At 54.9% G+C, this 70,741-nt stretch overlaps 1 pseudogene; it reads left to right on the forward strand.

Annotated features, from left to right (window-relative positions):
• Nucleotides 1-16,304: 16,304 nt before the first annotated feature.
• LOC143642078 (putative RNA-binding protein 19) lies at nt 16,305-54,283 on the forward strand (annotated as a pseudogene).
• Nucleotides 54,284-70,741: the final 16,458 nt, after the last annotated feature.

Raw genomic sequence — 70,741 nt, forward strand, 5'->3', positions numbered from 1 at the left:
TGAGACACACACCATATTAAATTCAGGACCCCCTCCTCTAATGTGGTCCGACGCCTTCACAGACCCTGTTGTGAGGCCCTGGAGTTTAGGCTTCAACAGGTGAGTATTTGGGAAATGCAACTCCGTCTCCTACAGGCGTCTCACAGCAGGATAGGCTGCCATCCCGTGTTGTCGGGATGATGTTGGAGTGAAGGGTGGAGGGGAGTGTTCACAGGACAGAGGAAGGGAAGATGGCCGGGGTGACAGACAGGTCAACTATGGTGACAATGAGCCAGCCTTGGCCCACAGCCTCTGCCGAGCCTCCCGGTGGCACCAATGTCTCCACACCCTCTGTGCACCTCTTCCTATCTGCCCACACCTGCCTTTCACCCCCACGTGTTCCCTCCCCCCACTGGGACACACACACACACACACACACACACACACACACACACACACAGATTGGCCCCAGTTCCAGGTCAGCGGCCACCAGCTTGCTGCAGGTAACACCCTGACCGTGTCGTGGACACTCTCTCTGAAGACTCTGTCCCAAGGTTTGTGGATACCCTGGGCAAGGCGAGGCCCTGGACATCACTCCTCCTAGGCCACAGGCACCTTGACCAACAGAGGTGGAGCCAACTGATAAGTGCTCCCGTCCTGGGGCCCTGGCAGACACTTCTGAGATGCGTTTCATAGGACTCCTTGGGTCCAGCAGAAGAAGCACCGGACGCCTATGGTGTGGCCAGGTCCTCCGGCTCCTGCCCTGATCTTTTTCCTTCTCCATGGGGTCAGGTCCTACGTTTGCTCTCTGTGCATGAACCTTGCCTCCGGCTCTGCTCTCAGACTCAGGCCAAGACCTTCTGGGCACTTCCACAAAAGGGAGTGGGCTTCTGCCTGGTGCCAACAGCACATCCCACTTCCTCCAACCCCCTCCCATGGGGACAAAGAAAGCTTTCAGGGGACAGCATTGGGAGGGTGAGGAGAGGGGTGGGCAGGGGCTGGGACACCTTCTCCTTCCTGTGAGCTGAGATGGGCTAGGGGCTTGAGGGAATCCCCTGGGCCAATGAGTAGCTCTATTCCCAAGAGCCCTGAGGCTTTCCGCAGCTAGTATTTGGAAGTGGGCTGGTCCTCCAAAAAAAATAAATAAATCCACCCTCCCAGGAGCCCCATCCCCCATCTCCATCCTCATCCCCCTCCCAGGAACCCCACCCTGTAAGCATAGCACCCCTGGGGTTGTGTCAGCCCCGAGAGCAGGTCTCAGCAGGGCTCTGGGCTGTGGCCAGGGCTTGAAGCTTTGAAGCCTCACCTTCCCAGGAGGAGCCTTGGGCCAGGGGCTTCTGCTTTCCGCACCTTGGTATTCTGCTCTGTGCAATGGGCATCCTAACAACTTGGAGGGGAGTGACCTCAGGGGAGCTCCGGGGAGTGGCAGGGGGCTGCGAGTGTTCTGCTTCTTCATCAAGGGTGCTGCTCTCTGGGTGGGTCTGGTGGGTGACCCCTGAGGACGTCTGTGGTTCTATAATAAGAACTTTTAAACACGAAATAAAACATTACCTGCTGCTGCTGCTGCTGTTAGTGATGTCATTCATTCCAAGCTGTAGGAGAAGCTGGAGGCGCTCTTGGCTGATGCCAGGATCCCAGGGGCCTTGCCTGGGCCCTGGTCACTCGACACCCCTGAGCAGGAACCCAGGTCACATGCTGGGGACTGCTCCCAGTTATCCCCATTTTACAGAGAGGGACACCGAGACCCATAGAGTCAAGGTCACCCAAACACAGCCCGTGCTCCTGTCGGCTGCCCTACCCAGGGGGCCCCAGCCCTCCATCCCTTTCCTCCCCACCCTCACCCCTGCCCTCTCTCCCCTCCCCCGCCAGTGCTTTTAGCCAGGCTGGGTCCTTGCCAAGTCTGGGCTGTCACAGCGTTCCCATCTTTGATCACCAGGCAGCCCAGATGTTGGGCTGATCAAAGGCAGCTGCTGCCTGGACCCGCCCCAGAGAGCACCATTATGGATGCTCTTGGAGAGGGCAGAGCCTGGTGGGACAGATGCAGGATGTGACAAGGAGCCTTGCTGGGCGGGGCTCCGCTGGGTGGTTCCAGGGAGCTAGTTGGGCTCTGGGCCCTTCCAGAACGCTGCATGTCTCAGAAGGACCGGGTCATGGCAGAGAAATGGGTGCTCAGCCCAGGACATGCTGCAGCTAGATCCAGGGGCCCTGGCCTCACGTCAGGTCATGCAGCACCATGTCAGAGGTAAATGAGGAGGCGGGCGGCAGCCTGGCTCCTGGGAATGATTCCTATCATTGATGTGATCCCAGCATCTCACAGATGCTCCAGAGACAAATTTCCTGCTACAACTAAATTAATTTTTTTTTAAAAAAAGCAGAGCATGCAACAACATACACAAGATACCTAGTGAGCTTTTATTTTTAAAATACAGAAGAACAGAGGGCAGAGAACAACAGATACAGTGGGGGTGAATACAGTGGTCCATCTGTTCGTTAATTTGACTCAATTTATAAGCAGACTCTCAAATCACAACACCTAAGATGTATTCAATGTTTCCTGGTTTCCAGACACAGGTTAACCTCAATTTTGGACAATTAACGTATGTGATTTTTATTAATATATTTTTTTAATTTGAGAAAAATGTAAAAGCATGCCTACTTGGATACCCACTTTCCGACAGATGTGATGTAACCCGGTAAACACTCCTGGAGGTGACAGATGGCCAGATACAAAGCTGGCATATGCCAGGAGCCCTTCACCTGCAACCTGACTGGTGGGTGGAAACCCCACCTTGTCTCTCCTCCCCATGGGCAAAAGGGGGATTTATGGTGTGCTGAAGGGCTGGTCTTCCCCCACCCCACCAGCCCTGGGATCATGCGGCCGCCTTGCTGGGGTGCGTGCTCTCTGCCCAGCTCTTTGCAATGTTATTTGCAACAAGAGTTGTGGAAAGTGGGATTGTCCTGGGTTTGCTGGGTACAGAAATGGAGGCAAGAAGAACCAGGAACTGTGGGTGCTGGAACCCGCACACACCAGCTTCTCCCTGCAGATCATTGCTCAGAAATTTCCAGAGTCAGTGGTTGAATGTGGCCACCATTATAAAAATTATCCATTAAGGCATACGATTGCAGCTTTGTGGTTGGGCACCTGCCTCGCACATGCAGGAAACTGGCCCTAGCAGGAGCGTTGGTAACCTGGAAACTGGCGATAACTATACAGCAGGTGTTGTGGTTCAGAAGTGAGGTGTCCCCCCAAAAGTTTGAGAGGTGAAATGATGGGGTTCCGAGAGCCTTAACCTAGTCAGCCTGTGAATCCATTGGCACGGATTAGCTGGGGTCACCCTAGGCAGGGCGGGTGTGGCTGGAGGAGGCAGATCCCCAGGTTGTCTGTGGAGGGGATAGTGTCCTTGTTGAGCAGAGCTCTCTCTGCCCCCCCACTGTCATGACCTCAGAGGTTCTCCTCCACCAAACTCTTCCCCGGGCACAGAGCAATGGAGTCGGCTGTCTATTGACTGAGACCTCTGAAAACCATGAGCCCCAATTAAACTTTTCCTCCTCTAAGTTGTTCTTGTAGGGTCTTTTGGTCACAGAAGCAAAAAAAAAAAAAAAAAAAAAAAAAACAACACCAAAAAAACCCAAACAAACACACACACACAAACACACCTAAAAACAACTAATACAGCAGGAATTCCTTCTCCCCACAACATACTCTGTCCCATGGAAAACCATTGTTAAACATTTACCAGCTGAGACAGGAGGATCGCAAGTTCAAAGCCAGCCTCAGCAAGGGCAAGGCCCTAAGCAACTCAGGGAGACCCTGTCTCTAAATAAAATAGGGCTGGGGACATGGCTCAGTGGTTGAATGCCCCTGAGCTCAAACCCTGGTACCAAAAAAAAAAAAATGGGGATATAATGATGAGGACAGAATTCAAAATACATTCACTCCTCCTTCATGCTTAGCTTCCTTTAAAATTGTCAAATAAAAATTGAACGTCTTGAAGATGTGGGACATGAGTTGACATACTAGAAAGCACAGAATCACAAGCACAACCTCATGGACACCTACAAACTCCCCCTCCCCAGCACTGGGGTGTTGAACCCAGGGGTGCCCTACCATGGAGCTGCACCCCCAGCCTTTTTTATATTTTATTTTGAGCCAGGGTCTCGCTAAGTTGCCGAGGCTGGCCTCAAACTTGCGATGCTCCTGCCTCAGCCTCCTGGGCCACTGGGATTACAGGAGTGCACCACTACATCCAGAAGTACAGACAAAGGTCCTAACCCTCACTTTAGCCCTGAATGGGGTGTGCACACCGGCTTCCTGGGGCCCACAGCTGAGAGCTACACCTGGTGGCTGAGAATCGTGACAGTACTTACTGAGCACTTGTGCATACCGGGGTGCATACTTGTGCATACTTGGGCAAGTGCTTCAAGGTAACTATCCCATCTCTTCCCACCATAGATGCTTGGACATTGAAATATGCTGAAGAAAACCCACTTTATCTTTCTATTTCCCCCAGTCAAACATTACACAAACCATTCCAAGCCTTTGGAATAGAAGAGCAAAGAAAAAAGAAAGCCCAATTCATAGATATCCTGGTTTCTCTTCTGTCACTCTCTGTCTTGAAACCGTCATGTAAACCCCAATCCTGGCAGTCAGCAGTCTGTCGGCCAGCAGTCCGGAGCAATACCCCCAAAACCAACTTTAACACAATCAGAGGGACCCTCCCCATAAAGATCTGGTCTCTGTGCCACGACAGATGAGTCTCCCCTCTGCCTGCCCATGCCTTCCTCACACAGTAAGCGCCCACCGCCCTGATCTATCCGCATTTGCTGAGTGCTGAACAGACCCAGCTCCCCTGGTTGCCATCTCTGTGCCCTCAAACCGGTGGCTTGGCTTAAAGGGCAGTGCCCGTGATCTCCCCATGTGACCACTCCAGACAGCACTTGCTTGTCACTTGTGTGTGTGTTGGGGGTTATGGCTCCTGGTCAGCAGGGCTGTTCTCTCAGCACAGAGGGATGCGGGAGAGGCTGCAGGGCATCTGGAGGCGCCCCCTGAGTGGCCCACAGCCCTGCCTCCATGCTCCTGAGCTGCGGCCTCCCCCTCCTCCCTCCACCATGGACCCTGAGAGCATGAGACCAGGGAGGGGCTGATCAATCACAGGACTTTAAAGGACTGCTGGCGTTTGGACACCGTGTCCTCCAGTGTTTCTCTTAGCTACATGGTAACACCCGTTTGTTTAGAACTCACAGCAAATACATCTTGGAGAGGACTTTGATCCCTGGCAGCTGTGTACATGTGAGTGAGGCCGAGTCCCAGGGCAGAGAGGACCTGGGAAGGAGGCGGGCCGGGCGGTCTCTCTCATGCCCTCTGGGCTTGGCACTTCACCCCAGGCCTCACTCCAGCATGCCACGCTTGGAGACCAAAGTGAAAGCAATAGCCCAAGCTCCAATGTCAGAGGGTCCTGGTTCAAGTCCAGGCTCTGCCACTTTCCAGCTGCGTGACCTTGGGCAACTCACTCAACCTCTCTGGGCATCACTTTCTTCATCTGTAAAATAGACCTGATCATAGTTCTTCAAGTCAGTAGCTTGCACAGGAGTAAATGGGATCATGCACTTGAAGAGCCTGGGGTAAGGCAGGAACCTAACAAATCTTTGAATGAACAAGACCTTTGGCTGTGCTTACTGGAAAGGCAGAGTAACCCTGTAACTGAAGTGTTACAGATGGCAGCCCTACTGTCTAGCCCCATGACCGCCTGTGAGTTACTCCCCTCTCTGAGTCTCGGTCTCCTCATCCATAAAAGGGAAATGATAAATCTCTCCCTAAATGAGCTGCAGCAATACTTTAAAGTGCTTAGAACATACCTCAGCACTTGGCGCCCTCTGTAGACATACCACCTCCCTTGCAAGTGTAATGAACAGCAGCAGCAGCTGCTGTGTGACCACAGGTATTGCCCTTACCTCTCTGAACAGCTTCTTATCAGAAAAGGGTAGTCATAAAAATAACAAAGAAGAAAAAGGGTAAGCTTTCCTGCAGGGTAGAGTTGAGGAAGTCATGAAATGAGATCACAGGAAGTGGGGGGGGGGAGACAGCCACACATTAGGGTCACCCAAGGACAGATGGTGCCACCTTTGCCTCAGTTTCCCACCTGGCACCGCAGATGCTTTCTCCCACCTAGTAATTCTGACACAGCATTGGGTGTGGCCCCGAAGGCCACGGGTGGACAAAGTCCCCTTTTCCTCCCGGCCTCCTGGACTGTGTCCCCGTTTCGTGGAGTCGCCTGAGGCAGCCTCCTTCATAACCACAAAGACCTGCACCACCTCCTCCTTCAGGTCCTGAGGTCAGGGTGGGGGGAGCCCTCGCTGTCTGCTGGGGAACTACATTTCCCAGCATGCCTTGCAGCTAGAGGGTCATGTGGCTGAGTCCTGGCCAATGGTAAGCAGGTATATTTTGCTGGGACCCTAAAAGATTCCTCTGTGGGTGTCTGACCAGCAGCAAGAGCCCCTGCTCCTCCTCCTTGCCTCCTCCTTCCCATCTGCAATGCAGTGAAGTTGGCTGGAGCAGCACAGAGTGTCCTCCATCATGAACCACCCTGTGTCTCTCCCCCTCTTATGAGGACACCAGTCCTACTGGATCAGGACTTATGTCCTCATTTCACCTTAATTACCTCCATAAAGTCCCTAATACAGCCGCACTGGGGGCCACTAGGAATGCAGAGGGGACACAGTTCAGTCCCTGCTGTCCCCTCTCATGCAGACAGTTGGACGTGTACCTCCACAGCATGGCTGGCATGTTGGTGGCACGCTCCTGTGGCCAGAGAGAAGCCAGGGAGGCTGTGGACAGAGGCTGGCCTCCCTCCCCCACAAGCAGGGCCTGGCTGGAGGGGGAGGGAGAGGAGGTGTCTGCGTCCCCTCCCCCTCTGAACATGCCCAAGTTCCCAGAAACTCAAATCCCGCAGCTTAAACAAGAAAAGAAAAATGATGCTTATGAATGCCCTCCCCCCAGAACAGCCCATAGGAACATTGAGCAGGAAGGAAATCTGCTGAACCCCGAGGGGGCGGGACGCTGGCGCTCCTGGGGCCAGGCCGCCCACTCCCCCTTGCTGCTCTCCTCGCACCTGCTCCCTGGAGGCCAGATCCTGTCCGGGGAGCCCCAAGAAACCATGTGGAGAAGTCATCAGGACATCAGGACACCTGACCAAGGGCGTCTGCTCTGGAGACCCCGGGACCACCTCTGCCCAAGTGCATCTGTGAGCATACAAATGGATGCTTGAGCCAGGGTCACCATCGGGATCCAGACTGTCCCCTGAGGCTCCTGTGGTCACCAATGCAGCAGTGTTCAGAGGTGGGGCTGTGGGTGTGACTGGATCATGAGGGCTGTCCTCCCCAGTGAACCTAGCTAGGAGTGGGTGGGTACCGGGGGACATGGCCTTGGGGCTGTATCTTGTTCCTCACCCCTTTCTTTCACTCTCTGCTCTGGGCTGCCTAGGGGTAAGCAGCCTTCTTCCCCCTTGCCCTTCCTCCATGATTCTCTGCTTCTCTGCAGTCGGGAAGCAATGGAGCCAGGGCCGAATGTGGAACTGAAACCTTTGAACCCATGAGAAAAATCCACCTTTCCTCCTCTAAGTGGCTTTTCTCAGGTATCTTGTCACAGCATCAGAAAGCTGACTGACGCCATGGCTTTGGGGATAATTCCTCACATAGCCTTTGTAACTAGAACCACCAGGCATTCTCTCTTTAGAGCTGCTATAAAGAAAGTACCACAATCTAGGGGACTTAACAATGGAAATGTATTCTCCCACGGTTCTGGGGGCCTGAAGTCCAAAACCAAGGAGTCAGCAGAGCTGTGCTCCCTCTGAAGGCTCTGGGGAGGATCTGTTCTGTGTCTTTCTCCATTTCCTCGGTTGCTGGTGGTCCTTGACCCTCCTTGCCAAGGGCATGAATGCATGGCTCCACTCCATGCCTCTGCTGCCACAAGGTGTCCCCCTGAGCGTCTCTTATGAGAACAGCAGCCATTTTGGACTAGAACCCCTTCATCCAATACCAACCTATCTGAATTTGACTATATCTGCAAAGACCCTATTTCTCGATCAGGACAAATCCACAGATACTGTGAGTCAGGACTGCCAGTTCTCTCGGGGGAGAACACAGTTCAACCCCCTACACAAATAGTCACGGTAGGTAGTGCATTTTGTGGGTGATCAAACCAAGGCTCAGAGAGGTGGAGTGACACCAGAGAGAGGGGTGGGGGAGAGCAGCACCCTTTCCCCTTCCGTGCCCTGCCCTCCCTCCTGAATCTTCTCCATCCGGCATGGCACCCAGTAGATGCCAGGGTGGCTCCGTCCTCTGGCGTCCAGGTGGGCACAACCAAAAGGAGACCCCCACAAGGGGTCACAGGACGGGAAGCCCCTTGGGTTGGGATGTTTGTTGCACGTCCCCCCTGCAGGGCCACCTCAGGCTGGTGGCATCCCTGAGGGTCCCAGCTGCCCTAGATAGTGCCCTGTACACGCCCCCTCTGGGCTCGGGAGCCAGGCCCTCCCCTCCCCACTTCAGCACTAGAGATGGCCACTGCACTTCCCTGGAACCGTCCCTTGGCCCTGGGCGCTCTCAGTTTTATAGGTCACAGGGCTACGCTTCCTCTGAAGGCCTCAGGAGGGACCATCCTTTGCGTCTTCCCATTTCGGGGGGCTCCCGCCATCTCTGCGTCTGTGGCCCCATTACCCCATCCCCCCCTCCTCTGTGTGGGCCAATCCCAGAGCCCACCTGGGAGATCCAGGACGATCCCAACTCAGGACCCTTGGCTTCTTGACACCACAATTTTTAGGGTGTGGACAACCTATGGGGGCCACTTCTGGGGCTCCCCCATTGCAGGGCCTTGGCTTTCCCTTAGGCTGCCTGCACCTCTGGGGGCCATCTCCCCAGCCAAGTCCCTGAAGAGCCCCAGGGGCTGCTTCCCTGCTTGGGACCTTGCCCAGCACCTCCCCTGTCCCCCTCCCCACTGGACCTCCCTCTGGAGCCACCTGCACTTAGCCGCCTTTGGCTTCTCCAACTTACAGGTTCAAATCTACGTGTGGACGCAGAAATGTTGACCAATTCTATAGCCTGGCGCTGCGTTGAACTGGCTCTTTCTGGCGAGAAAGCAGGGTTCTGTCTCCCTGCAGCAGCAAAATCCGGAATAAACCTCACCACTCTTCACCTGGCCAGGTTGGGAAGGAGGCTCAGCCTCAGGGAGCCTCCCTGTTCTGCGCCCCTTCTTATCCATGGTCCTCTGCTGGCCAATATCTAGAACTGTGGGCAATTTTCTAGCATGCACAAAGGTGGTCTGAGCCCAGATGCCTCCTGGTCACTAAGCAGCAGGGAAAATGGGTTGGGGACAGTGGAAACCAAAACCTAAAGCAAGCAAAGAGGCATCGAGCTGGTCAGGTCCATGGCAGCTAGGATGCAGGCTCCAAACCCTCGCCTCCTACTCCCAGCTCCATGAGCTCAGGGAAGTCACTTCATCTCTCTGCTGAGTGTCTTCATCTGTAATAATTGTCCCTATATCACTGGGTTGTTTTGAGGTTTTCTTGTGACTCAACAAAATATGATTTTGTGGTTGCTGTTATGGGTACTGTACTGGACGGTAAGAATATATCATCTCTAATCCTTGCCACCACCCTGAAAGTGGGTGTCAATGGTCCTGCTTTATAAATGAGACAAGAGGTTCAGAGAAGGTGACTGACTTACCCAAGGTCCCACAGCATGAAATGTCAGCATTGGAATTGGAACCCATGTCTCCCCACTTCCTGTGTCTACCTACATCCTTTCCAGGACTCCGTATCCCTGAGGATCTCAGGATTAGCTAGTTCACATCACGGTGTTCCAGGGTTCACCTTGGCCAGCACAAGGGGAGAGGACAGGCGGATAGATGGTGGCACTATTTATTCTTAAAGAAAAGCCAGGGGGCAGGAGGGCACATCTAGGAACAGACCTTAGATGTACCCTTGACATCTTTGCCTTCTCTTCTAACATGGTGCCCACGATGGCAAAGCGCTTGCCCCACAGGAAATGTGTTCAGTGACAACCTTAAGGGTGTGTCTTAACTTCAGTCTCATCCACTAGATAGGACCCCTCGGAGGCAGGGACATGTCTGTCCAATCGCCACCTCGTGCTCAGTGGCTGGCAGTGGCTGCACAGGACAGGTTCTCCACAGACACCCGAATGAATGAGCAGATTCGCTCACGTGTGAAGGTGGTGATGGTCTTAAGGCCACGTGTTCCACCAATGGCTGCTCTGTGGTCTGAGGACCTGGGGCTCAAATAACTTGAGAGGAAGCTGCTGCCCGTGGGCAGGATCTGTGGAGTAGGTGGAGGGCAGCGGTCAGTGGCTGCACCTCGAGGCTACAGTCAAGAAATGGACTCATCACAGGCAGCCAGGGTCACAGACGCACGGGGATTTGCAGCCTCCAGAGCCCAGGACAAGATGCCACCAGCTCATCATCTTCGAATGAGTTTGGCTTAGCGGGATGCAGCGGTGCACACCTGCAATCCCTGCAGCTCGGGAGGCTGAGGCAGGAGGATCGCAGGTTCAAAGCCAGCCTCAGCAAGTTAGTGAGGCTTTAAGCATCCTGATAAGAACTTGTTTCTCAAAATTTAAAAAAATAAATAAAAAGGGCCGGGATGTGGTTCAGTGGAGGAGCACCCCTGTGATCAGTCCCTGGTACCACAAAAAGAGAGAGAGAAAGAGAGAGAGAGAGAGAGAGAGAGAGAGAGAAAGAGAGAGAGAATGAGTTGGCCTTTCCCCAGCCCCACCCTGTGTGATGGACGGTCTGTGGTTTCTGCAGTTCCTGGTGGACATTTATGGTTTCCCGCCATGATCAGGAGGAGCCCCCACATCTCCACGGTTCAGCCTCGGCTGCGCCTATGGGGAGGTCAAGGCTCAGCTGCCTCCTGATCACACAAGTGTGGCCAAGACGGGTCACACCTGGTCTCCTGTGTAAGTTCCCCTGGCCACCTGGGAAGTTGTTGACCTAAGAGAGCCCCGGCAGACACCCCTTAAAGTCATGCAGCTTGTCTTTGGGGACAAGTTGACATCACAGCCAAAGACTCATCAGCCAACCAGTCAGTAAACAAGCTAAGGTCAGGTGCAGAGCCAGCCCCCATGGCCACGCAGAGCGCTCCTGGGGGTCCGTCCACATCTACGCCCACAGACTGCCTACGCCCCTCCTTCCCTGCATTTAAAATATCTTCTAAAAACGTTGGGCAAACTCTACTTTTGAGTAGGTTTTAGATTGACGAGGAAAGTCATAGGAATGGTACGGACAGTTCCGGCACGCCACCCCCGTGCAGTGTCCTTAACTCTGCTCTGGTTCTTAGTCACAGTCAACCAGCGTGGACACATCGTCGGTCACTAAGGTCTGGCGTCATTTAGATTTCCTTGGGTTTTACCCCGTGTCCTTTCTGTGTCCCAGGATCCCTCGTTACACCGAGTCCCCTGGTCTCCGTGAGCTCCTCCTGGCTGGGACGGGTTCACAGTTGTCCCTTGTTGTTCGCGACCCTGACAGGTCTGGGGAGTGCTGGTAGGTTTTACGGAGTGTCCCTCACGGTGCCGCTGGTGTTCTCATGGGTGGACCTGATGGTGGTCTTGGGCAACATGTCACAGAGGCTCAGATGCCATTAATGTGATGTCAAACTAGGGCCATGTACGGTCACTGTGCCTGGTCACGGTTGACATTGACCTTGACCACTTGGTCTGAAAGGTGGGAGCAGACCTGTCCTGGGGCCCCCAGAGGGAGGCAGCCTGCCCACCCCCTGACTCGGACCCCCTTCCCCGGAGAACTAAAGACTGTGACGGGTGCGGTTCTCAGCCACTAAACCTACAGCACCCCGGGGTCACCCACAGGGTGCCAGGACCAGGTTAGGATGGTGGGGACAGGGGGAGAAGGGGTGGGTGACCGAATTGGCCAGTGGAGTAGACAGGCTGAGGACGCGGGAGGGGTCTCGGGACAGTCCCAGTTTTCTGGGGGACGTTGATCTCGTTCATTTGGCCTGAGACCCACCAACCTGTGCAGGACGCCAAGAGTCCAGGCCCGGGAGCATCTCTCCCCCATGGGCCTTTCCCTGGGTGGGATGTAGTTCCCTTGGGGACCAGCCCCGACTTCTCAGAGCCTGGAGGTTATTACCCCGCCGTGGCAGGAGCTGGCCAGACCTCCCTGGTTGACTCAGTCCCCAGGCACAGTCCTGGTGGGGTCCAGGGACCCCGAATTGTATTTGCAGGGACGGAACAGGAGTCAGGAGACCAGGAGGGCTAATAATAATGTCCAATAACGCGCACAATTATGAAGGGCCTGGGAACACGGAGCCTCTGAATGGCCCGCTCCTCCCCACATGTGGTGGCCACATTTCCGGGGCAGGCCTGGGGACGTGGAGATCCGTAAAATTCCATTTTCTTTTAATACCTTTAAAACACCTGCTGATTTGCCAATGTCTTTGGGGAAGGCTATATTTAGTCTTATGTTTTAATAAAAGCCATTCATGAGGATATAAAAAAAACTTACGAAGCCAGCCAGGGCCGGTGGGCAGCCCCCATCTGACTTCTCATCCAAGGCTCATGCCTCAGAGCCACCCCCAAAAGGCATCCTGACAGGGCCTCGGGCACAGAACCCCCCACCCAACACCATGGTCATTTAATTAAAGACATCAATAAATAGAAATAGCTGTTGAATAAATGAATGATCTCGAAACAAGGACCCCTCAAGTCATTTCCAGGGTGGAGGGTATGTTTTTAAATTTTTTAAAAAATTTTTAACTGACTCATGATAATTGTGCTTTTTGAGGGGGTCACCATCAGATAACTTTCTTAGGTACCACCTCAGACATTTATCATTTCTTGGTGTTGGGAACATGTAAAATCCTCTCTCTGACTGTTTTGAAGTAGATACTTGTTGTCTAGCATGGGTTGTGGAGGGTGCGTTGTTATGTGTGTGAGTTTTAACTGAACAGACATCCACGGAGGTCAGAGGCAGGGTGAGGTCTGGCCTTCCCCAACCCTAATCGCCAGACTGATGATGTCACCTTATTTGGAAAAAGGGCTTTGCAGATGTAATTGAGGGTTTTTTTTTTTCTTTTTTTTTTTTTTTGGTACCAGGGATTTAACTCAGGGTCACTTGACCACTGAGCCCCATCCCCAGCCCTATTCCATATTTTATTTAGAGACAGGGTCTCACTGAGTTGCTCAGGGCCTCGCTTTGGTTGAGGCTGGCTTTGAACTCACAATCCTCCTGCCTCAGCCTCCCAAGCCACTGGGATGACAGGCATGAGCCACTGCATCCAAACTAACTGAGGGTCTTGAGATGAGATCGTCCTGGATTTAAAACATCCTCAGCCCAGTGGCAGGTGTGTCATCAGAGGTGAGGAGGGACATAGGGTGGACTCAGACATCAGAGAGGAGGGGCCACAAGAAGACAGACAGGGAGCCTGGAGCCATTCAGTCACAACCCAAGGAGCCCTGCAGTCCCAGAGGCTGGAAGAGGCAAGGGAGGGGGAGGGCCCTCCCCCTATAGCGTTCAGACAGCATAGCTGTGCCCACGGCGTCATTTTGGGATTCCTGGCCTCCAGAACTGCCAGAGAACAATATCTGTTATTTTAAGCTGTTCGGTTTCAGGTAATTTGTTACAGTAGCTCCAGGGAACCAGTGGGCCCCACAGTCCTTTCACTTAAAGACACAGAGACGGTGTGGCTGCACATGGCTGTGCATGCTGTCTTTGGGGGCTTGGAGTGAAAAAAAAAATTAAATTACAAAAGTTTCTTAGTATGAAGGGTGTGTCCCTCTAACCACACACCTGCTTCCTGGTCCCCTCTCAAATTCACAGGGCAGAGTCCCACCTTCTAGAACCCCTAGTGGCGACTCCATTTAGAAACTGGATGGTCAGGTTAAAATGTGCTCATTAGGACCGCGCTAGCCACCATGGTGACGTGGCCACCATCCTGATGGGGCTTCTGTGAGCACAAGACGAGGCTTAGATGGGGCGATGAAACCACCACCCAGGTCACACCAAAGGTCACCCAGAAAGGAGGGGAGGGGAGGGGCAGATGCGCCCTCGCGGGACGCAGGAGGATCCAAACTCCCAACCTCGACCCACCGAGGACTGTTCCTAAGTGCACGGGGGCCCTAGCTCACAGGAACAGGGGGAACAGGGGGAGACTGCACCCCATGCTCCTCTGTCCACCTGAGTGACAGCACTTGTCACACACTAGTTAGCACTTGGCTTCAAGGCCACCCTGGGTGCTGCTCACTCTCTAGTGGTCAGTCTCCCGAGCACTGACCTGCTCCTCCACCCTGCTCTGCACCCACGAGCTACCTGTGTGCGCCTGGCGCTCCGACCATGTCTCTGGTCTCTGGCTGGCTCAGCCTATGGGAAACCTCAACAGGAAACAGGAAGTAGGAGGAAAACAGGACGGGGCAGGGGACTCCCATACCCTTCTGGGACTCCCATATCTCTGCACCTGTCTTTGCACGACTGACTTCTTGTGTCTCTCATAGGGACACTTGTCACTAGATCAACGTTCAGTCCAATGACACAGGACCCTCTCATTTTGAGATCCTTCATCACATGGGCAAAGACTCTTCTTCCAAACAAGGTGACAGTCATAGGTGCCAGGGGCCAGGATGAGGAGGTATCTTTGGAAGGGACACCTTCTCCTGGTGCCTGCTGCAGCATTTTGCAAAGACAGATCTGCTCAGGCCCCTTGGGCACCTTGAGGTGGGAAGACCACATGGTCCCATCTGTACCCTGGAATCAGCTAAGTATGTTCCTGGTATCGATATCTGTGTGCTTATACTATGGCGGATGCAGGAGCTCTGTGCATCTGGGACTCAGGGAGGAAGAGATGGGTTCAAGGACACTACGTCTGAGCTGGTCTTGGAGAATGGGGACAGGGATTGCTTCGGAAAGATACACAAATGGCCCAAAGTTCACAAATAGATGCTCAAGAACAGGAGTCAACAGGGACCTGCAAACCCAAACCACAGGGAGACGTGGCTTTACCCCCACTAAGGTGGCCAGAATGGGTGGAGACCTAGTAAGAAGCCAGAAGAGATGGGGAATCGGGAACCTTCAAATGCCACTGATAGGGAGGTCACACGGTGCAGCTGCTGTGTGGCTGGGCGATGCCCCTCCCAGGAATACACCCCTGAGAAACGAAGACACACTTGCACACAAACACTTGAAAGCTCATAGCAGTGTTATCCACAATAGCCACAGGTGGAAACAGCCCAGATGTCCATCAGCGGAGAACTGGGTGATGAAATGCTCTTTATCTGCCCATGAGATATTATCCAGCAGGCATCAGAGGGAAGCACCAACTCACCTTGCTCAGGATGAACCTCAAAAGCAGGATGCTAAATGAAGGAAGCCTGTCACAAACCTCTGCGGGGGGTTGCACAGGATCTGCTCTACTTGGAGCACTAAGCAGGGGATGTGGTTTTGTGTCCAGTGTTGCCAGATTCCATTTGCATGAAATGTCCAGAGGGGGCAACTCTGGGGAGACAGAAAGTCGATCCGTGGTTGCCAGGGCCTGGAGGGAGGAGGAATTGGTCAGTGACAACTAAGGGTGCAGGTTTCCTCTGGGGAGAGGGGATACAGACATTTTAATATTGACAGTGATGGTGGTGGCTGCAAAACTTGGCATATATACTAGAGACCATTGAGTTGTACATGTTAAGTGCGTGAATTGTAGGAAGTGGATTGCACCTCGATAAAGCTGTCAACAACAATCACAAACAAATCTCTGATTTTCTGTGTAGTAGCTTCACTCCTCAGGTCCCCATATCCTGCCTGCAAAATGGGACTGTTCCCAAAATGCACATTCTACCATTTTCCCTGCAGTGCTTAGTAAGGCTGTTTCTCCACCTCCCAAAGGGAGGCAGGGATCCCTAGTCTAGCCCTCATTCTCAGGGCTGTCTTAGGAATCCATGGTAAAGTACAATAAGAAAGGGACACAAAACCACATCCCCTGCTTAGCGCTCCAAGTAGAGCAGATCCCCTGCAACCCCCAGCAGAGGTTGAAATCTGGCGCCACCTGCCGATAGGATCATGGCATTGCGCTCTCCCAGAACTGCTTCAGAACCTGGGCCTGGGCAGAATGCAAGCGCTCAGGCCCGCCTCTTAGGGGTGTGACCTCCTCAGGCAGGTCAGGCTTTGGCCACGCCTACTTCCGGGTGGGCGGGCCAAGAGTGGGGCTACGTCACTTTTTCTGACTTGTTGAAGGTGGTGGTGCCCACCAGGGCAGCATGAAAGTTGTCATGGGCAGTCGCTGTCCAGAGGTGCTGGAATCAGAACAGAGGGACCTGGTGCCATGTCACGACTGATCGTAAAGAACCTCCCGAATGGGGTGAGGAGAGAGCCTGGTGCTGGAAATCTGAAAATGGGACCCTTTAAGCCCTTTATCCCCTCCTAGCACAGAACCCAGCCCTTGGTAGGCTCCTAGCGAAATTAGTGAGTGAAGAAGCCGGTGGATGGTTGTGGTGATGTTTCTGGCTGCGGGCTACCCAAGTGGGTCGTCGTTCCTGTTTCTTTGTCGTTTTTCTGGGATAGAGAGCACCCACACCACCGGTGTGGCCAGGAAAGCATGCCCCAAATACCAAGCCAGCCATTTGGATGGTGTGAGAGTGTCTTCTGAACTCCTGCCTCCATCCTCCGGTGTCTCTTTCCCTAGACAGAGAATGTTAGGAGCCCTTTCATTTTTATTGTGTGTGTGTGTGTGTGTGTGTGTGTGTTTTTAGTTTTGTTTTTTTCTCTTTGTCATGTGGGAGGCGTTTATGCCACACAATTTAAAAAATCAAAACTGGACCGTGGTATGTAAAATGAGAAGCAAAGTCTTTCTGAGAATATCCATCTTCAAGTGGTTTGTTTTTACAAGGACTCCCCAGAGGCTTTTCTACATACCCAGATACTTTGCTCACCCCTGTAGTTTATCACAGGGACTATCTGCTGATTCCCTCTACTATGAAAGATGAGGACTTTACATAATCGATTCTTCTATTCTTGTTTTTAACTATCCTGCTCTTTACCTGAAGTGGTATACTTTTAAGATATGTATTACTGATCCATCTATCAGCTTTTTGTTGGTACCAGGGATTGAACTCATGGGAACTCGACCACTGAACTCATCGCCAGCCCTATTTTGTATTTCTTTTAGAGACAGGGTCCCACTGAGTTGCTTAGCGCCTCACTAAATTTCTGAGGCTAGCTTTGAACTCTGGATGCTCCTGCCTCAGCCTTCCATGCCGCTGGGATTACAGGTGTGTGCTGGCTTTCAGCCATCCATCAGCTCTAAACAGTGTCTCCTGATGTTTCACTTAGTTGGATGAGAGTTTCAGCATGGCCACCCTTCTTTTCCCTCCTAGTTTCATTTTGCATCTCAGTGTGGCTTCCTTTCCCATTGTTTATCTTTTTATTCTAATTTGTTACATGTGACAGCAGAATGCATTACAATTCATATTATACATATAGAGCCCAATTTTTTACATCTCTGGTTGTATACAAAGTATATTCACATCATTGGTGTCTTCGTACCTGTATTTTATATAATGATGTCCATCACATTCCACCATCATTTCTAAGCCCATGCCCCCTCTCTCCCCCCACTGCATTGTCCTATCTAGAGTTCATCTAATCCTCCCATGATCCCCCTCCCTACTCCACTATGAATCAGCCGCCTTATATCAGAGAAAACGTTCGGCATTTTTTTTTTTTTTTGGTATTGGCTAACTTCACTTAGCATGATATTCTTCAACTCCATCCATATTCCTGTAAATGCCATGATTTTATTCTCTTTTATTGCTGGGTAATATTCCATTGTGTATATGTAACACATTTTCTTTATCTGTTCATCTATTGAAGGGCATCTAGGTTGGTTCCACAGTTTAGCTATTGTGAATTGTGCTGCTATAAACATTGATGTGGCTGTGTCCCTGTAGTATGCTGTTTTTAAGTCCTTTGGGTATAGACCAAGGAGTGGGATAGCTGGGTCAAATAGTGGTTCCATTCCAAGTTTTCCAAGGAATGTCCACGCTGCTTTCCATATTGGCTGCACCAATTTGCAGTTTCACCAGCAATGTATGAGTGTGCCTTTCCCCCCACATCCTCACCAACACTTATTGTTGTTTGTATTCTTAATAGCAGCCATTCTGACTGGAGCGAAATGAAGTCTTAGAGTAGTTTTGATTTGCATTTCTCTAATTGCTGGAGATGTATGAAAGAATTAACAACAAGCATTAACAATAGTAATGAGCCCTCAGAGAGTTTACTGTGTGCTAGGCGCTGTTCAGATGTGTTAGGTGAAGTAATTTATTTACTCCTCACAGAACCCTGCAAGTCAGCTTCTACACCCATTTTAAAAGTGAAGAAACCAGGGTACATCAAGGTAAAGTTATCGGCCTGAAGTCACTCACATGTGATAACTTACACAACAGTGACAGAATTGAGGAGTCTGTCTGGAATGAGCAGTTCTGATCACTGCACCTCCCGTCTCACTTAGCATGATTGCGTGCCCTTGTCTTAATTATCTTCCAACAGATAAACATTGGGTCCTGAGTACTTCTGGGGTTGCTGACAGTGTAGACCGAAGTGGACAAGACTTGGTCCCTGCTTTCATGGAGTTTGCAGGGGAAACAGATCAAGATGCAGAGATTGAAGTGTGAGCGGGTGCTGCGGGAGCACAGGGGGCTTTGGTTACTGACCCACAGGGTCAGTGGGGCTGCGATCCTTCCGGAGGCTGCAGGGGAGAATCTGTTCCTTCACTTTTTCAGCTTCTGGAGGCTGCCTGCCCTGCTTGGCTCCAGGCTACACCCTTCAACTTCAGTCTGCAGAGTGCTGCGGAGCATCTTCCGGTTTCTCTCCCTCTGTTTACCTCATTACATCTCCTTCTCTGACTATGATCTTTCCGATTGCTTAGGACCTGGGTAATGCAGAGTCCTCTCCCCATCTCAGGGTTCCTAATCGAATCACATGGAAAATCCCATGTGCCATATCTGGTGTGTGACCAGCATCCGGGGGGCTAGGGTACTGGCATCCTTGGGGAGGCTATAAACAACAGAGCGTGCGTACTCCATCTGGTGCTCCTTCTGCCCAGCCTTTTGAAGTGGCTACTGGGCAGCGGCATGATGATAATTCTCCTTGGTCCTAACCTTGTAGCAGCCACACAGAGCACGACCCTCATGAGTCTCATTTCTTCACCAGTGAAGTGAGGAGGGCTTGCCTGAAGGCATAGCTCCAGTGTCAGAGCAGGGACTGTTGGGAGTCACCCGGGCTCCAAAGAACTTCCCCATCCCCCCCCCAGAAGAGCCATCCAGTGGTGAGCCCTGCTGACTCACATGATCCTTACCCACCAATCAGACTAGCCCTGCTGGCTCACATGATCCTTACCCACCAATCAGACTAGCCCTGCTGGCTCACACTTACCTTCCATTCATAAAGCACCCCATGCCAACTGTCAAACTCTTCAATCATTAAACTGTCATAACTGTCAAACCACCCCTGGCTCTATAAATATGCAGAGCTGTTCCTCAATAAATGGCATTTTCTCCAAAAACGAGCCTTGTTCATTCTTTCGATTTTGCGAAACCCGGGAAGGGGAATTCCTCCCTGCTCGAGGGCCCCCTCTCTCAAGGCTTGCCGTCCTTGTCCTCTCTTTTGAGCGCTGCTGCTTCTCGCACAACACCAGCTCTTCAGTAGGTGAGTTCCCCCATCGGGATCTACCTTCAGACAGGCTATGCAGGGGCTTTGACCGTGATCGTCCGGCAAACCTCTGACGCCCAATCTGGAGGAGAGAATGCACCCCACCACGACCTTCATGGTCATAATGGACTCTCTGGAACCCGGTTCATGAGCGGGAGGTCCTGAGGGGTGGAAGAACAGGCACTCCCCTCCCTCCCTCCCTCTCTCTCTCTCTCTTTCTCCTCTTCTCTCTCTCTCTCAATAACCACCCTTGTATGAGGGCCTCTTCTTCCCTCCCTGCAGACTCCCCCTTATTAAATTCTGCACACAAGATTGGCCTTACTATCAATTAGACAATCAAAGTCAATGGCCCCCAGGAGGATCCCTAGATCCCGCAATTCTCAGAGATCTGTTTAACTTCTGTGAACGCTCGAAAAAGTGGAAGGAGATCCCCTATGTTGAGACTTTTTCTCTTCTTCGTTCTCACCCTGACCTGACTGACAGATGAACCCCCTCCCTACCCACCTCCTCCATCGGCTCCATCCAGCCCCTCAGGTGCTCCCCCTGACCTGGCCGATACCTTTAGTTGCCCCAAACTAGGTCCCGCTCCCTAGTCCCACAAACCATGGCCCCCTTAAGAGAGGTTGCTGGACCTGAGAGCATTATCCGGGTACATGTCCCTTTCTCTATGAATGACCTCACACTACTCAAGCAAAGGTTGGGCTCATTCACCATAGAAGAGAGTTTCAGTGGGCCCTCCAGGCTTATAGCCTCACTTATATGTTATTGGTTAATACTCTCCTTCTTGAGGAACGTACCAGAGTCTGGGAACTTGCCAGAGCCCATGCTGATGAAAGTCACTGAGTTAATCCCAATCACCCTCTGGGGCCACTTGCTGCCCCAGATCAAACTTCCGACTGGGATTATACACAAGCTGGCATACAGAGTAGGGACCGATTCTCTGCATGTATTATTGCTGGGCTCAATTTCCAAAAATTACAAGAGACCCCATCGGAATTTCTGGATCGGCTTACGAAAGCCCTTTAGCAGTAACCTAGATCCCAAAACCCCAGATGGCCTCATGTCCTTATGATATATTTCCTCTCTCAGAGCTACCCTGACATCCGGGCCAAACTAAAAAAGCTTGAACAAGGCCCTGCCACCCCGAGACTGAAATTTCAGATGCTTGCCCAGGCCCTGCAGGGTGCTTCCTTGGGTCACCGCCCATCACCGAAAACCCCCTTGGGTGCCTGCTTCAAGTGTGGCAAGGAGGGACATTGGGCCAGGGCATGCCCCGCACCACACACCCCACCTATTCCATGCCCTAAATGTCAACAACAAGGTCATTGGGGTTCTGACTGTCCTAGAACCCATAGGAGGCCTATGACCAGGGAACTCTCTGACCTTCTGGGCATGGCAATTGAAGATTGACGGAGCCTTGGGTCCTTGTCCCTGGCCATAACGATCAATAGACAGGAACCCAGGGTGCGGATTCAGGTGGATAGGTGCCAGGTTGACTTTCTCCTTGACACTAGGGCTACCTTCTCAGTCCTGACAGAATTCTGGGGGCAAACAGTGCCGTCCACCTCTCCTATTGTCGGGGTAGGAGGAAAGACCATCTATCCAAGAAAGACTCCCCTATTACTCTGTTCCATAGACAACTTCCCATTCTCTCAGACGTTCCTAGTTATGCCCCAATGTCCAGTTCCTTTGCTTGGCTGAGATATTCTCTCTAAATTCAATACAACAATCAACATCCAGGCTCCTGGCAGCAGTCAGGCCCCAGAATCGGCCTGTTCATCTTTTCTGGCCCTTTTGGCAGAAGACTGGCCATTCTGCTCCACTTGTGAGGCTGACATGAAATACCATACTAACCTGGTTGACCCGATTGTATGGGATACCACACCCCCTCCACCATTTCCTGCCCACCAGTTAACATTCATCTCAAAGATCCTAACACCTTCCCCAATCAGGCTCAGTACCCCCTGTCCACAAAAGGTCTTCTAGGCCTACAACCTATTATTCAGGACCTACTTAGCAAGGGGTACCTCTGTCCTGCTCATTCCCCTTACAATACTCCCATACCAGCGGTAAAAAAGCCCAACGGGTCCTATCACTTAGTTCAGGACCTACAACTCATCAACACCTCTGTTAGGCCCTTACACCCTGCTGTCTCAGGTCCCCCATGCTGCCACCCACTTCTCGGTCATAGATTTAAATGATGCTTTCTTCTCCATTCCCCTTGCCCCCGAATCACAAGATCTTTTTGCCTTTATCTGGACAGATCCCACCACCAGATATTCTTGACAACTAACCTGGACTGTCCTTCCTCAGGGATTTCGAGATAGTCCACACCTCTCTGGAAAAACCTTGGCCTCCGACCTCCAATTTTTTCACCCCCAGTGCCCCGAATCCATCTTCTTGCAATATCATCCGGCAAATCTCTTTGCCCACCTGCGGGGAGGAAAGCACCCCACCACAGCCTTTAAGGCTACGGTGGCCCTCAGGGACTCCTTCCTTGGGCTGATTCCTAAAGTCCTAGTCCTCTCACCTTTAAGACTCGGCCACTAGAGAGATGCTTACCCTCCCCTTCCTCTCTCTTGCCCTGCCTCTCCCCTCTTTCTGGCCCTGGGAGTATTTAGTCTCTCCAGGAGGGGTTCCGAAAAGCCTTGGCCAAGGTCTCCCATGGTTATGGCTCCATCCAGGACGAGAGCTTCTACTGTCAGGATTCGGTGACGACCAATCTCTGCAGCTCAAACCTGCCACTTAGGCACTCCTGATTTTTTGGCTCTAATGGGGATGCCCCTTTTGCCAATAAATCCGTTTCCTTCTTCTCTGTGTCCTCTTCCCTCCTCCTTAAATGGGTAATGTGTCCTCTCTGCCTGTTGACTCTCCCCTACGGTGTCTCTTGGATCAAATATAGCACCCAGGCCTGGTCCACTCATCCCTTAGACAACCAAAGTAGATGGCCCCTTTTTGGGTCCCTGGATCCCTCCATTCTAAGGGATCTCTATAATTACTGTGAGCATTCATGATTCTTCTAGCCCTTCCAAAGGGCGCTCAACAGATGACACAGTTCTCCTACTTTCTTGGCCTTAAAGGGATATTGGGCCTCTCCACAAAATGCCCAAATAGCATGTAAAGAGGTCACATATCACTCAAGGGATAAAGGCCATTACAGTAGACAGAAAACAGCTTATTGTATCTATATTTACACCAAAGACCAAAGATGACAGTCACTTCCTCCTTCCAGGGTTCTATCCCTCCTTGTCTCTCCTTGAAAATCCTTCCATCTCTTTTCAGCCCTGCTCTCCATTAAACCCTGCCTCCCTCCTCCCATCTTCTCCCTCACATGAAGGGGTTAAAGTGGCGGGGTATGCTGTCATTTCCCTCTCATCCAGCACAGAGGCAAAACCTCTCCCACCCAATACCACCAACCAACAAGCTGAACTCATAGCTGCCACAGGGCCTGCGAGCTAGCAGAGGGAAAACCCTCTCCCTATATGCAGATCTCCCATGCAGCCATTTGGAAGAAAGGGGGCTATTGACCACCAGAGGGACAGCAGTCATTAATTCCACACTTATTTCTGGCCTCCTACGAGCCTCCAAGCTGCCTTCCCAACTGGGAATAATCCATTGCAAGGCCCACCAAACTGACTCCTCCCTTACTACTATGGGAATTCCAAGGCCGATCAAGTGGCTCCATCAGCCGCCCTACAGAGCTTTACCTCCTCTCCGCTACTCTTCCTTACCACCAGGGATCGGCCCAATGATCCCCAACAACTCTTCCAGTTTCTTCACTCTCTATTCCATTATAGTCTACAGAGTCTCACTACTTTCTTTCACTCCTTTTTCACCCTTTCCCCACACGATAAGACCTCCTACAACAGATCACTTCTGCTAGTCAGATCTGCCAGAAAACCAATACCAATATTCCATTAAAACCTAAACCTTTCCCTTCTCATCAGGCCCACGGTCATATACTTTTTCGGGATGAGTTGAAGCCTTTCCCACTTCTAACAAGCGGGCCTCTACGGTAGTTGATCTGTTGCTTACTCACATAATCCCCCGTTTCAGGATGTCCACTTCTATCTAATCAGACAATGGCCCAGAATTCACCTCGCAGATAACTCAGGGACTGGCTCATGCGCTATTACTCCCTTGGCATTTCCATTGTCCTTACCGCCCCCAGGCTTCTGGAAAGTTTGAAAGAACCAATGAGTCCCTTAAAGAGACCCTCACCAAGCTCACCATGGAATTAAGCCTGGACTGGGTAAAGGTGCTCCCCTTGGCTTTATTGTGATTAGGGCCTTACCAAAGAAGCCTTCTAATCTCACCTTTCGAAGTCACGTATGGCCGTCCCCTCATTCCTCCTGGATTGCCTACAGAACCCCTACCCTCCGAAACCTATGCCCTGCCCCTCCTCTTCCATCTGTGCTCTGAACTCTGGCACTATCAAGACTGGCTCCTTCCCGACCCTAGTATCTCTCAAAACTCTACCTCCTTAACACTTTTTTACTATTGTTTACTATTGCCCACCAGGGGAAAAGCCCCCTTTAAAACCAAAATGGAAGGGCCCTGCTCAGGTGATTATGTGCACTCCCTTGGCGGCCAACTCAAGCTGTCTAATAACCAACTTTCCCCATGGATTCACATGTCCAGGCTTAAGCCCGGTGCTCCTACACCTTCTTCGGAAGAGCCAAGGATCATCACCTGTTATTAAGTACTCTTGTCATCCCTCCCCATAGATCCCTTCAAGCTCTGCTTCTCCTGTGTCTCCATTCTTAGCCCAATACCTAATGCTCCCCCTCATTTCTGGCCCCTCTTGGGTCCTCTCTTCGCCCTATGTTTGGAGATTCAAAGCAGGTGACCCTAAGGGCCCCCTCCAGCCAGACCCCCTTCTCCTCCTTACCACAGAACCCCCCACACACACTTGCTTGGATCTGGCCGGTAGTGGGACCGTTGTGTGTTGTCCTTCTGACAAACCACTTAGGTGTCCGGAGCATGGTGACCCCTGAGTAAGTGTGAACTACCTTTATCATATGAGAGCACTTTACCAGTTGCCTTCTGGGCCTAAGGAGGAACATGGGTGTTTTGTTTACCCTCCCAGTTTTATAAGAATTTCAAGTATCAGTATTTAAAGTTGAGGTGTTTCGCATTCAACCTGGAGAGATCTGACTGCTGTCAAAGGGAAATCTGGTAACAATGGGCCACCGTCCTCCCTTGGCCACCTTCGTTCAGAGCTTGGGAGAAGGTGCCTTCTTTATTACAAAGCCCGTGCTTTCTTGGTGTGACTGGGGAAACCTGGGAACAGTGATAAATGAGAGAAGCAAGCTGGTTTGGAAAGCTGGGATATTTCGAGAAAGGTAAAGAGAGAAGCAAGCTGGTTTCAGAGACACCCAGTTAGGAGAGAGTTTGAAAAGCAGCCTTAATAGAGAGGGGATGGAGCTAGATTGGACTAGGAATGAAGAGTGGAATTGAGGGTGTTAGGTGCAGGACAGGCTGGTCTGCAGGGCATGCCAAACAAAGTTACCTGCAGGATGACCTGGCTTCTCAAGCCCTCTGTCTGGTTCTTTATCACCTGTTTGCTTCAAGCCCAAATGCCCAAGTCCCCGTTCAAGGCTGAACACTTAATCCCCCTTGTGCCAACAAGGCAGCTTGTAGACCCAGAGACCCCATTAGATTTGGGCTATAAAAACTCCCTGTGCCTGTTCCTTCCCTTTATCATAAAGTTCATTCAGACTCAGGTGGGTAAGGAATTTCTAATCAAGCTTTTAACCAGCTTCTCCTCAGGAACTACCAACTCCTGGCTACTGATGGTACCTCCAGTCCAGACCTATGCCTAATGGACTGACATCATCATGGATCTGTGGTGGCAAGGAACCTTCCTTGATCTGGTTCTTGAAGTTAGACCAGTTCTCTCTGCCCACCCTGGGGGGGGGGGTCCTTACTTTCCTCCTCTCTGATTCTCCCACAGCACCCCATCTCAGCAGGAAACAGCCAGAATGAGTCAACGCCCACTCTCATTTAATAACAAAGGTGTGTGGGGGGGAATGTTGGGAGTCGCTTGGGCTCCAAAGAACTTCCCCATCCCCTGAGAAGAGCCGTCCAATGGTGAGGCCTGCTGGCTCACATGATCCTTACCCACCAATCAGACTAGCCCTGTGGCTTACATAATCCTTATCCACCAATCAGACTAGCCCTGCTGGCTCACATGATCTTTACCCACCAATCAGAAAGCACCCCATGCCAACTGTCAAACCCTTCAACTGTTAAACTGTCATATCAGTCAAACCTTCCCTGGCTCTATAAATATGCAGGGCTTTTCCTCAATAAACGGGCATTTTCTCCTACGACGAGCCTTGTTCATTCTTTTAGGGACCTGGCTTGACTGGCACAGCACATTGCCACCTCCTCATCTCTGGTCGCCCTTAGAGTCCTGGAGCCCTGGGTTTCTAGCCATTTGTCGCTTTGCTCCTCCCACCTTCTGTTCCAGATGAAGGAAGAGGGGTTCAGGCACCTCTTCACCGCCATCAGCATGCTGACCGACTACAGCCTCAAGTTCACCAAGGACGGCAAGTTCCGCAAGTTTGGCTTCATAGGCTTCAAGTCCGAGGAGGAGGCCCAGGCTGCACTGAACCACTTCAACAAGAGCTTTATCGACATGTCCCGGATCACAGTGAGTGGGCCCCTGCCTGCCTGTCCAGAGTGTCACCCGCTGCTCCACCTGTCAGCGACACTTGGGTCCCAAGGCTGTCTTTTTTCGGCCCTTTAGCCTTTGGCCTTCCTCAGCGGTTCCTCCTCTTCTGTGTGTACGACTCTCCCGGGAGCCAGTCAGACTGTTGCTGGGCCCGCCGTGGGCCCTGGCTCAGTGGGGGAGTCACGCGGAAGAACAGGCCTTCTGTAGCCTTGGTGGCACCTGTGCTGCTGGCCAGGAGGGCACTTGAGCCACAGGTGTGTGTCCTTCACTGCCTGAAGGCAGGCACTCAGGAGCCACCGGTCCCTGTCTTCAGGAGCGCTGGCAGACGCAGGTGCTGAGTTCAGGATGGTCACTGGGTCAGGGACCCTGGGACAACTGAGCAGGACCCACCCTGGCCAGGGAGGGGTCAGGAAAGTTTCCTGGAAGAGGAGGTCCCACAAGGGTCACCCACAGGTGTTTACTGACATGATAAAACGTCCCCAGCCTTTTGCTGAGAAGGGAAAAGCCAAGATGGAGCAGCATAGAGCCCGAGACACTGCACAGCCTCACCTCTTGCTCTGTGTGGTGTGGGCGTGGTGGCTTGTTGGGTCATCAGGCGCTGGTGATTCATCTTTGGTTGCAGGAGTTGGAGTCACAGCCTTTTGACCTTCATCATAGACTTAAGGGACTGCTGTGGAAGTCCACGCAGCCAGGATGTGACCAAATGGCAGGCTCTTTCTTTGGGGAGGGTGGTGGGTGACCAGGGCATCCTTAACTGTCTGGGAGTTGTCACTCTGGGCTCCCAGCAGGACCAGCCCTCACCAGGGTCACCACTGAGAGTGCGTTGGAGGCTTTGGTCTGGAGAGGTCTGGCTCAGGCTTCATCCTCAGCACACTCCTGGCCCCAGGGCCACCTGTCTCCTGTTACCTGGGAGGTTCTCCAGATCAGTGGAGCTTGCCTATTGGTCACCAGTGATCCCAAGAGCATGGGCATTGTTGGGAGTCTCCCTGAGAACTCCCTGGGTCTTTCAGACATGGCGGAGGGCATATTGCCAGTGGGCGGATAACAAGTTGTTTTGAAAAACTTCTAATTGGCCCTCCCATCTTCTGTGATCGTGGACAGCTCGTGCCCCCCATGAATCTTATGCAGGGCAGACGTGCGTGCACCTTAAGTGATGACCTGACCTTTACTATGATTGGCCCCCCGGGAGCATCCTGGTTTAAGATAACTGACTCTCACTTTCTATATATGCTAGCACCAGCTTGCAGTAAAGTGCTTCATCTTTGTCACTGCTATCTGTGTGTGTGCATTTTAATCTCTGACAAGAACCTTGGTCTTTCAGACGTCCCCTGCACCCACCCTTGCTGATCACTGGCCTACATCATCTCATTCTGTCCTCAGAGCCACCATTTGGCATGGATGGTCCTGAGTCCCCAGTCTCTGTCCCTGAGGGCCTGGGTCACCTGGGGCAAGTTGCTTCACATCTCTGTGCTCCAGTTTTCTGGTCTTGAATTGGGGAGAGCTGTGGCTTCACTGCCCGCTGTCAGGAGGCTCAGCGTGTCCACAATCCTCACAGAGCACTCGGGTACTGCGTGGAACTCCCCAGTAGACGGTAGCTAGTGTAGTGACATCACGGAGCACAAAGCCAAGGCAGGTTGGTAGTCCTCTGCTTCTGCTCTTCTAGTGGCAGCTGCCTGTCTGTAAAGCCCAGGTTCCCAGGTGCTGAAGGGCAGGACCCTCAGGACTGTGGCTATCACAGCAGGTGTGACAATCGCCCTTTCTCATGCAGGTGGAATTCTGCAAGTCCTTTGGGGATCCAAGAAAGCCCTGAGCCTGGAGCAAACATGCCCAGAGACCAAGGCAGCCCGAGCAGCCCTCACAAGGCTCCGTTCCCCCAGAAATTAAGAAGGTATGCAGGTGACCGCGCCAGCACCAGGCCTGTGTGGGCAGGCGGTGGCTCTGGAGGTGTCTGCAGTTCCATCTGCCCTCCCCCTCCCGTGTGGCCCTCATCCTCTGCCTCTGTTTTTAGGATGACAAGAAGAAAAAGACTCCACGTTAAAACGGAGCAGGTGAGTCTGTCCTGTTGACCGAGAGGGCGGGGGCAGCCGGTTGGAGGGGTGCAGGCTGGTTCAGAAAGCAGAGCCCACACCTCGAGTCCTGCCATGTCCCTGTGGACTCGGGGTCCACCAGAGATGGGGAGGATGCTCGCCCTACTGGGAGTTCGGAGGGCTGAGCCCCACTGAGTCCCCTCTGCCTCTTCTCCTGTGTCCCTGCTGCTTGCCTCCGGTGCCCCCAGCTGAAGGAAGACACCAAGTTCCAGGAGTTCCTGTCGGTTCACCAGAAGCGGACACAGGTGGCCACTTGGGCAAATGATGCCCTGGACACTGAGTCCCCAGAAGGGAAGAGCAAGCCGAGCAGTGACTACTTGAACTTTGAGTCTGATTCTGGGCAGGAGAGTGAGAAGGAGGCCGCTGAGGAGGAGTCGGGAGGTGAGGCTTGGGCGCTGTGCCTGTGCACCTGTGTCCCTCAGCTGCAGCCCTGTGGCCCACCAACACCTGCTGGCAGGCACTGGCTGCCCCTCCCTCAGACATCAGGCCTGGGGCTGTCCACCCACGGCTTGGGAGCTTTCTAGTGGGGGGATGAGGTCACCTGCAGACAGGTCTGCCATGACTGTCCTGGTCAGGTGCTTGTCAGTCGGGAGTGTTCACCGAGTGCATGCTGCATGCTGGGCTCTGGGGATATAGCGCTGAGCTGTAGACAGGAATCCTTCCCCATGGCGCTGTCAGCTGTCATTGTGGTGAGAGGAGAGCAGTAAACAGATGAGCACCCAGGGACACGTCATGGGGTCACAGTCGCTAAGGAGAGGAAGCAGGAGAGCTTGGGAGGGAGCTGCTGGGGAAGGCCTTGTCAGGTGGGTGAGCCTTTGTCCTCTCAGGCTCAGCGTGCTGGGGCAGCTGATGGCCAGTGACCAGCTGCATTATGGGTGGCAGCTCTGGTTGGGGGTTGGTCAGGCTGGCTGAGGGCAGAGGATGTGAACGTAGCGTCACCTGTGCACCTGGCAGGGTTTCTGTGCTAAGCTGCGATCTGGAGGATTTGTGGGACGTGGTGGGACACATAGCTGGGGGCACAGGGGGTCGCAGACCAGGGCACAGCATCACAGGGGCTCAGGATAGGGGAGTGCGCGACTGCAGGGCAGACCGGCTCTGGGCACTGGAGCAGGGAGAGTGGGGCCCAAGGAGCTCACAGAGACCTGGAGCGGAGGGGCTGGGGCTCCATCCTCAGTGTCCAGAACTCACAAGTGGGGGTGTGAGGCTAGAAGGACAGTTGTGACAGCTGAGCAGGCACACTCCTCCCCCCCGGCTGTCTCTATAGCACCCCTCAAGAGCCAGCATATCACCAGGTGTCCCCTGTAAGCCGTTCACACCTGTGTGCTTCCCGCAGGGTAGCAGATAGCAGGTGAGGAAGCCAGGGGCCCAGCACTGGAGCTGGGCTGGGGTGAGGTCCTAATGTTTGGGGTGTTTGCTGCCTAAGTAGATGATCGAGCGTGGCTCCCACCGGGGTTATGTGGGTGGCCCTGTGAGATGATGGGTGGGTGCCATAAAGTGTTCACTGAAGAAATGGTTCTGCTGTGTAAGTGCTTTCTGTGGCACGTGAAGCTCCTTAGTGTACATGACACAATTGGGAAGGTAACTGATGACCGGGAGGGGCCATCCAGGGGAGAGCCTGGCAGGCGGCAGGGAGTCATGGAGCTGTGTGTGTGGCACGGGAGCTTTGCCCTCTCGCGGTGCCCATCAGAGGGTTTATTGGGGCAGTGGGCACCAGGACCCTGGTTGTGGTGAGTGTGGCCTCAGGCCACCCCCCAGGTTTCCAGCCCTGTGCTGCCGGAGTCTCTGGCTGCTCAGGAGGGTGACCTCCTCCCCGCCCCCTGCCCTCTCAGCAGAGCAAGGCCTGGAAGCTAAGGCGGCTGCCCAGCAGGGGCTGTCGGACTTGGAGTACCTGAATCCAAGGTGGTGGCAGCCAAGTCCTCTTCCTCAGAGGAGGAGGAAAGCGAGGACAAAGCTGTGACAGAGGCAGCGAGGAAGAGGTGTCCCCTGCTGCCCCGGACCAGCCAGAGCAAGGGAGCCCAGGGACCCTGCCTGGGAGGGGGAGGCCTCAGGAGCCTGGAGCCTAGGTACATGCCTGCAGGAGGGACAGAGGGGGTTGTGTGCCTGTCTGGGGGTGTGGCCCCATGGCTGGGGGTGTGACATGGAGGAAAGCCCACCAACCCGCCATGCACTCCCCGATCCTCTGGGCTCATTGCCTGCTGGAAGGGAGGGGTGGCCTGCCGGGGCTCTGGGCACGAGTGAGGTGGTGACGGCTGGGTTACTTAGTGTTCAGTCACAAGGCAGGCAGGTGTGGGTGGGCTCCTCGTTTATGGACAAGCCTGCTGTCACTGGATGCCATCACAGTCACTCAGCAGGCATTCTCCGCCTCCATTTTATAGGTAAGAAAACTGAAGCCCAGAGAAGGGAAGTGACAGGTCAGGCCCCAGGCCCGGGTCTGTCAGGCTATGAAGTTGAGATTGTAAAGGTGGACGCGACTCCCACCTGGAGCCCTGTCCTCCGGACACAGGGCCTGCGTCCCAGTTCCTTCCTTGGAAGCTCCAACAAGATGAAGGGGCTCCGTCTGCTGCCTCCTCTTCCCCTTGCTCTTCTCCACCCTCCTTTCTAAAGCCCACCCTGTCCCTGTCCAGGGAGGTCAGAGGGCGAAGGGTTCAGCTCTCAGCTCTGACCCTGTGTGACTGCTGGGCCCGAGGGTGCTGCAGCTCCACAGGCCTCTCTGATCCTCATCCGGAAGGGACCTCCTCGCAGCACCTGTGTGTCACCAGGCAAGCAGACATCAGTGGTAGCCAGGTCTCTGCCCTGGGGCTCCTCCCATCTCCCCTGGCCTTTGATGGCCTGGGGCACTGCTTGCCTGGCCATGGTGCCCTGAGCCCTGGCTACCGCCCTCAGAGGCAAATGGAGACCCCGCAGCCGCCACCTCCACCTGTGCCTGCACCCTGAGCCCGTGGCAGGCACAGATGCGGCACTCTCGTGCTACCCTGTAGCCTCCACTCCTAGAGCTGCCATGTCCCAGTCTGTCCCCTGCCACCACTGCCCCAGGGAATCCACTGTGGTGGTTTCTCTTTGTTCAGGCAGAGAAACCAGCAAAGCAGAAGGAACCCACCACGGCCCACACTGTGAACCAGTGTCACAGAGGTAGGTGCTCTGAGGACAGGAAGATCACCTGCGGGCACAGACGGGGGTGGGGTGGGGTGGGGGGGTGGGGGGGTCGGGGGGGTGGGTGGGGAGCTTCTGTTGCCTGAGGCCTTTAGTATCTTAGGGTCCAGAGCAAGAGGAATATGAGGCCCAGAGGGCTGACAGATGACTTCAGGGAAGGAAACCAGATGGCTGTCTACAACTAAAAAAAAAGGGCTGGGGCCTGGGAAAGCCGAGTGGTCAGTGTGGTCTCTGTTGGGAGCCCTCACCCTGCTGCCGTAGGGGCAGCCGTCTCAGACACAGGTTAGGGTGTAGATATTGCTGCAGCCCGACTCAATACTATTTCCAGGACACAGCTACGTGACTAGAGTGTGAAAGTCACCTACAACCGGGACGACCACGTGGGTTACCGTCCACACTGAGCTGAAAGCTGGAGTGTAGCCAGATGGGGTGCCAGGGTGTAATACAATTACTGTAGGGAACTAGAGCTGGAGGTGCCAACTGTCCTTGGCACAGTGGGCAACCCTGCTCAGCACTCCTGGGTCGCACCCAGTGGCAACCACTGGTTCTTTGGGACATGCCTTCTTAGATGCTTTTTCCGGTGCACTGACACTGGTCTGGTTTCTCATTCCCATTTTGGTTTGCAGTGTCCCTGCAGCAAGACCGCACTTGCTGCCCACCACTGCCTTGTTGTGTAGTCTTCCTTCCTCAGGAGACACCTTGTTACACTTTCCTGATCTCATAAAGTGGACATGGGAACTACTTATAATTTATGCTGTTAGAAATACTGAAGCAATTCCTTGTGATTAGGGGTCAGTTTTTTTTGGGGGGGGTACCAGTATTGAACCCCAAGGCATGTAACTAATGAGCCACATCCTCACACCGTTTTATGTTTTGAGACAGGGTCTCACTAAGTCGCTGAGGCTGGCTTTGAACTTGTGATCCTCCTACCTCATCCTCCAGAGCCACTGGGATTACTGGCCTGCCCACTGTGCCCGGCTAGTTAACTGTTTTTGAAGAAAAGATGAACCCCTGCCCTACTCCTCCTGATGAAATCAGGTTCAGATACATCAAGGATTTGAGCTGAAAAAGTTTCTTTCTAAGCAATTTGTAAAGTTTTGTGGGAAAAAAGAAAAAAAAAATGGGTTGATTACCTACCCACCAGCCCAAAGCTCTGGAAGCCAGCAGCTGTCATGAAGTCACAGTGGTTCATAGCCTAACAGAGAGTCTAGTTTCTGTAACTTACAGAGATTTTTATGAAGGATTTATGACCCAACAGAAAAACAAAACAAAGAACAAAAGGTTTTCAAAGAACAAGAACTGGGGTGGCCAGTGCACATGTTTGGATTCTGTCATGATTATCAAAAAGCAAAATCAAAACTGGAGTTCACATTTTTCACTTGCCAAAATGGTACGCATCGTTCATATTTGGCAATAAACATTTTCTTGTCTTTTAGAGGGCCGCATGGAGCTGCCCGGCAACATTACGGACATCCAGGCCTTTGCGGAACTGGTGCCTGGCCAGGGCTTTGCCCCCAGGTGAATCCTGGCACACCAGAGCCTGGATACCGGAACGTTCTTGCAGCCTTCCTGTTATTACTTATAACTCAACGTGTTGATTTGCAGTCATTGGTAAGAACAAAACCCAAATCAACCCTGAAGCTCCATTTCTGGGGAAGTGATGTGTCCTAGGTTCTCGGAAGGGAGTGGTCTGCCCCTGCGCAACATCTGGCCGTGGTCAGAGGTGCTCTTGATGGTGACATCTGTAGGGGGCTGCTAGCCTCTAGTGGGCAGAGACCAGGTGTGCTGCCTGAGCCCTGCCACACACAGGACAGCCCCTACAGCAAAGAGTCACTAGCCCAAAATGTCACCAGTGCCAGGTTAAACCTGGGTTAACTCACGGGAACACGTGAAAATGGTGTAAGATGACGTATCACAGAAAGGAACATGATGACAGGGAAGACCCCCAAGGTGCCATGGCCAGTGGAAAAGGCCAGGTGTGGAGCAGGACATGGCTTCATCCCCAGAGGAACCTAGCTGTGTGTGACCCACCATGCTGGCTTTCCTCTGGGCAGGGGAAGGTTTGGAAAGAATCTAGTAATTACAAACTTGGATGCAGTAACGTGAAAGCTCAGAACTTGGCTGGGCTTTTTCCACTGACCTGGAGCGCCCAGATGTGTCCTTCTGTCCTTCTGTCACTTTGTAGGACAAGCTACATCAGGGCGGGGCCTCAAGGGCTTCCCCCAGGGCCCAGATGGGAAATGGATCTGCGGCTTTTGATTTGCAGAAGGAGCCAGGAAGAGTGAGCTGGCCTCAGAATTAGGAACCAGTTTGGTTTCCTGATTTGTACTTTTAAGTATTTGTTATAATTTCACACCCTGAATGTTCACATATTTTTTAAAATGTGTTTAAATCTCACACATGTTCAAAGAAGGGAGTAGGTAAGAAGGAACTTTAGGGTTGTCACTGTGATTAACGTAGACAAATATCCCTGCTTTAAAGAGAAGTGAGGAAAGCCAAAAAAAAAAAAAAATTCCTTAGGAACAAAAGACCAGATGTAATGCCTTAAAACGGTGCTGCTAATGTTACTATTTTATAATTACATTATTCGTTTCTTCTTCAGTTTTTTTCCCATTTTTTTTTTTTTAACTTTATGGTGTGGGAGAGATGAGTGTGACTTAAAGGAAAGAGAAAAACCATGACCACTTAGTAATCTTTTCTAATCCAACACTTTGCTCCTTATCTCTTTATCTGGTTGCATGGTTTCTTGGGGAACTGATAAGAGACAAAACTTGTCTTTGCAGAAAAATGTTCTTTAATTCCTAGCACCCCTGAAACCAGTGGCCATTTGAATAGTGAGAAATGCACACAGGAACAAGACAGGTAAGGCCTGGGAGCTGGGCAGATGTGCAAGGGAAAGCTGGCCACATGGTTGGGAAGGTCCCAAGGCAGCCTTGTCCCTTCTCCTCTTTGGCGTCCTCAGTTCTGTGGATGTGGCTAACTGGTCAAGACGCGGATCTGTGTCATCCTTGCCTCTGGCAGCCTGGTGTATAGTCTCAGAATTCTCTCCTCCACTGTTCTAGTAGGTTCCCCTGTTCTGTTCAGGTAGATGCCCGCAGGTCTGGGTTTGCTGGGCTAAGTCCATGGGCAGCTCTGCGGGTGGGCAGTGCTCTACCTCTCTGCGCATGCGTGGTTTTGCCCCAGACCACATCTCCCCAGATGTCCGCTGGCAGAATAGCCACATCTCAGAGAACTATACTAAGGCTCTGTGGCCACTGGATGTCTGGACCCTGGGGTTGGGAGTGCCTTGGCAGGAAGAGGCCACCTGGGCAGAGTGGTCAGGTCTGGCCGAGCTGGCACCCAAGGAGAAAGGTGCTCCTGCGTCGGGGTGGTCCAGTGCCCTTGCTGTGTCGGGTCTCCTCCCTCCCCAGCTCTCCCGCCCAGCTCACCAGGCTGATCATTCAGGCAGCCATTATTGCTGGAGCTCAGCAGAGGGCAGTATGAGGGGCGGGGGACAGAGCCCCTGCCCAGGTTCACAGCCCAGCCAGCCACTTAGGAGCCCTGTGACCTAGGATAGGAACTAAGCCTTCTTTCCTCATCTACATAAGGGCTCAGACCTGTCGTGCAGTTAGGAGGGGTCAGGGTCAGCCCCGGACAGTGTGAGCACTGGGCACACTCAGAGAGCAGCTGAGGGTGTTGGTGCTGGTGACGGGGCCACTGGTTCATGGCACCTCAGAGACCAGGCAGGGAGCCAGGAGGAAGGTACCTGCCTTGTTGGGGCTCAGGGACAGCATCTTGGAGGCCCTGGTGCTAGAGAGAGCCAGCACCTGAGCATGATGCTGTTGAGGGCAGCAAATGACCCAGGTGGAAGTGTGGGGGCGGGAGCTGGGCTGGGCCCTGGGGCTGCAGTAAGTGGGGGGAAGCCTGGGCCTAGTGGAGGCTCGGGGCTTAGGACAGCCTCGGGTTTAGAAAGGCCCGCTGGCCAGTGCAGGGAGGGCTGCTGGCAGCTGGAGGCATTGGAGGCTTTTGCTTGTGTGGGCTGGTGGGGGAGGCTGGGGGAGATTGTGGTGGTGTAGACGGGGTGCTGCTTGGCGGCTTCATGGGTCAAGGCCCAGTGAGGTTGAGGCTGTGGAGGCCTCCGCACCTGCTTGTTGCTGTGTAGTCCCGGCCTCTGGAGCTGCAGGCAGGGTTGTGTGGAGGTGACCCTCCAGTGCTGGGCTGGGTCACAGCGGCCATCGTGAGCATTTCTTCTCTGCAGAACATGGTCAGGGAAGGGGTGAGGCTGAGAGGAAGGCAGAAGGGGCCTGGTTTTTGCACCTTTACCCACAATGCCAGTCGGGTGCTGAGTGCTCCTCCAAAGGGTGGCCAGGTGGGGGGTCAGCCTGTGCCGCGGTGGCTCCCGCTTTCTGCACCTAGCCAGGTGCCCACGTCCTCTGACTCCGAGCATTGGCAGGGCAGGCAGTTACCTTGTCGTGGTCTCCTCTCAGGCTACGTCTTTGAGGATTTCAGTAGCGAAGAGGAGGTGAAGAGAGCCCTGAAGTGCAATTGGGAGTACCTGGGTAAGGAGGCGCGGCGCTGTGTCCCGGGCTCCCTGACTTTGAGATGGGGTCTTGGTAGGTCAATGAGGCTGGCCTTGATCCTCCTGCCCCAGCCTCCCAAGCTGCTGGGATTACATGCACAGCCCCAATGCCCGCAGAGCTGGGATTCTCACTCTCTCTCCAAGCACCGAGCTGGAGAGGTGGAGGTGTTTTCTTGGGCTTCCTTGGCTGCTGGGTGATGGGATCCACTGGCAGCACAGCCCCCAATGCCTGCAGTGCTCCTCTGCCTGGGAAGGCTGTCCTTTCTCGCCTTCCATCCAAATGAGCTTCAGAGAGGAGGCCACAGCCAGGGCCCTTTGTTCTTGCCTTGGTCGTTACTTCTTAGACTGGGAACTTGCAGGCCTGTGGTCGCACTCGGCCACATTGGGCCGAGTCTGTGGGGAGGGGTGGCTCACGGGCACCGTCTGGAAGTGCTGCCCGAGCCCCTGTCTCTTGGGAGGCTGACCTGGACATGGAGCATCAGAGACAGTGTGACGTCCACAGAGGTTCCACATGGGACATGAAGGTCTGGCCATGCTGTCCTGCTCCCCAGGTCCTCCCACACAGGCTGGTGCCCTGGCCACACAACAGTGCTGCGCAGGACAGAAGAGGGATTGTCCATAGACTCCAAGTGCCCATTTGGGAAGAGGAAGACCCACAGAGGGGACGCGGTCACACCCTGGTGTTCAGAGTGTCCACTGCAGACAGTGTCCTCTGAGTAGGACAGAGTCACAAACACTTCTGCGGCACTAAGTGTAGCCGGTGTTGGGTAGTAACCACACATTGACTCTTGGACCTTTGAGGCCACCCTGCGTTTAGAGACTGTGATGCCATGTACAGGCGAGAGGAGGAGTCCTGAGTGGGTGAGGTGACCGGCCCAGGGCAGGCTGCATGTGAAGCGGGATGGAGCCAAGTGCCCCTCCTCCCCCACTTAGTAGGCATGAGGGACTATGAAATGATGCCCTTGACCTTGGGCCTGGTGGCTGGCACAGCGCAGCTGTTCTGTGTTCATGTGACCGACCCTTTAGTGCCCGGCCCTTTCTCAACCTGAGCTCAGCCCCAGTTCCAGCTCCAGCAGGCTGATGCCTCCCCTGTCCTCAGGTCCCCTGTCAGAGGTCCACTACCCCATCGACAGCCTGACCAGGAAGCCCAGGATTTCGCCTTTGTCACCTTTATGTTCCCTGAGCTCGCGGTGAAGGCCTACGTGGACGTGGACGAACAGGTGTTCCGGGTGAGGTGGCTTGTGGGCACTGGGTCACTGAGCCTGGCGACGGAGAAGGCCACGCAAGGCGCGCGTCCACGTTCTGGGTCCCAGGACCCACAGTGACCTGCCATGCAGTCGCCCCCAGTGAACTACTTGAAGGGACGACTGTGAGAGGGGAGCTTGCTGGGGCGTGTGGGTGGCCCTGAGGAACCAGGGAGCTGCTGCTCTCCCAGTGTCCCCCTGCAGTGTGCACAGGCCCAGGCCAGGCCATCTCCAGTGCTCCTCCATCCATCTGCTTATGGCATATTGGTCTCGCAAGCACTGGGCCAGACTGGCCCCTGCCGTGTGCAGCTAAAAGTGACACCTATGCAGGGTCGGCTGGGGGAGTCAGGGCCCGTGGGGTGCTCACAGAGGGGTACAATCCCCTTGGCTTGGCTGTGTCAGGTACCCCCAGCCTCAGCTGGATGGAGAGTGACCACGTGGCTTTCTGCCTGCCGTCCCTGTCTCCCATCAGGGCTCAGTGCTGAGTCCAGCTGGCTTATGACGAGGGGACACAATGGAGAGCGGGGCTCCGCTTACCTCCTGCTCTGTCCCCTCAGGGCAGGATGCTGCACGTGCTGCCGTCCACCATCAGGAAGGAAGCCAGTGAGGACACGGACGTCCTCGGCTAGTCCTACAAGAAGAAGAAGGCGTCCGAGGACAAAGCCCGCAGCTCCAGGTCCTCGTCCGCCCTGCGTGGCCTCTGCACCCGTCCAGGCTCTGCCGCCTGGGCCCTTTCCCTCTGTAGGGTGGGGCCTTCAGGGCCTCAGTGTCCCCGCTGCACATTGGGAGAGTGGGACTGTGCCAACATAGGTTCTGAGGTGTCACCAAGGGCTGGGTCCCTGGCACAGGGCAGATGCCGACGCTTGTCAGGGCTTGGGTTTGCGGCCTCACTGCAGGCCGGGTGCTCGCCCAGGACAGGAGAGCTGGCAGGGGGCGGGGAAGGCCGGTGAGGCTCATGGCAGTTTTGGGTCTGCGAGAGGCCTCTGTTGGTCCCAGCCTGACCCGTTCTGTCTGCCCCTGCCCTCAGCTCCCACAACTGGAACACACTGTTCATGGGGCCCAATGCTGTGGCCGATGCCATCGTGCAGAAGTACAGTGCCACCAAGAGCCAAGTGTTCAACCACGTGAGTCAGAGTGTCTTGCGTGCGTTGAGTCCACAGACTTCCTTCCAAATGCTGTCCACCATCGCCCTCTGCTGGGGTCGATTCAAGCAAACCCCAGAGTGTTTTTCAGCCACTTGGCAAAGGACATCCCTTGGTTCTGCCCATTAGCTGCTTTCTCCATTGTCCTTTACCCTCCCTCACGGCACTAGGGTCAGTGCTGTCCGTTGGAAGTAGAAGGTCAGCCCCGCGTGTAATTGTGAGCGTCCCAGTGGCCACAAGTGTACAAAGAAACAGGCAAAACTAGTCTTAACGAGACACCGTCTTCAACTTGACGTCTAGAGCCTCGTCACTTTGACGTGAGCAACGTAAAAAGCCACACTGTGTTTCCTCCCTTCTTTCCACCAATCCACTGTATTTTGTGGGTAGCACAACCTGGATCTGAACATGCCACACTTCAGGTGCCTGGTCCTGTGGTGGCTTGTGGCTGCTGGACTGGGGAGGGCAGCCTGGCCTGAGTTGGAGGGACAGCCATAGCCGCTTAGGTCCTGCATGTGTCCTCTGAGCACTGGGGCTTAGCAGTCCCGGGACAGGGGTCCCGCCTTGTAGTGCCACCTTGAGGAGGCAGGGGAAGAGAGGAGGGCTTGGTGGGGGGCGCTGTGGCAGGAAACTGGGCGAGTGGGGAGGTGACAGAAGCAAGGACTGCTGTAACGGGGTCAAGGTCAGCGCATGCAGAAGCCCCAGGTCTGCAAGAGGAGCCTCACAGAGACCTGCCCACTGTGGGAAGGGAAGAGCCCCAGGGTGGGTGGGGATGCGTGGCTGGGGAGGGCAGAGAGCTGGTGTAGCGCCAGAGCATGGGCCCCACCTCAGTGCAGGTGGGCGACAGCACCCTGAATCCCCTCCCCGCTGGGCCTGCCCAACTGGCTAGGCCCTGCTTGACAGGCCCGGCCTCCTCTCCTCTCCCCACAGGAGACCAAGGGCAGCATGGCAGTGCATGTAGCCCTCAGGGAGATTCAGCTGGTCCAAGAAGTGCTTCCTCATCGACAATGGCGTCAGCCTGGACTCTTTCAGCCAGGTGGGTGCCTGCTGCCCCGCTGACCCCACCTCTGGGGAGTCGACTGCTGCTGCTGAAGAGCTGGGGATGGCCTCAGGGGAGGCTGGGGGTGTGGGGGGGTCCTGTGGTTACTGGATCCAAACCTAGGGCTCAACCTCAGAGTTGCCCCTCCCAAGGACAGGGACAGCCAGCTCCTGTGGGCAGTGGGCTGCTCCTGGGGGCACGGGCTCCTCGCTGTTTCTGCTTCCCACGCCTGTGTCCACAGGTGGTCCTCAGTGCCAGGAAGAGCCCTCCACGCTGAGGTGCCGATCTCGATTACTGCCCAGCGGCAGGGTGCCTGGGAGGTCCAGCGGGGCTGTGGTCAGTCACTGTCAGGATCTGGTGACTCAGCTGGGGCTGGGATTTGATCCCGGAGTTCTCACTGGGCGCCTTGTGCCTTCACCCTCAGCGGAGCTGCCTGTTGGCTGTGGAGCCAGCGGGTGGCGCCTCCTGGGTCCTCCCAGGTGACTGGCCACTGAGCCCCCAGGTGTGCACCTTGACTAGAGGCCACCAGGTCAGTGCCAGTGTCCAGCTGAAGAGTCCTGCTGCCGGCCCTCACATGGCCTCTCCTCCCTGCAGGCGGCAGCAGAACGAAGCAAGACTGTGATTCTGGCCAAGAACCTCCCGGCAGGCACCCTGGCGGCCGAGTGCAGGAGACCTTTGGCCGTTTCGGGAGCCTGGACTGTGTGCTGCTGCCCGAGGGTGGCGTCACTGTCATCGTGGAGTTCCTGGAGCCCCTAGAGGCCCGCAAGACCTTCTGACACCTGGCCTATTCCAAGGTAGGCCGCTGGGAGCTGCTGCAGGGAAAGGGCCCGGGAGCTGGTGTGCCCACTGCCCAGCATGGGCTCAGCCTGGCTCCACCTTGGTGCTGGTCCCGCCCCCAGCCCTCCCTGAGGGCGCTACAGGAATCTCCCTGGGCCCCTGCCCAGCTCCAGCCATCCTCGGCCTTCCTTTCCTGCCCCGACTTGGGTCTCCCTGGTTGGCTGTGATGCTGTCCATGACTGTGGTGAGCTGCAGCCGGTCTTGCATGCAGGGCAGTCCGTGTGTGCACACGCGTGTATCCGCAGCACAGGGGTCTCTGGGTCTCCATGACAGGTGGCCGTGAGCCAGGTGGCCTAAGACCACACAGTGCACCTGTCACAGAGCTGGCAGGCAGGCAGGCGTACAAGAGCAGGGTGTGGCCAGGGCTTCCAAGGGCTCTGGGGAGGACCTGTCCTGCCTTTGCCCACTGCTGGGCTCCTGGCATCCGTCAGCTCCCTGAGCCACTCCCGTCCCGGCCCCGTCTTTACGTGGCCTTCTTCTTGGTCCCAGATCCCTCTCCTGGGCTTATAGCCCACCCAGATAACCCTGGACCATCTCAGGTCTTGATTGTACTTGCAGGGGATGCACTGATAGGTCTTGGGGGCCTAGATGGCCATCTCTTGGGAAGCCACCTTTCACCCACCACAGGTCATTTGTCTGCCAGGCCTCTTGATGCTTTGCAGGCCGTGGTCCCCAGTCACCAGCAGGCAGGCCTTCTTGGCCCCCTCCAGCCCTGGGGGGTTCCCAGCTGGGGCCCTGCCCACTGCACCATCAGGGCTTGGTGAGAGCCTGTCCCGTGAAATTGCAATGCCTCTGGTGGCCCGGCCAGGAGCTGTGCCTGGACTGCAGCCACCCCTTCCTTCCCCGCTGCTTCGGGAAGGAGTCCCCATCACCAGAGTGGACAATGGCAAAGGCACTGTCCAGGCACAGCCTCCCCTTTGACTCTGACAGGTGTTTTTTCACTGACTGCTCCTGTCAGCAGCCTCGACTGAGGCCCAGTGACCTGAAGCTGCACAGCTCCTAAGTGGCACCGCCAACTGTCCGACCCCCAGGTTGCTCCCTCTCCCTCCCAAGCACATTTTTTTCTTTTTCTTTTTATACCAAGGATTGAGCCCAGGGGTGTTTACCCACTGAACCACGTCCCCAGCCCTTTTTTATATTTTATTTTGAGACAGGGTCTCACTAAGTTGCTTAAGGCCTCACCAAGTTGTAGAGGCTGATCTCGAACTTGCTAACCTCAAACTTGCTATCCTCCTGCCTCAGCCTCCCAAGCCGCTGGGATTACAGGTGTGCATCACCGCGCCTGGCTGCTTTTTTTTTTTCCCCTGGGTATAATTAATCTTTGAGGCTTGAATGCAGTATGAAATTTTAAAGGAGTCCCAAAGGGTGTAAGTTGACAAGTCTCCCTCCCACCCTGCCCTGTAGCTACCCAGGGGCCTTCTACTGAGGTGGCTGTTAGCAGTGGCTGTCTCAACCTTTTTTAGGAAACCCCTGGCACACAGGTCACCTCTGAACGGCAACACGAACGCTCTTGGCTTTGCGACCCGCTGACTTCCCCTGGAACTGCCCTGTGCTAGCAGTTCTTCCCCTTGTCACAGTCCGCATTTCATCCTCTGATTAGAGAAAGCGCACAGGGCACCTGGAACCCACCGCAGGTCAAGGCGACAGAGATGTGGCCTTTGCCTCTCAGCCTGGGCCCCAGTGTTTTCCTCAGGCACCCAGAGCACTTGGGGTTCTGGGCTGCGCGTCTCCTGGCTCCTCTGCCCTGCCGAGCACCCATCTTCTCGACCCTGGAGCGCACCATCTGCACATGGGACTGAGTCCCTTTCAGCTGTGTCCTGTGACAGGGACCCACAGTGTTGGCACCTTTGCCTCTGCAGTTCCACCATGTCCCCCTGTATCTCAAGTGGGCTCCAGTTGGCGTCTTCTCCAGCACAGCCCCACAGGGGAAAGAGCCCAGGAAGCATCTGCGGAAAAAAAACCATGGTGGAGCCAGAAACCGGCAAGAAGAGGTCAATGTCTTGGGCAGGCGGGCGAGGGGTGGGCAGAGAGCCAGGAGCTGTTCAGGAGACCACTGCTTTACAGCTTTGTTAATCCGCAGACCAGCGGGTCTGGGTCTCTGATTATGCAGGTGTTAAAACATCCCTGAAAAACAGCATCAGAGCCGGGTGATGAGGCCCACGCCTGTCACCCCAGCAGCTCAGGAGGCTGAGGCAGGAGGATCCTGAGTTCAAAGGCAGCCTCAGTGAGACCCTGTCTCTAAATACAATACAAAATAGGGCTGGGCTGGGGCTCAGTGGTGAAGCACCCCTGATTGCAGTTCCTGGTACCAAAAAAAAAAAGAGATCAGAATTACGAGTGCAACGTAATGTAGCATATTTTTAGTTTGTCAGCTAACGGTTAAGGGGAGAAAACCTAGATCTCTTCATACCCAGAAGAGCCCATGAAAGCCCAGAGCTCCATAGGTGGCTGAGGGGCTGGGGGGTGTGTTCTTGGAGTGGCTCAGCGCCCTCTGGTGTCCAGCGACTGCCCAGGCAGGAAAGGAAAGACCAATGTGTGTCCCCAGCCACAGGGGTGCCAGCCCCCTGGGTACCCCTCACAGTGGGGCATTTGAGGCAGGATGAGGATGTCCTTCAGGACTGTGGGGCACACTGCAGGTCATGGCTGGGCCCCGGCCCTCGCCCCGTCAGGATGCCAAAACCTGAGACCCTCCCCGTCCCCCAGCTGCCCCTAGGAGCCAGGCAGCTTCCCATGGAACCATGTAGTCTGGAGACCACGACCACGTCTTAGAATAGACACCTGGAGGGAGGTTCTGAGGACTGGGTTGTTTGACCCAGATGTTAAGATTTTACCTTCCGCCCACCCCCCACACAGGGCTTCCAGTTGCTCAGTTTACTAAGGTAAGGATTTTCCTCTTAAAGATAGACCGTCTCTTGTTTACCACCCTCGTTGTTCCTGTATATTTACAAAAAATTAAAGTGTTTTACGGTTTAAAAAAAAAAAGTAGAGGAGGTCGTCTCTGGTCAGCCAGTGTCGGTTGGATTCCGCAGCCTTCTCTGAGCACAGGCCTTCCGCCATGCCCGCGGCTCATGTCCACTCCCCGTGGGTCTTCAGGACTGGCCGTCTGTGCCGCCTGAGGTGCGTGAGGTGACCGCCCCTCGTGGCTGGCTGCTGCCTGAGTTTGTTCCCACCAGAGGGTCCACTCCACAGCAGCATCTGCCTTGCTGACCACGGCACCCTGCGGAGTGCCAGGCCCCGGGAGTGACAGAGGGCAGAGTGGCACCTGCTCCCTGCCTGCTGGACTGCCCTGCACGTCCTTCCACTCAGGAGCCACTGCTGGGGAACTGGCCGCCATGCTGGTGACGTGGGCAGTGCCATCCTCGGCCCCCGCTCTGGGACTGGGCTGGCTGCCTCCTCTCAGGCTGTTTCTGACCCTGACAGAGAGAGTGGTGCCCAGGCACCCTCCTGAGGACGCGGGAGATGCAGCCTGCTGGCCACCGACACCCCCACATGGTGGGAATACCTGTCTGTAACCGGTGGCTGCTGCCCAGGGTGACCAAGACAGGCGTGGATGACTGTCCCCAGCATCTCTCAGCTGGTCACAGGTGGTGTCAGAGGGGGGCCTTGGGGGCATACGGGCTCTAGAGCATGAACAATGGCTTCTTGGCACCCGTGTCTGGACCCTGTCAGAATGCTCCTCTGTCCCCGGTCCCCCGGTTGGTTTTGAGGTCCTGTCCCCTGTCCTCAGGTCGGTGTTGAGTGTCCTGACAGTGTCCAGCCATTGGAGGGGCTGGCTTCTGCTCACTGGCTGACAGAGGAGGCCTCAGCCTGGATCTGCTCCAGGACGTGGTGTGACGTCCACCCGCTGGGCTCACGTCACCTCCTGGGTCAGCGCCCTGAGCCTGTCTTTCTCTTCTGTCCATGTTGCCTACACAACCCCCCGTCCTGGTCCGCTGAGCTGGGCCCTCTCCCCTGCTGCTCCCTACCCTGCTCTCTGCCTGTTGTTCCAGATGTCATCTTCCCCAGGATGACAGGAGGGGGACCCGCCATGTCTTGGGCTGGGCGGGGCAGGAGGGCATCTTTGGCAGCTCTGCTCCACTCTCTGTTCTGGTCTCCAGGGGGGCGGCCATGTTATCTCCCCACCACCAAGACCTGCACCTCCAGATAAAGGGCTCTGGGTGTGTGTGTGGGGGGGGTCCTGGAAAGCTGCTCACGACTGATAACAGCCCTGCTGGAGGCCACGGGAGCCCGGAGGGGGCAGCACGCACATTCCGCGCCTGATTGTAATGAAGCCTGAGCCCTGGATCTGCCTGTGTGCCACAGTCCGCCTCTCAGCCACCGACATCCACGCCTGGCTTGGCCTCTAGAGGTGCAGCTAGCAGTGTCTCAGGCAGGTGGCCTTGAGTCTTTCGGGCCAGCTGTGGTCCTTGTGGTGTCACGGTCACTCCTGGCGTGGTGTGGGACATCAGGGATCAGCGTTTCTCAGTGATGCACAAACAGCAGCTCAAGAGCATCCTCAGGAGTAAAGGCCCTGGAGCTGAAGGCCCAGCCAGGACCATGTAGTTCAGATTGGAGACTGAGCTTCAGAGAGGCTGCTTCACTGTCCTGAGGTCACACAGCACATTAGAAGCACACCCAGCGCACAGGACTTCTGTCCCAGCACCTGAGTGTAGAGACGTGATTGGGGTCAGTCCTCTTGGGTCTGGATCCTGGCCTCACTCCTGAAGTGGGTGAGTCCTGTAGCCTGTCTGTGCCTAGGTCATGAGACATGAGTAGAAAGTTCCTGTTGGGTGGTTTGAAGGTCTGACTGGGACAGTGAGACCCTGCAGTACAGAGCCCCATGCTTGACGCACCTGCCTGCTTCGAGTGTGTGCATTGGGGTCCCCACTCCTCCTGCTCCCCGTTGCTCGCCTGCTGGATGGTACTGAGCACCTGCCTGTCTTTGTCCTCAAGATGCAGACAGAGCCACATGGAGCTGTCCCCAGCCAGGCCCCAGGGAGACAGAGAAGGGAAAGGGAAATACAGGGTGGGATGTGACTTAGAGGGTTTTTGTTGTTGTTTTGTTTTTTGTTGTTTTTTAATTATTTTGGCTTTAAGCACTGAGAGCAGTGAGGTCAGGCCTAGGGTCACTAGGCTCCATGTGTCCAGATTGACACCCGGCTTCTGCAGCAAACCCCTCAACTGCTCCGTGTCCCAGTTCTTCCTTCTATAAGTGGAGCAAGAACCAGCCTAGCTGCCGCCTCGGGAGGCCTGGGGGACTGGCCATCACTCACCCCCTCAGAGTGACCCAGGTCTCCACAGGGCAAACTTGGGGGGACAGTGTTGGGCAGGGCAGTGTGGTGGCTCAGAGTCTGCCTGGCAGCCCAGGTCCCCAGGCCCTTAGCCACCCATCTGAATGTGCCTTCGGGTCACTTGATGAGTGGGTGGCGTGGGGGCCTGGCACAGGCCAGCACACCAGGAGCAGCACCTGATGGCAGTCTGCATGCCCCCTGCTCCCCGTTCATGAGGTGGGCGCGCAGCCCATAAGGAGCTGTGCCTGAGCAGGTGGCAGGAGGGCCTGGAAGTGCAGGGGCTGCATGTTCCTCTTTCCAGGTGTTCTCCAAAGTGGGGGCCGTGAGGAGCTGCTGCGTCTACAGGAAGAAGAACACAGCAGGTACCTGTTCTCCTGGAAGGACGCGGTTCTGGGGAGACCACACCTGGGGGGGGCAGGCTTGTGCAGAACAGCCCCTCCTCTCCTGGAGACCCTGGCCGTGCTGTTGGAGAGGTCCTAGGCCCAGGCTCTGGTCAGAGCCTTCACAGGCCCTCAGGTGGTCCTGAGCTGTGTGCATGGTGGGCAGCACCCATCAGCACCCAAGGCCTCCCTTGTTCCCAGGAAATCCTCAGGCATAGCAAAAAAGGATGGATTGTGGGCTTTCCCCTCAGTTCCAAGGGAAAAGACCCCAATATGGAACTTCTAGAACATTCCACCACGTCGGTAATCCTGCACCTCCCTGGCCAGTAGGTTATGGGCAGGCATAGGCCTCTTGGCCCCTCTGTTAGCCCTGGACCTTGTCCTGACGCTGTTGGCCTCTGCCCGAGTGTTGTCCAGCCCTGAGGCTTCAGAGCATGAGCAGGGACGGTCCTTTGTCCTTTTCACAGCCATGCAGTCCCATCCAGCAGCCCTTGGCCTTGCAGAATTGGTGGGGTGCAGTGTGAGTCAGCCCGATAGCGTCCTGGGTGCCTGTGCGTGTGGCCACAGTGTCTGCTGCTCCTTCATTCCCAATAGGCCCTGGGCCACCAGGCAGTGGGCACCCAGGACAGTAGACCAGAGGAGATGCGGTCCCTGTCCCCAGGCACCCACAGTAGCCGGGGAACATGTGAGCTAGTGGCTTCAGCGCAGGAGGCTGTACCAGGAGGGCCATGGCAGGACTGTGGTCTCCCAGTCAGACTGGGGCCTAGAGGCAGGGAGGCCAAGCAGCCTGGTGGCAGAGGCTGAGGCGGGAGGTGCCCTGGAAAGGGAGGAAGACTCCCATTGAGAGTGGCTTCTGTGCCTGGCAGAGGTTTGGACAGCGGCCTGGTGGGCAGCCACCGAGAGTTTTAGCAGACACTTCTGTGGCATAGAAGTTAGTGTCCCTTGCCTCCGTCTGCTCTTGCTGCTGGAGCAGAGGGCCACGCCTGGGGCCTTCATTGGCAAAGATGGCCTGCCTTAGGGTTCTGGAGGCCAGAAGCCCAAGGCCAGGCGGGGAGGGGCGGCCTGTCCAGCCCTCCTTGGCTGTGATGGCATCAAAGTGCCCACAGGGGGCTTTCCTGAGTAGGCCTGTCCTGGGTTGGATCCCCACACACCTTTTAAAGGGCACCAGTCACACTGGCTTAGGGCCCACCCCAGTGACCTCGATTGATTATTGATGCAAAGAGCTGGTCTCAAGTGAGATTCTAAGACCTGGGGTTAGGCCTCCAGTGCAAGACCCAGGGGCCCACAGCTCCTCCCCTGTCGTCCCTGTTCTTGAGCACTTCAGACCAGTTTGGGACACGAGGAAGGGCAGCTAAGTGCCACATTAGTGGTAGGAGGGTCGAGGTCTGGGGATTCCAGGAGAGGAGTTGTCCCTGAAGTGCAGCAGGTAGATCAGGCTGGACGTGCTGTTGGCTCTGTGCCTGCCACAGGGACACTGCCTGTCCCCATGGTTCTGAGCCACATTGGGGCAGTTCTTGGTGTCTGCTGCTTAAAGAGTCCAATTTAAGACCTGCCAGTTCAGCACAGGCTGCTGAGAACAGCGTGTGTGGATCAGGAAATAATGTCCCTGGGAAACACAGTTCCTCTAGGCTCCCTGGTGCCTCTAGGTGACACTTATCCAGAGGAACAGAGGCAGGCAGTGAGGGCGGAAGGACTTTCTTTGATCTCAAGCTCCGAGCCTATTTCAGGACTTAGTGTCCCCTGAACATAATTACAGGGTCCCCTCCCTGCATTGTCCTGGAGGAGTTTCCCAGACCTGGGAACCAGTCCCTTCCCTCTCCCTGCTCCCTCTCCAGGCCTCCTGGGTGGCACTGGCTGATGGTTTGAGGCAGTTCTCAGTGGCGGACAGCAGGGGTCGCTGTGAGCCTGCTCAAGGACTGAGGCTCCTCCAGGGAAGCCCCAGATTTCAGACAAAGCCACCAGCCAGCAAAGGTCACCTGCCAGGGGAGGACCTCAGGGGTGGGGGACAGTCTGGTGCTCTGCGTCAGGCTGGTTCCGCAGGCTTCCCTCCCAGGTGTAGGAAGAACCACCAGCCCCCGTGTGGCACGCTCTCGCTATTGTGTCTGTGCCCAGCGCCTTCTGTGCACCTGTCCCCCTGTGCCACACACAGCCCTGTGAGGGAGGAGCGGCCACCGTCCCTACACCCACAGGGAGACTGGAGATGAGGAGGGCAGTCCTGCCTGGGACCCCACCACCACGACGGCTGAGGGTTTCAGCTGGTCCGACCCAGAGCCAGGCTGGGAAGGCTCCTCTCTGCCACCCTTTTTCTTCCTCCCAGGTCTGGAAGGGCCTGTCATCCCCTGGTTGGTCTGAGTGGGGATGCTGTGCCTCCCCCAGTGTGTCGTTTTTACCAGGTGCCGTGTGGGGCACCACGTGCCACTGTTTCAGGCAGCCCCAGGCCCTCCACGGCCCAGAGCCTGTGGAGACTCGGGAGGGAGCCCACGCAGCAGGCTCCCTGGCCCCAAAGGCTCTCTGCACTTGACCTCGCTGTGCTCCCACCCCTGAGTAGTCTATCCTTGGTGATGCCCAGATGGGCACCAGAGGCCCTGTGGACCCTCACTTCCTTGGGGTCATTGTGGGCGGCTCAGGGACTGCTGTGGGAAGCTCAGAGTCCACACACCGTGGCGCAGGCTGGGCAGAGCGGCCCCACCCCCTGCCCGGCCACTGGCTTCCTGGGCCTCGGTTTCTCCTGGCTTCAGACCGTGCAGAGCTCATGAGGCAGGCACCGTGGTTCCCGATGGCGCAGGGGCGATCTGGTGGTCCTGCATGCTGGGCCAGGCTAGGGGACTGGGCTGTTTCCATCCTCAGGTCCCGTGGTCATCAGAGCCTGGGATTTGTCCTCAGCCCCATTTCCCAGTAGGGAAACCAGCTCCTGAGCCGAAGCCCTGTCCCCTCAGGCCTCAGGCACCTCAGACTATCACCCTGTTCCTTCCCTCACTGCATGGTCGCCCTCCCTGGAGCTGTTCAGAGGTTGAGATGAGATCAGGCATCTGGCAGGAGCAGCAGGCGGGAGGACCTGCCAACAGTGTCACCCAGGGCAGAGCCATCAGTGGCAAGACCGAGTCCTTCCCTCTTGCCTCCCTCCCTAGTCACGTCCCACCCTCCTAGCCTCCCGAGCTGCCTTGGGTCAGGCTCTACGGAACCTGCCCCCAGTTCTGCTGCCCCTGCCACCTGCTCAAAGGCACTGTGGTCACAGCTGGGGGCCCCAGACTCTGCAGGGCCCCAGTGCACAGTGGCTCCAGCAGACTCCACCCCACAGCAGGGGCAGGGCAGAAGGGGCCTCAGCCCCCAGCATGTACCCAGAGACCTACGTTGCTTCAGATTCCTAAATAAGAAAGGAGGTTTGGTCCAGACGTCTCTGTCTGGTCTGCCATGTGCCCTTCCCTAGTCTCCACCTGAAAGTCCCCCAAGCGGAGAGGCTGTAGGCTGGGGGCGTGCAGGGCAGGCTCTGGGGCCTCTGCCCTTGGGCACCAGCCCCTGTGCACAGAGCTGAAGGACTCGCTGGACAGGTCTCACTTATGCCCACGTTTCACATGATGGCCTTCCATAGCAGGGCACTTGTGGGGACGGTGCTGGGACAGAGGTGGCCAGGACTGAGGGCACTTGGGAGGCCTCGGGGTTGGGCTGGGCATGTCCCCATGCTCTCGTTCATTGTCCCTACAGCCCAGTGTGCTAGGAGCGCTGTTGGACACTAGTTCTGGCGGAGGCCCTGGCGCCAGCAAAGGTCCCTAGTGGCCTCAATCCCATGTCAGTGGCCTTCCTTAGCGTGACCTTGCTTTGAGTCCTGGTTTCTGGAAGGCAGTGGTCTCCCTCTTCTAGGAAGGAGGTTCTGGGACACAGCTGGCCCCTGGGCAGGTGACTGCACGGCCACACAGGCTGAGGTTAGGGTTCTGCTCCGGCCGTCATGGAATCCTCCGTTTTTGAACCAGGGCCTGGCCGTGCACCAGGGACCTTAGGTCCCTTGGTCACCTCTGCCTGTGGCCCTGGAAGGATCGCAGCTCCCAGCCCTGGCCGCTCCCTCTGCCCTGGGCAGTGTTTCCAGCTCTCAGGGCCTTGGTCTCCTGTCTGAAGAGGGAGGGGCAGTGTTCCTAGAGCAGGAGGCAGAGACCTGGCGTGGGCCGCCGCCTGCAGACCAGCCCCAGAACCCAGCACACGGCTTTCCGCTGGCTGCAGGTGGCCACCCCTAAGGAGCAGCTTGCTGTGGGCATCTACAAGGGGGCAGCGTTCTCAGTGGGGTCGTGGGTGCTAGAGTGTTCTCCACTGGAAGGGCCAGGTGACAGCTGCTGTCCTCCCTGTGTTCAGAGGGGCTGCGCTGCTGGGCTGAACCCACCCAGGATCCCCATGTTCTTCTTCGTCATTTTACAGATGGGGAGGCTGAGGCCTGGGGACTTTGGGCTCCCCGGTCCCCAGCTGGTCACTGTAGGACCACAGCAGGATCTTGGGTACCTGGGCTTTTCTGAACCTCTGTAGGCCCAGAATGAGTCCCTTAGCCTCAATTTCTCCTGAACTGGCCCGTCTCCCTGCCCATCCTCCTGGGAGGAGCCACAGAACACAGGGCTCTTAGGTCATGCAGCGCCCCACAGAGGCTGGGAATTGGGTCCCCAAGACCTGTGGTTCCTCTTAGGAAGCACTGTCCCAAGGCTGGAGTGGCTGGGCCCTCTGTGTTGACGCCTGACGCAGCTGCAGGGGGCACAGGTGCAGGTGCAGGTGCCAGTTGGTGTGCGTTCTGCATGTCCCACAGGCAGCCGCAGCCTGTGTCATCACCTTCCATTTCCTGGTGCCCATAACCTGCCCACGGATCCAATCTCAGAGGCTGGCGATCAGCACGGCCCTGGCCTTGAGCAGCAGCAGGGAGGGGGAGGAGGCCGCCAGCCCCGCATCCTGTCCCCTGTCCCTCTCCATGGCCAACAGTGTCAATGCAGCCGCTGAGCCCTCCTCTGCCTCCCCATGGGCAGCTCAGCGTGTCCCCACCTGAGCCCACTCACTCACCCCAGAGAACTTGAGAGCCCACCCAGTGCCAGGCGCAGATTGGGGACGCAGAGGTGCACAGGACAAAGGAGGCTGTCGTGTTGGTGGGCGGGCTGGGCAGGGTGGGCAGGGAGCTGGGCGAGGGCTCCAGGTGGGCACCTGCTGCAGCCTGGGCCAGCTCATGTGATGCCCAGAGGACATGGGGTCTCTTAGGTCACAGATGCCTGGGGGACATGTTCAGAGGGGTCTTAAGAGATTGGGGTTCCCAGAGAGAAGGTGACAGGGGCTTACGGAGACCACAGCGTGGAGAGGACAAAAGGGCCACGTCCCCTTTAGTGACGGACAGTAAGACGGGGGAGGTGGCTCAGTCAGTCCCCCTGGGCCCCTGGAAGGGCACCGAGACATTCCACCCTGGGCCAAGCACTGTGATACCACCCTTGGGGAGTCCCCAGGCCAGTGTGGAAGGAGGCCAGGGCTCTGGGGGGATGAGGCCCCTGAAGACTCAAGAGGAGGAGGAGGAAGAGTTGAGCACATGAGGTTCTTCAGGCTGCCTCTGTACAAAGAAAGCCTTAAATTGAGTGAGGCTGCCCACCAATGAGTGGTTAGACTAGCAAAAGGACTAACAGAGCAGGCAGCCCAGAGCTCAGCTTCCCTGCCCCGTTTCCTAACTGGAGGGCAAGGGAACCAGCACCCCCGCTCCGACTGCTGTGGTCTCCTGGCTCTTCTCTGGTCAGCACCAGAGTCGTGAGAAGCAGAGAGGACGTGACTTAAGTGTGACTGGAGGTCAGGTCCGTGATCTGCCACTTCCTAGCTGGACAGCCTTAGACCTCCGTCTGGTTCACTTCCCCTCTGTACACCTACTGTGGGCCGTTAAGAGGAGCAGGGCCATGGCACGCAGTAGGTGCTCCGTCAGGAGGAGTTTAGCATCAAAGCCCAAGCCAGATGTCCCCGCTTCTCCAAAGCCGCTCCTCATCATCACTCTGCACCACCCCTGGGGTCCCTGGGGTCCCTGGGGTCCCTGGGGTCCCTGGGTTCTACAGCTGTGCGCCCAGATTTAATTTTGAGCTCCTACTATGTGCCAGCCACTTCCTACGCCATTAGCCTCTGGCCTCCAGTCAGAGGAGTGGCTTTTGCTCCTCTCCTCAGCCCTGGAGTGTACTTGACTGGCCTGGGACCTGGGGAAGGGAAGAGGTAGGAGGGGAGACCGATGAGGCCTCAGGGGCTGTGTGGGGGGAGACGGAGGAGGTCCGCGGGGTTGGGGGTTGGGGGTTGGGGGGGGGAGATGGAGGAGGCCCGCGGGGGTGTGGGGGGGGACAGAGGAGGCCCGCGGGAGGGGGGGGACAGAGGATGCTGGGGAGGCCTGGGACAGAGGCCGCCTGCCCTTCCCTCTCCTCATGTTGCCTTCCCTCTCCCCTCCTTCCCTCCCCATGTCCCCTGCCTTGCCTCCCCTGCTCCTCCCTGTGCATGTCCCATCTGTCTATGTCCTCCTGCACCTGCGTCTCCCCGCCCCCGCGTCCTCCTCTCCTGCATCTGGGCTCCCACAGAGCCCCCGAAGAAGAAGCGGTCTGTGGTGTTGGACGGGATCCTGGAGCAGCTGGAGGACAGTGACCGTGACGTCGGAGCAGACACTTCAGCTGTGAGCTGGCACAGAGGTAGGTGGTCAGGGGCTGGGATGGGACAGTGTCCCCACCCCTGTGCGCCCAACCTCACAGGTCCAGGGTGGAGGGGGATGAAGCCTCGGGCCAGGGCCTGATGCCCACACCTGGGCATCCTGGTGGCAGGTGCCTCGCGGGTGACACTGAGCCCACACCTGCACTGTGCCCTGGGAGCAGGGGCGGGAGCAGCCATGCAGGGGTCACAGCCACACGAAGCTAGGACTCTGCACCCCCAGCTCAGTTGGGAGGTCCCCACCCAGTTTCCTTGCCCCCCTGACCCCTATGCCACCTCGTTCCCTGGTGGCGGCCCATGAAAGGGTCACCCATGGGGTGAACAGGTAGGAGCCTCTGTCCTTTCTCCCGCCAGGGCTGCCGTACAAGAATTCCCACCTATGTCCATTCAGTGAGTGATTAGACTAGCAGAAGGACTAACAAAGCAGGCAGCCCAGAGATGTCCACATCAGTGGGATCAGAAACCCTGGATTCTTCCAGGGACACCTCCGAGCAGCTACTGAGGCCTCGGGCTCCAAGCCAAGCCTGTCACCAATGCAAGCAGCGTCCACTCCCAAGCAGGGCTGTGGACACATCACAAACCTCACTCCTGGCCAGAAGAGACCCCAGGCTTTGCCCAGAGCCGGGCACCTGCGTGTAGCACGTCCGCTCCTGCTGCAGCCTGAGGGGAGCTCCCATGGCGGGGCTGCACCAGCGCTGGCCAGCGGGCGAGACGCTGCCCAGCAGAAACGGCCAGGCCGCAGCCTGCACCTGAGACCCAGCAGCCACCCCGGCCCATCGACCACAGGCCCGGCCACCCTAGAGCCGCAGTCGTTGCTCTGTCATTGGGGGTGACCACAGTCAGTGAGCCGAGGAGTAAAGCTCAGGATGTTCCCGCGCTTCCATCTGCTTCCTAATCGGGGCCGCTGGGCGGGGACCCGGGTCTCGTCAGCTCGCTCTGTACGTTTGTGGGGACGAAGTTCCGATCCTTGTCCAGTGTCCAAGGTGGCTGGGTCCTGAGGAGGGCTCCCCAGTGCTCAGCTCGCTTCCCGGGCGTGGGTGCCGCTCAGTGGCCTGGCTTGGCCCTGGGCGCAGTGGGGACACTGGACCCAGGGCGGCTCCTGCCCAGCGCCATCGCCCCCTCGTCCCCTCCTTGCTGCTGAAGCAGGATGATGGGGATGGCAGCCCCATCGTGGAGGCCACAGAGCACAGGGTGCCTGTCCGGGGTCCCAGTACGAGCGAGGGCTGCTGGCAGGACGCAGGCCAGGCCTGAGTGACCCCGAGACAGGAGCAGAACAAGGAGAGCCCGGCCCCGACCAGGCCTGCACAGAGCCATGGGGGCAGTGGGCATGCTGGACACTGACCTTGGCCTGGCCCAGGCCCTGCCTCCTGGCCTCACTTTGCCAGTGGGGACAGACCCCTAGATAAACAGGAAGTCACTCCCCACGGAGGCCCCAGACTGCCCAGCCCCGGCCTTCCATCACCCACGCAGACCCCCCGCTGCAGGCGGCCAGCATGACCTGCTGGCACTGCGCTCTGGACCAGGCCGACCCAGACTGACCCCCCTGGCCTCCCCACATGAGTGAGGTCACCTCCTGCCCAGGCCCAGGCCCTGCCTGGGGTCCCCGTCCACCCTCGTCGTTCCTGTTCCTCCTGAGCCCATCTAGATGCCACCAGCACGGATAGCCCTCCCAGCCCAGCCTCAGCCCCGCCTCTGTCCCCGGGCCTGGTTCCCGAACCACAGCTCTCTGTGCAGGGGACAGCCTGGAGTCTGAACAGGGGACAGCCTGGAGTCTGAACAGGGGCCTGAGTGACCCTGGGCCCGGGCCCTGAAACACATGCTCCAGCAGTTAGGAAGCCCTGGACGGTTGTGGCTGTTGTCACCATTGCTGGGGTCACTGGAATGGAGTCGTGGAGCCAATGTGAGGGGGAGCTGGGCTGGGGTCCCCCTGCCCAGAGGAGCAGCTTCCTCGCTTTGGACGCGGTGCCGTTTGTTGGGGAGTCTCAGCCGTGTGGCAGGAGGGGTCAGTACTCCTGTCCCTGGGAGCAGGCCGAGGAGTCTCCGCCGGGTCACCACGCCCCAGCTCTGGGCTCGGGGCCAGCAGCAGATCTTCCTCCTCCTGCGCAGATTTTCAGGCAGCAGCTGCTCTGCATCCTGGGAACTGTCGGGCCTCGGGGTCCCATGTGGCCCCCCACCCCCGCCACACAAAGCCTCATGGCAGTCCCTCCCTCCCTCCCTCCGGCCCTCCTTGGGTTAAGTCTTGGCAAGGTCGTGAGACGGGGCTGACTCTCCCCTTGCACACGTGAGGAAACTGAGGCTCCAAGAAATGAGTGGCCTCTGAGGCCAAAGTCCCTGGGAAGTGGAGGCAGAAGGTGGGTCTCTGAGAACAGCGGCTTGTTTGGAGCCAGGGACCCTGGGTGGTGGCCCCCAGGGAGATGGCACATAGGTAAGGGTGCGCTCAGCTGCTGTGCAGACCCAGGGGGTGTGCACAGGGTAGGGGGTTCTCACCCAGGGGACACTCGGGAGGGGAGCGTGTCTGGTCTGACAGGGCTGTGTCATGGGACACAAAAGTTGATGTCCCTACAGGACCCAGAGGCTGCTCGCCAGACAGCACCAGGGGGAGGCACCTGAGCCGTACCTTTTGGAACATGGTAGGGAATCCTCACATCCTCACATAGACCTAGCCCTGAGTGCTAGTGGGCCTTCCAGTGTGACCCAGGTGGCACCTAGTACAGCCTCAGCGGAGACCTGAGGCAGAACCCAGCAGGGCTGCCGAGCTCCGACCACAGAATCTGCTACTCCAGAAGCTGCGGGTCCCAGGGTCCGTCATGCAGCAAAGGATGACCAGTGCACCCCAGTGGCAGAGGCCCACAGCCCCTGCCACCTGCCAAGCGCCCCTCCCCCCCCAGACCTCAGCTCTGAGCCTCACTTACCTGCAGCTGTTTGAGGGCTCTCTGGGCTTGCTCCAGCTTCTGGTACTCCACAAATCCAAATCCCATGGAAAGCAGCACCCCTGAAAGATGGGGAGCCACCAGCCAGTGGAGCTCAGAGTGACCCAGGACCTCCGCTTCCCCCCCCCCCCAATGGCTCCTCTCCAGGCCCACCTTCTGACTAGCCTTCCCGCTGAGCCTGCCACCTGAGGCTCAGGACTGTTAATTAACCAATGATTGACGTGAGGATTAACTTCATCATAGAATCCCGCCTTCAGGAAGGTTAGGGACAGAACAACCCCAACAATTCATCAAGGGACATCAGGCTTCCAGAGCTATTTGGGACATAAATCAAATGGAGGAGGAGGAAAGGTTTTTAAGAGAAGGTTTAAGGGAAGGTAGCGAGGAAAGAAAAATTGGGGAAGGTGGGGGGGGGCGGGAAGAGCGACGCGGGGGTGAGATCAAAGGAGAAATTTGGTCAGGGATAAGCGAATTATTTATTTTTCCTGCTCTGGGTCTCTGGGCTTTTGAAGGCTCCACGCTGATGTATTTGGACGGCTCGGGGCCGCCTGCTGCAGAGGCCACCCCAGCCTCCGCCCTGGCCAGCCCCCAGCACACTGGTTCCATCTCCAGCAGCTGCCCCTCCTCGAGGCCCGGAGCCTTTTGAAGTGGGTCCTGCTGGTGTTCGTCCCCCTCCTGGAGGGGCATGCACGTGGGGCTGGCAGGACAGCTGCCCGGGTGGGGGCAGGAGCCGAAGGTCCCCTCATCACTCATGAGTCTGTTTATTTGGGAACCAGAGTCCCCCCTTCTCTGGTTATTACTCAAGTCCCCTACCCATGACACTGCCCCTTTCCACTTTTGCAGGAGACGCCCATCTTTCCTTGCTCATGGTACACTTGGCTTTCAGAGGACAGATGGAGGTGGAGGGCCTGAGGATGCGTGTCCCCAGAGGGCTTAGGACAAGGTGGCTAGAGGCATCGCCCACGGCCAGACACCAGAGCTCAGACTCTAGCTCTGCCTCCACCACTGTGTGGCCCTCACAGGTAGAGGGACTCCAGATCCTCAAGTCCATTCTGTGCCCACTTTACATATGGAGAAGCTGAGGCTCAGAGACGCTAATGTCTGCCAACAGGCTGAGGTGCCTGCCACAAGTAAATCCAACACCTGTTCCTGTGATGGTTGGTGACTGGCTAAGGGCTCCTGGGATCAACTCTCCTCTGATTTTCTAGTTATCAGAAGAGCTTAGGGCACTGGGCCACCTGTCTTCATAGACAAGCTAGTTGTGTGCTAATAAGTGAGTTGTCATCCAAATGGGTTCCTTTAAAATCATGGATAGCTTGCTGTTGACCAAGAAGCGTCACCTTCAAAGATGACGGCCATCGTGTCCCCAGTGACTATCATATCAGCTACCACCACATTCAACTCGGTACCAATGCCAAGACTGCAGTCCAAATGCCTAGGCTGACAATCCAGGCTGCACTTGCTGTGACCCTGAAGCACAGGGACCAGTGGCCCTGCTTCCTTTTCAGCCAGCAGCAAATAGATCCTTCCTCCAGGAGACCTTTGACGACTCCGCAGGACCTCGAGGAAAGCTTCTGTGACAGGACGTGCCAGGTGCTGTTCTCAGAGCCCGACACATCCTGGCTCATTTGACCCTTAGAACAAGCCCATGAGATACATACCAGTGCCCCCATTATACAGGGGGTGGAAATGAGGCTCAGAGGTGAACAAAGGTATGTAAGCCTGTTTCTAGGGGCTGTAATAGGTCTCCAGAAATAGGTTGCTATTAAGTCTCCGCATTTCTAGGACTTTAAACCTAGTTCCCAATTGCAAAGCTGCTTTGTGTATACCCTCTGGGGAAGGGCACTTTGGGATGCAAATGATCAAGATTGAGGCATCTCACCTGGAGACACCCAACTAGAATAGGAAGTGTCCAGGCAGTAGAACCTCCATGAACAGTTTCCCAGTCCCTTTTACGGAGACCCCAGGCCCTGCAGGGCTGGGATGAGGGCAGGGGCGAGGGCTGGCCCAGAGTAAGAGGTGCTGATGCCATTCAGGTTGAGTGAATGGCACTGTGGTCCATGGCTCACCATTCTGGGTGCCCCCTCCCTCCCCTCCAACCAGGTACTAGGACATCAGGCCTCATCAGCACTAAGACAGCTGGGTTGACATCGAGTCCATTTTATTTTATTTTTTAAGCAGAGTCAAGTTTCTACTCTCCTCTTCCAAGAGGACCATTCCACAAAAGCACAGCAGCACCCGCTTCTCAAATTGGTGCTTCTTACACCTTCCCTTTATCTGGTCTGGGACTTAGGATACTGTCACCAGGCTTTCAGAACAGGCCACTACTCAGAACACTTAGGAATCAGACCCCAGGCAGAGATTTCAGATGACGGTTTCCTGCTGGGACCTCAAGGACTCAGCGAGACTCAAGCCCAAAGGGAGAGGCATCAAAAGGTACCATGGGTGTCCACAACTGGGGACTTCCCAGAAGATGTGAGTCAGGAATCTTTGGCGCTCTGGGTAGGAGGGTGGGAGTTGGAAAATGACAGCCATCATGAAGTATCAGGTCTCACTTGATGTTTTAAGACCACTCAATTCTTACTGATTCTCAGAATCGGCAGATAAACAGGCTCAGAACAACTCATGAGAAAGGATTCCCCCAAGTGCTTATAGTGAGGACACAAAAACATAGAGATAGGACACAATCCGGGTTCCCCAGGCTCCATGGTGCTCTACGGGGCTCTATAAGGGCAGTGACCTTGGCCAGCTCCCAAGCAGTAGAACAGTCGGGTGCATGTCAGAAGACCTGGTGTCCCACTTGGCAAAATCCCGCCCTCGAAGCTCAGGGTGGGGAGTTTCCCAGTTTTTTTTTTTTTTTTTGGTAGTTAAAAATGGAAGTAGGGAAACCTCTTTGGCCTCCCAAGGCAAGGAGGTTCTGGGAAGGACTCATGGGCCAAGGTGGCAGGTGGCCCTTGCCCGTAGGTTTTCACAGAGGTACTAGAAGGGGCCTCAGGCACCAGAGTCTCCCCCACCCTTCAACAGAACGCAGCTGGGTCTCTGGCCAAAGCACCCTGCAGTCTTCAGACACCTGCGGAGGCCCCACAACAGCAGGACTGGAGCCCACCCTGCTCCTACGGGCTCCGGCCTTCCTGTCCCCATGGAGGTTCCCACATGTGGAGCCCAGAGCCAGCCAGTGCTTCTGGAGAATATTTCTAATGCAATACAGGGTTTTATTTCTTAAGCCAGGCCACAAAAAAGAGTTCCCCCTGGCTGTCCATCCTCTGCAGCCTTCTGGACCTGCCTCCCTACACCACCCAATTCGGCACCTGTCAGGCAGCAGTGCAGTTTCAACGTCAGTGAACCACAAGAGAAGCATTGGGTTCCTCAGTGACACAGGCTACACTTTGAGCGCTCACTTGTCCACATCACTAGTGGCCACAGCTCTGGATAGCAGACTCCCAACTCCCCTGTTCTAGACCTTTGTTTCCTATAGATATGTAAATACACACCTTTGATTGCTTTGCATTTGTCAGGGGGCTGTAGCCCACTCTGCATGCAGAGGTTCACCCAGAGCATTACAGAGCTCAGTCCACAGGGGCACCTGTCCAGCCTCATTCACTGGCTGGTGCCAGCCCATGGGAGTGGACCCCTAAGTCACCCCTCTTTATGGGCACTTATGTCATCCCCAATTCATTCCTGTCACAGGAAGGTTTATATGGAATGTCTGTAGCCATCCTGAGAAAGCCCAGGGTTGATTTAACTTGGGGGTAGAGTGGCCGAGGCCAGCACCCACACTCAGGGGCAAGACTGCAGCCCTGGGGTGTGAGCAGGATGCCTGGTCTCCCACGTGTTTCGAGCCCCTTTAGAAAGCAGGGGGCTAGACATCCACTGGCCCCTCTAGACAGAACAGTGTGATGATCAGGCCATCAAATTGCGATGAATTGTCCTGTGGGGAAACTTGGGTGGTTTGAGTGGCAGGTCCTGATTGTACAATGCAGCCTCCCATTTCTATTTATCACATGAAGCCTCTGTCATGCATCTAGTCCTTAACAGCTCACTGGCTGGTTCCACCAACCCCATGTCACAGGTGGGGGAGTTGAGGTGAAGGGTTAGGGAACTTCACCCTTTTTTCTTAAAACATCCAGCTGCTCTGTGGCAAAGCAGGGACGTGAAATTGGCCGGAAGTCCACAGTCCTAGCACATGCCCCAGCCCATCTGCCACAGGCCTGCATTCAGATAGTACAGAAGTTCCCCTTGTGTCCCCCGGTTTGCATCTTACCACGGAATCTTAAGAAGTTAACCTTCCTATGTCACTGTTAGCTAAACCCCTGGATCTAGCCCTTCTCCTACCTAAACCCCTGTTCTTAATGCCCGAGTCAGAAATTCAGCTTCATTTCTGTGGGAACCAGCTCAGGGAGGTTATGTTCTCCGACCCAGGCTTGTCCCAAACCAGGCTGCACTGTCCCCACGTGTGATCTTGGGCAGGTGGTACTTGGTCCATCTTCTTGTTTGCTGATGTGAACACTCCCAGACAGCTGTGTTCTAGACACAGAAAGCACCAAGTAACTGAGGAGTCCCAGGCCCAGACTCTGGGCCCTCCACCTCCTCTCTATGTTTCTGATCAAATTCAGCCATTTGGCTCAGAGGTGGGGTCTGCAGCCCTGGCGAGGCAGGTCTGCTGTTGCTGGCCATGCAGCAAGGTGCACGGGCCCCTCCATGCAGGGTCCAACCTGAGACAGGTCTCCCCTGATAGCACAAACCATGAGGCTCACCTGTAAACTTCTGTCACAAGCCCCCTCAGAATTTGTCACGGAACATCACGGCTTCAGTTCTCTCCCGTTTATCACAGAGGGTCCCACAGTGGGCTTTTGCAGAAAGTGGACTGAGAGAAACAGGGCGAGATGACAGCAGAATCCCTTGGGTCTTTTGTGTGTGTGTGTGTCCAGAGGCCCTGGGCCCAACTTCCAGTCCACTGAAATCAGCCTGAGCCACAAGGCGCAGGCCTCTGGTCTCTAGGTCTCCAGAGGTTGCATCAAAGTCCCATGAAGAAGGCATAATCCTGACCGCACTTCCTGCCATTCTACAGGCACCTTTTTAAGGAGCCATTTATAAACTGAGACATCCTGTAGGATTGCTGAGTGTCACATGCAGATGTGACCTGTCATTTTTCTATCCTGGTGAACTCAAATCCCCCTGAGGGCGTCCCTAGTAGAGATAGACCAGGACACTCCCCTTACTGGGGGTTGGACACGTATATGCCAGCTCCTGGGAAAATAGGATGGATACTTTCTGCAGAGTATGGGATTCTAGGCTGCCAAAGCTCCTCTGCCCAAATTAAGCCTCAGTCAAGTGCATGGTACGAACCACCAGAGAAATGTGCACAATGATTTTTGTCTCATGTCAGAACACGTTTACCCCCAGCACAAAAACCTCACGAGAGCCCTATACATACAGGGTTAGAGCTTCCAGAGGGAGTGATTGCTACGCAGATTTTGATGTTCGGATACCTCACTTTGTTTATATACTATCTGGTTATTAAATCAGGCTCCCAGTTTAATATGCTATGTTCCCTAAAGCCTGCAGACTCGCCCTGCAAACTAATCATAGTTAACTCAATCCAACTAACAAGAGCTTCCAGTCAGTCCGTTCTCTAATGCTACTACCCAGAATGCCATTCTGGATTTTTAGTGTGGATATATCATTCTTTCCCATGCGTATACCAGAGCACATTTACAGAAAATAATGACAACCTAATATTTACTACAAAGGTAGGTCTTTGCACCCTTGACCAGCAAATCCTCAGTTCTGAGGAAATTCCAATGTGTTTTCCCCACTTAAAAATTTACAAGAGTTTTAGATCTACAAAAAACTGAAGCTAATGGAGTTCCCTCATGAACCTGTGCCTACTTTCCCTTATGATTAAGATCTTCCATTGGAAGTGGGACTAAGGTTATAATAAGTGAGCCAGTAGTGACACAGTATTATTAACTGAAGTACACGCTTTCTCCTATTTAGCTTCTATATAATGTCCTTTTTCTGTTCCAGGATCCCCGATGTATTTCTTCTAAGGGAATTAATCCTGGAATAGTTCATAACTGTCACAGCCCAGGTCAGCACACTACATGATTGTGCTAGTGCATGCACGTGTTCAAAGTCTGGACCATTTAGCTGCCGCAGTCTCTGGCTGGGCACAAATCACGAGTCTCCACACAGCTTGTAGATTCAAACAGCAATTCTTTATTCCCGAACTCACACCGGCCGTCTACAAACACGTTCTGGGGGAATCCAAGTTCTCTGCCCAAATCCACTTCTCCCAAATCCACTACTCTGCCCAAATCCTCTCTGCATGGGCTTCTGTCTCCCAAAATATACTGTCTGACCCTAAGCACTCAAGAGGAACTCAGCAGCAGGATACGCCCTATTCTAAAGGGGGAACACCCTAATCTCCTATTATGCTAAACTGCCCTATTCTAAAGGGGGAACACCCTAAACACGGATCCTGCCCTGGTCCTTGAGCAAGGTCACCTTTCAGAAGTCCTTCCACTAGACAGCATGGGAGTAAGCTGGCAAGGAATTTGTCATACCTACTTGGCTGATGGCTCCCAGCATTTAGCCATCGGGGCCTCGGAGGGACTGTCTCAAAGTCAGGCTGCGTTGGGTGCATGGACACCGGGAGACGGATGCTCCCTGGGTTGCAAGCCTGAAGCCCACGTGACTCATAGCTCTGAAATCCACCTCAGATGCCAGCGGAAAGTAGGCTTTGCATAATCAAGTTGACAGATGAAGCTGGGCCTGCCCTGCTAGGGACAGGCTCATCCATATCCCGGTTTAAAAGAAATATTGCATTTTTAAAAGAGGAAAGAAACATATTTAAGAGATAAAGAGAGGGGAAAGAGAAGAGTTTTCTGGTCATTAATTATAATAAAATGCAGAGGGAAAAATTCACTTTAAAGGCATACTAAAGCCCTGTAATCTTCAAAGAGATAGAGGAGGTTCAGCTGCCAGGGGAAGGGAAACCTTAACCAGGAGGCCCCAATTTCCAGCTGATTACAAGCAGCCATGGTGAGGCCCCAGGGGGTGGTGGGACATGTTGGGTTAGCAACAGGTTATTTTCCTGCTTGGCTAAGATCGGCTGCTCAAATCAAACTCTGCCATGGAAGGTGCCGGTTTTCAGATCTACTACCCCCACCATTGCTTTTGGAGGGTCCTCAAGTTCATCCTGCTGGTTGGGACCCTGTGTCTTCAGGACAGGTTCTGGTTTCACTCTATCAGCTTATTGCAAGGTGAGAAGGTGGGTCTAGTGTCGCCAGACTCTGGTACATCCTAGAAGTTCTCACTCTAATGTCAAAAGTCTGTCTGCAAAAGCCAGATTGACATGCTTGCAGCTGATCATGGCCATTCTGTAGCCAGGTGGCCAAGCCTTGGTGACCCTGGAAGTGTTGGCCCATCTAGATCTGTGACATCCGTGAATGCCACTATTGATGGCTGAATATGGCTTTGTCCAGAGAGTTCCCGGCTTTCCTGCAATAACCACAGTGTCAGAACCCAGGAGTTTCTTTTAGGGGTTGGGGGATGGTATAGGGCAGGACCTTGTTTGTCCTCCCCACTTGCAAAAACACTTCTTAGGGCACCATAAGAGGGCTTCAGTGGAGGTCTTTGGGCAACTTGGCAAGGATGCTTTGCCAACATTTGGGTGTTAAAATACCTTGAATGATCCAGGTGGAGGCAGCAGGTTTCCTACCTCTAACATGGCCCTGTTCTAGCTCTCAGCTCCTGCCTGTTCTGCCAAAGAGTCCACTGGACCATTTCAGACTGCAGCTTAAACAGAAAATCCGTTCACTAGTAAGGCAAGAAAGTAGACACAGGTTGCTTCTAGATATTTTTGTTCCACTGACACGTGCATGGGAAGGCTGGCCCAGGACAAGCGTTGTCCCAGAGTCAGCTCCTATTGATTAGGGATTTTGCAAATCTCTCACCGAGTTCACATGCAGAGACTTCCAGGTGGTAGTTTGGAATTGCCATGGTAGGAATAATTTGCACCATGGAAGTTGGCTGACATGAAATCAGGATTTCTCCCTGGAAAGCTGGTGGTTTTCATGGAAGTAGTGGCATACTGGAAAATATTGAGGAGGTATCAGATCCTTCTCATAGCAAGTGGCACAGGTGGAAGGCTGAGTTCCGAGGTGGGACCTCAGGAACACAACCCATGTGGAATTGGAGGCAGAAGAGTGGGCTACCCCTTGGAGAAACTAGAGGATAATGCACCTGTCAGAGGCCTCTGCTGACCCATGGAGAGCTCTAGCCCAGGATGATCTCCTAGAACTAGCCTAATTTGAGGTGAGGGGAGGTGGGCTTCACGCCTTTCCTAGACTAACCCTGGAATGGAGGTGGCCCTGGGAAGAGTTAGGTGGGCGACATTGTTATCTGCATTGAAGGCATTTTCTGGGGAACAGATCCACAAGCCATCATCACCCCAAACTCACCTAGGGGTATGTTGGCTCCTCTCTAAGAGGTTGGGGCAGCACACTGTGTTGTCCCTCTGCTTCAGATACAAGAGGGGAGAAAATAAGCTGTTCTCACATGAAGCAGCCCAAGCTAGCCTGCTGAAGGGCGATGGGTCACGGGGCCATCTGTCCCCACCAAGCCACCCTAGGTCAGTCTGTAGCATTCTGATCCCGGGATGTAAGCACACATGCAGCCCAGGACTGTGTACCCAGCCTTCGCCAAGTGGGGGTGCTCAAGTCCAGTCCAGACAGGAAGAGGACCCCACTCCCAGGCTCCCTAGCAGCACATTCTTCACCCTCAGCGACGGCTATGGTTTGAGTGTGGTTGGTCCATTTCCAAGGGTTCCCAAGGAAGCCTGGCATCCCATGTGTGGAGATGGAACCCTCAGGAAAAGTGGCCTGGAGGAAGGTGTTAGGTCATTGCCCTTGTAAGAGATGGACGCCATCTTGTGGATGGTTCTTAGAAAGTTCTAGAAGGTCAAGTCTGGCCTCTGATTCTTCTCTGGCTTCGCATCTCGCCATGCCATCTTCTCCCCCTTGCACATGCTCCTACCCTGGAGAGCAGGGGAGCCTGCGTAATCTAGCCCTTTGAGTTGTTTCTTGGGTCCAGTGCCCACTGCCAGCCCCCTCCCTCTATGGTCACCAACTACTGTTGTGACAACCCAGAGCTTCTCTAGCTCCAACATGGAGGTTCAAACTTGTGGGCTCTGGTGGTGCCACCTCTTTCCCCCACCAGCCTCAATGGTGGTGGCTTCTGGCTGTTGATATTCTCTGCGGGAGATGTGTGTGGGGTCTTCTTACCCGGTTTCCTCCAACATCTCTAAGGACTTTGCTACTGCTTCTCCATATTAAGTGGCCTTTATTGAGCTTCTTGGCATGTTCCTTCAAGCTGGGGCCAGTGATTGACACCACCAGGCCTTCTGTGCCCACCTTGCACCAACCCAGGGCACCTCCCACATGGTATTCCCACTTTAAGGGATATGGGGTAGAAACAGTTTTGCATCAGATAGTCAATCAGCTGCTGGGGATTTAGCAGAGACAGATGCAGAATCCCAGCCTTGTGGAACTCTAGGTTCCAAGGGGGGAAGACAAAGAAATCCTCGTTGGGGTGGAGAAAATAAAGGAGGTGGGGGGCAGAGTTACAATGTTAATTATGATAGAGAAGGTCTCATGAAGAAGGTGGCACATGAGTAGAGACCTGAGGGACGAAGGGAGCCCTGCCACTCTGGGGAACTGCACCTAGAGGACTGACAAAGGACAAAGCTCCCACTACTGGAGACTAGCTGTCCCACCATTCCCTCCCACCCTGAGGTCTTGCCCCTTCACTGCAGGCTGAACTCTGTTGAAAGCGAGACACGGGCTATCTGGCACAGGCCAGAAGTAAAACAGATCTGGTGTAGGTAGGAAGGGAAGCCATGGGGACGGGGATTGACACCCATCATCTTATAAATCCCAGTGATTGTCCCTTCTGTCCTCCCCTTGGAGGACATGAATTCCCCTCCCCCTCATACCCCCACCATGGAGAGCATGAAGACTGGGGTACAGCTACCCCTTTCTTAGCACACATGCTGGAGAGCAGTCAGGTGAACCTCCCAGACCCCGCCCCCACAAAGGGATCTCACATGTAGATCCTAAAAATGTTGAACTCAGAAGCAGGGTAGAATGTTCGCTAATGGGTGGGTGTGGTTGGAGGGATGTTGGTCAAATACAAAGTGTCAGATAAGAACAAGTTCAGGAGATCTATTGTACAACATGAAAAAGTCTGTTAACAAAGTATCACCTTCTGGAAAATTGCCAAGAGTCGATTTTGCTTTCTTATCACAGAAAACAAGAAAGCCAGAGAAATGCGTTAGCTTGGGCCTGTCCCTCAGTATATAATGTTTCAAAACATGTTTTGGGTCATTTTTTTTATTTAAAGAAAAAAGTCATCTTTCTATTTTTTTGCAGAAATGCCATTAGCTGAGATTCTAGGGTTGATCGCTGCTTTCAGGCTGAGCTGGGCTCTTCCTGGGAAGCCCCAAGTCACAGGCTGAACATGGTAGGGCACTTCTGCCCCATGCAGGACTCTTCCATAGAGAGGCACACTCGGCTCTTAGCTACCCTGAGTTCATAGGGACCATCAGGTCTGCTTCCTGGGTGGAGGCTCTCTGCCCAGTTATGCCTCCTGCCTCCATCTCTTTTGCAGACACCTGTGGCGTGCCAGCAACGTTTAACAACCTGCTCAGGTTATAGCATCTGACAGATTCTGTGGTGCAAACACTCTCATCGCAGCTGATCTCCCAAGACAAGGTTGCACTCAACATAGTTGGGTATTGTCTCCAACTGATCCCTGGGAATTGTCTCCAACAAGCCTCTTTCCTGTCCCCATCTCTGCATTTATTTCCTTTGGGACCCAACCAAGATCTGACATGGCCACCTTACGAAGTCTCCCTCTTTCCACATCCTGTCCATCAGCATGTCCAGTAAGCTCTCAAACACCCTGAACCTGCCCACATTCCTCCTGTCCTACACACTAAGCATGGAGCCCAGTGGGCTTTCTTGCCAAGTGCCTTCTTGCAATTGGCTTAGGAAAGGCATTGATACATAGTAGTGCCTCAGCATGTATCGGCTGACCCAGGCCAAAGCTAGGAAATGCGCAGCTAGAATCCAAGGCATGTCTCCCATCCTCCCAGCCCACTCAAGTCCACCTGTCCCTTCAGACAATCCTTGTCCCTATGAGCATCATGCTAATGGCCTCAAAGTCAACCTCAGTTCTTTCTCAGATCATGTAGCATGCAAGAAGCACACACAACCCGAAGTCCCCAGACATCCACACCCAGAGGCACCAACCCCACTGACCCATGAAAGATGGTTCGATACCCTGTGGCTTCCTCTTTTCCTGGAGAACTGTCCTTAGAGCTTTCTTCTGGGCCACCCATCAAGTCGTCCCTGTCTTAGTCTGTTTGAGCTACTCTGACAAAAGGCCACAGACTGGGGTGGGGGTGGCTTAAACAAATCTCAGTCTGAGTGTCAAGATCAAGGTAGCAGCAGACTCAGCATCTGGTGAGGGCCCGTTTCCTGGTTCAGACCTTCTTTCTGGTCCCCCTGGGAGGAACCAGGCAGCTCTCTGGGGTCTTTCATGGGTGTAATGGTCCCTTCAGGAGGGCTGAGGGCACCCCACCCTCATGGGCTTAGTCACCTCCCAACGGCCCCCTCTTCCACCAGAGCCTCTGGTGGCAGGTCCTCAGCACGCGAGTTTTGGTAAGAAATATCCAGGCCTTCCATTTCCAACAGGATAAAGCCCCTCTGCTCAGCAAGGTTCCTAATGGCCTCCTGTAATCCAGAGGTCCCAGGAAGCGAGAGGGTGGGGAAAGGAGACAGGAAGTGAGTGGACTTCTTGTACCCAAGCTCAGTCTGGGAACTTCCAAAAGCAGACCTTGAGCTACAATGGCCAAGCGGGTCCCAGCACGAACTGGGGAATTCAGAACCTACCAAGAAACCTCATCAGCGTCCATCTTGAGAGCCACTCAGTCCCTGAACTAGGCCACTAGGCAGGGAATCAGGGAGTTACCTGGACCAACCAGGGGGAGCAGGTGTGCTCAGGAGCTCCCAGAGGTGACAGCCACCTTGATCCACTTAACATGGGCCTTCTGGACCAGAGATGATGGGAACTGCTCCTGCATGTGTGAGTTTTCAGAGGAAGTCTGGTGGGCAGATTTAGAAGTCACAATCTCCTGCCTTGAACCCGGGCAGCTCCCTTCCCAAACCCTCTCCTCTCTGCATTCTCTACCTGCTCTGAAGTTACTGGAGCCTGGTGTGAATTTAGGGACAATAAAACCATCAAAGGGCTTGGTCTCGAGAACAATCAGTCAGGGAGTTTGCAATAAAAGAGTATCCTGCCCCAGGAAGGTGCGACTTCAAGGCAAGTTGATGAGAGACCTTGGGAGGGGCCTTTGCTGGGGCGGCAGGAGAGCTGCCCATGTGGGATGGCTTAGGGGACCATCTGGCCTGGCCAGATGTTAGCTGTAGTGCAGGTCTGTCTCCAAGGCTTTGGGAGTGAGGCCTTGGTGTGCCAGTCTCTTCCCCAAGTTGTCCATGCATCTGAGGGTGTGTCAGACTCGCCTTTTTTTCCTGAGGATTCAGGTGTCCTTTCCCTTTATGTACCAAAGAGGTCAAAATTCCCACCTCCCAAGACCTAGGAACTTGACCTTCCAACTTCTATCACTCCAAGACCTCGTGGAATCCTAGCACTCAATGCCATCTTCCACTCTACCTGCTGGCCCTCCTCCCCATGACTGGAAGACCTGGACCCACAGGACAGTCACCGAATGTGTCAAAGTCTCATCTTGTGCAGGGCTGGGGATGTTCAACACGAGGCAGGTGCTCAAGGTCTTTGCCCTTGTGACGTTTCCTTTCCACAGTGGAAAAGGACCTTCTCATCTGGTTTGGGATGTGGTGTCCAATTGAGTGAGTTTGCAAGGAAAAAAAAAATCAAGGTAAGGGATGGACAGTAACAAGGGCTACTGTAGCAGCTCATGTCACCTTCTCAGGAAGTTTCCTACAAGAGCTAAGGAGAGGAAGTGAGCCCACACGCAGGTGAGTGTGCCCCAGTGATGTCAGGGCGTCAGTGGGGCCAACTTTTCCCCTCGTCCCCTCCCCACCCCTCAGCTGTGAGGTCTGTCTGGAGCTCCTCCTCCTGTCTTTCACCTGGCCAACTCGGCTGAGATGCCACCTCCAGGAGACTGCCCCAGCTCCCCACGTCTCCTATGCTACACCCAGACCTCCCTACATCTGCCGCCCTGGCTGTCAGTCCTCCTGAGGCTGCCTCATCAGTGGGGTGCAGCCTAGGCCAAGGTCACACGCTCTCTTGCCAGGCTTCCAACCAATGGCACAGCCACGTCATTATGAGGGGCTGGGAAGGCCATATTGATGCCTTTGAAGGGACCTGCCAGTTCCAGAGCTCCCTATGGGGTCCGTCACTGTGGCAGTGGCACTCCCGTCTCCTTCCCCAGGGGGTTGAGCACTGGGCACCATGATGTGGGTTCTCAAAAGTATTTAATACTGAAATTGGTTCCCATTTTTCAGATCAGTCCGGGTTTCATAACAAAGCAGCAGAGCTGGGACCGACTCCAGACCCACAGCCATTAGCAACAGTCATCAGTGCCTGATTCTTGTGTGTCTCTACCTTTCTGTGGATCTCAGGATGGTGAGATTCTGGCTCCCAGTGGCCCAAGGAGCACATCAGCATCTCTCCAAAGGTACCCGAGGATCTGGGATGGACACCATTGGCCCCTGGCCAGCCATTACCTAGTTCCCTTGGTGATGTCCCATTTCATTCTTGGGAATTTCCTCGGTCTGTGGACATGGCTCCCATGCTTCTCAGTGCAGAGCCTGCAGATTACCAGTGGCAGTTCCAGCCAGAGTCCTCTGCTTTGTTTACGCAACAGACTTTTAATGAACAGGACCAGGAAACATGGAGGATTGTTCAGTGATGCATCAGGAGAACAAGCTGGCCATCTGGAACATGGCAAGATGCCCGTGTTCACAGGGACTTCATTGTGGAGGAGAAAGAGGACCTGCTGTGTGGTCTGAGCCAGCACAAGGGTCCCCTTGTATGCTTGACTGGGGAGCACGAAAGCTGAGAATGCTTGGTATCCAGGTACGGGACACTGGTCTGACATTTGGTCTTGCAGGCAGCTTTGGCATGGTTGAAGATTGAAGGTCAGTGTGAAAGTCCACAGGATTTCCAGCATAGACTCCCCCAGCTCCTTATCCCCATTTTACAGCTGAGAAAATAAAAGGTCAGAAGCTCAATCATCCTGATCTATCTCAGGGCTGTTGTGATAAGTGCCCCCAACTCGCAGCATTTAGAAAGCACATATGCTTTTTTACACACCCCTGTATCTGCTACTCGATTGCTGAACAGATGTAATGGGTGATCTGCCCCCAGCAGTGTGGGGTCATTCATGTCTTGTAGGCAGTTAGGGATCCATGCTGGGGAGGCTTGGGTACTTTCTGTGTGAACATGGGATTGAGTGACCTTTATCCAAAAAAGATCATGTTGTCCCCTACACCTTATATTGGTGGTTTTGAAGCTGGGATGCTCTTTGTATCAATTGCCTGAACATCACCTCCAATCAACTGCATTCTGTTTTTTCCATGCATCTGCACATGTGTTGGGATCAGGGAAGGGACAGACATCTCATCCCTTCATTTGTTGGGTGAGAGGATAGCATTCTTGACATGGATTTGTTATCTGAAACAACTTGCCAGCCGTGTAGGTGGAGCTAGCAAGGTCTAGGGGTTTCTTTCCAGATTGCTTCTCCACAGGGGAGCTTGGGCTTCCTCACAACATGGCAGAGGGTTTCCAAGATGAAGTGTCTAAAGATAGGGAGTGGAGATCCAACCCGACACCTTTGTGACCCAGCCTTGGAAGACTCATTTATGCCATGTTTTATCAAATTAAGAAGGCAAAAGATGAGTCCAGTTTCAAGCAGTAAGGGATGGATCTTCATGCAGTTTGGGAAAACTGGGGAAACTGGAGACCATTTTTTAAAATTTATCTGCTATCCCATTGACCTCCCACCCCATCTCCCTTATC

This window comes from Callospermophilus lateralis, chromosome 1 (assembly GCF_048772815.1).
Source record: "Callospermophilus lateralis isolate mCalLat2 chromosome 1, mCalLat2.hap1, whole genome shotgun sequence".
Classification (NCBI taxonomy): Eukaryota; Metazoa; Chordata; class Mammalia; order Rodentia; family Sciuridae; genus Callospermophilus; species Callospermophilus lateralis.